Source organism: Lissotriton vulgaris, chromosome 10 (assembly GCF_964263255.1).
Source record: "Lissotriton vulgaris chromosome 10, aLisVul1.2, whole genome shotgun sequence".
In the NCBI taxonomy this organism is placed as follows: domain Eukaryota; kingdom Metazoa; phylum Chordata; class Amphibia; order Caudata; family Salamandridae; genus Lissotriton; species Lissotriton vulgaris.
Genome location: NC_141698.1, coordinates 804,400,022 through 804,472,110, shown reverse-complemented (window position 1 = coordinate 804,472,110; position 72,089 = coordinate 804,400,022).

Genomic DNA, 72,089 nt, shown 5'->3' with positions numbered 1-72,089 from the left:
TCTCTTCCCCCGTTACTTCCTGAGGGGTTTAACAAACTGGCCCAGCAAATCAAGTCCGGCTCTCCTTCGGATCCGTTAAGACCTGCCCTTTTTAGAGACCAGTCTTTTTTGGGACGCTCCACGGTGTGCTCCCTGATTAACCTCTCACTGGCCTCGGGCATGGTTCCAGCCAAATGGAAGCAGGCGGTGGTTTCTCCAATCCTGAAGAAGCCTTCATTGAACCCACTAAAACTGGAGAACTACCGTCCTATTTCATTGCTCCCCTGGCCGGCGAAAGTTGCGGAGGCACATGTCAATCTGGCCCTTTCAGACCATCTTACTCGGGCCAATGTCCTGGACCCCACGCAGAACGGTTTCCGTGCTGGTCACAGCACGGAGACAGCCCTTCTCGCCATGGTGGAGCATTTGCGTGCGGTGTTGGATGCAGGTCAGACGGCGGCGCTTGTATTATTAGATCTTAGTGCCGCCTTTGACACCGTCTCTCACCGTATTCTTCTGCATCGCCTGGAGGAGATTGGCATCGGTGGGCTTGCTCTGCAGTGGTTCCGCTCCTTTCTCGACAATCGTTCTTATTGCGTGGGCATCCCACCTCACCAGTCCAAATTCCATCCTCTGGCCATGGGGGTTCCGCAGGGATCCTCGCTGAGTCCCATGTTATTCAATCTATACGTGAGACCATTAGCTGATGTCGTCAAGCAGTGGGGCATGACTATGGTCTCATTCGCTGACGACACTCAGCTAGCGGTTACTATCAGCGGGGATGCTGAGCAGGATGCCCCTAGGTTCCAGAGTGGACTGAGGGTGGTGGCTAGTTGGATGAATGCCAACTGTCTCCAGCTTAATGCAAAAAAGACTGAAATCATGATTGTCGGTAAGAAAGCGGAACTCTGGGGGGACAGGTGGTGGCCTCCGGAACTTGGGCCGTCCCCGACTCCGGTCATGGAATTAGGAAACCTGGGAGTCTGGCTGGACCCCACCCTCAGCTTTGTTGGCCATAAAAAGAGAACTGCGGCCTGCTGTTTTGGTGTTCCTCGGGGCTTAAGACCTGTCCTCAAATTTTTTGATGCCTCGACCAGGCAGTTGGTGATTCAGGCGACGGTGATCTCTCGGCTTGATTACGCCAGTTCTCTCCTGATGGGGGCCAACCAGGCAGAAATCACTCGCCTGCAGCGTGTTCAAAATGCTGCAGCCAGAGCGGTAGTTGGCCTGCCCAGGTTTTGCTCCGTTTCTAACACTCTACGATCCTTGCCTGGCTGCCGGTCAAGATGAGATTCATTTCAAGGTCATATGTCTGGCCTTTAAAATCTTGAAAGGTTCTGCTCCCCAGATCCTTACCAACCTTTTGTCTCTCTATATTCCGACTCGCTCTCTTCGATCCTTTGGCCAAGCTCTCGCTGTGGTCCCCCGGTTCAAGCTCAGCCGAGCTGGGGGCCGATCTTTTCGAGTGAGAGCTGCGGCTATTTGGAACTCTCTTCCTGTAGAGATCCGTCTGTTGGAGGATCTCTTGCTGTTCCGTAAGGCCATTAAAACTTTCTTATTTTAATGTTGTCCCGTAGCTGTTCCCCTTTTCAATTTTTTGCATTTAGCGGTGTTGTGTTCTACCTTGTCGTGCGCCGGGACGCTCCTTTGCTGGAGCATCTGTGCGCATTATAAGTGCCCATAGCATAGCATAGCTTTGTTGTCCAAGAAAACACAATTAGAAGATTTATCCCAAAAACAATGTTCAGAGAAAAAGAAGAATGCTCCTGGTAAGCCAACAAAAGATTTTATAAGGAAATTAACCCAATGTAAAAAAAAAATGTGGAGAATGTGCAAAAGAAAAAAAATCTTCTGTAACTACAAAAAAAAAAGCAGAGCCCCCCAAAAAATGTTGGAAATGTAGGAGATGATATTGTCTATAGTAATAGACGCAAAAATCAGTTCATTGACATTCGTAGACGAATGTTTTATAACAGAGTTGTTGTAAATCCATTAAAAAATGTAAATATTTGTAAAAGGAAAACAGCTTTTTACAAGAAAAAGAAAAGTATAGAGAGGACAGTTGATCAGGCTTTTGAAGTGAAAAAAAAATTATACATTTTAGAAATCAATATAATTCGTACACTGGACAAGGCAATCAATGTTTTGAAAGCAAAAAGTAAGTGGAAAAGAGTAATTATTAGGACTAATGTTTGTGATGTTTTTTCTGGAGAATGGAAGCATAGTTCAAGTTGTGAGACATTTTTTAATGAAGAGACTTACTTTCAGACTAATGATTTGTTGCATGCAGTTGACATCAGTGGTCGAGCATATGAGGTGAAGGACGGTTGTCCAATTGAAAAAGAGAAAATTGTGTCTAGAAATGCAGAAGAGGTGTTAGCTGATGAAGTTTTAGGGAGACGTCCTAAGGCTCCGTGTACACTTGGAATTGTAGTAGTATTTGTAGTGTGCGACAGGATTCAATTGATTTGTTTCGCAATTTCTAACGTAAATATACTGAGAAAGGTCTCAAACAAAAGATGAAGATGTTGCAAGAATTAAATCCTTGCAGACAGAGAGAAAACAGGTTTGCAAGGGCATTCACTGGCTTGTCTTTCTAGAAAAGTATGTCATAGTGTTTTTCACCATTTTAGGATGTTAGCAGTGCATCATACTGAAGTGAGGAAATTAGTGAGAAAGTTGTATTATGCAAAAAGTCCAGCACTTAAGCTAAAACAGTTAAACAGTGCTCTTTTGCATGTATCTGTATTAGATGTAAACACCATTTGTGAAGAAATTGCGTTTAGTTATTTTGGTGAAAAAGAGGACAGTGCAGAAACTGATACAGTAATTGAAGGCAATGTGGATGAAAATATACAGAATTTTAGTACAGAAAATTTTGACCAAGAAATTACAAAGTTTATGGTCATTTCAAGTGAAAAGCCACATTTTTGTTGTGTGTGTTGTCGACAAACTCATTATAAAAATCAGACTAGGTTAGTTGATTTATATGTAAAAAGTGAAAAGGAAAATAATAATGAGTGGAAGGATTTTGCAACCTATTAGTTGGTAGAGAATTGTTTTGATTTGGGTTCTGATCAACGTGTTTGTAAATATTGTTATAATAAATTAAATGATAACAAAATGCCTGATAGAGCTGTACATAATAATCTTGAGTTGGTAAAGATTCCTTCTGAATTGATGGATTTAAATACCTGTGAGCGTATTCTGATTCAATCTGTGCATCCATTTCAGGTTATTGTTCGCATGGAGCCTAAGACAGGGTAACTGCCTCCTTCAGATTTACAGAGAGGATTAAAGGGAAGAGTTGTTTATTTGCCTTTAGATTTTAAGAAAAATATTGACACAATTGATGTAGCGAAAGTGGAAGAAGAACCTTTAGTTATTCTAGTTAATGGCGTTCCTACAAAGAGTAAGAAAATCTGGCAAGAATTAGTGGATGTTAGGAAAGTCAAAAAGGCAACGTTGTATTTGGTAAAAAACAATCAGTACTACAAAAATGTATATGTAGGAGAAGAGGAAACAACTGTAGAAGAGGACAGTGATTTGTCAGCTGGGCAAATTGAAAAAGTGGATGTGTCCAGAAGTGAACAAATTCATGAACATTATAGTGTTCATCCTCTGCATTCCAAAGAAGTAATGAGGAATGCTATTGAGTTATTCCAAATGAAAGAAGCAAAAGGAAGTCATATAAGTGTATTGGAAGAAAGCTTGGAAGCTCGTTGTTTTCCTCTTTTATTTCCAACAGGTGTAGGTGGAAGATATGATGACCGACCTGTGAAAATTCCTGCATCTGAATACCGGACATCAAGATTATATGCAGAAGATGCAAGTTTTCTCCAATGCATTCCATATTTGTTTCATCTTCTGTTTGAGAGTGACTTGTCTGGACTTTCTTATTCAGTGAACCATATACTAAAAAGTGGAGTACATCTGCAAAATGTTTTGGCAAGGGACTTTATGGACAAAGTCCAACAGAAAGACACTGTTTTGGATTCTCAGCTAATTAATCTCATGGCTTGTCCGCGTGGTACTAACGAGTATTGGTTCCGTCGTCATGGGGAATTGAAATGTATGCTAAGAAACTCAGGAACTCCTACATGGTTCCTTACTCTTAGCTGTGCTAAGTTTGTTGGAAAGACTTACTTGAATTTCTTCGAGAGGCAAATGTAAACATAGAAAATATAGAATTGAAGACACCTGGAGAACTGTGCTCTTTGGATCCAGTTAATGTATGCAGGTATTTCAATCATAGATTTGAAGCTATGATGTCTTTTATCACAAACAAAAAAAATCCTCCTCTTGGAGAGGTTTTGGATTTCTTTTGGAGAAAGGGATATCAAGCAAGAGGTGCTCCTCACATACATATGCTGCTAAGGATAAAAGATGCTCCCAAATTTGAAACAGATTCGGATGACACAGTGATGAGTTTTTTTGAACAGTATTCTGCATGTGCTGTTCCGAAAAGTACAGAAGAAAACAATTTAAGACATCAAGTCCTACGGTTTCAAAGCCATCGTTGTGGAAAATACTGTTGTCGAAAATTCTAATCTAAGGACAAGTTCCATACAAAATGTCGTTTTGGATTTCCATGACCAGTATTATCAAAAGGAAGAGTAAACAATTTAATGTCATCTTTGTGACGTACTGTTACAAGAAAATCACCGAAAAATACCTACAACTTTAGAAGAAATTAAGAGTCCAAATACATAAATGACTATAACCCAGTCATTTTGTTCATGTGGCATACTAACATGGATATTCAATATGTTGCAGACAAATCCATTGCTGTGGCTCGATATGTAATGTTTTACATTACTTAATCTGAGAAGACAGAACTAAAGGAAATTTCTCATGAAAAGAGTCTAAGTAACAAATTGTACAGCTACAGTTTGAAGATGTCTCATCGAGAAATTGGAGCATATGAATGTTCAGATCGTTTATCATCTGCAAGTCTATATGCCAACTCTAGGACAATCATCTGGGTGAGTTTAGGTCTTGCTGCAACACGAAACCGAGTTTTGAAGTCTGTACAAGAAATTGAGTATTTAGCAGCGAAAGAACCAAACAGTACAGATATTTTGAAGAAAAATATGTTGGATACATACTATCCAAATAGAAGCAATCATCTGGAGAACGTTTGTCTATATGAAGTGCTGCAAAGCTATACTTTTAAGAGGAATATTACAGAAGATATCAATAAAGGAGTATATGCTGTGATTGGATCTGAAGGATGTCTGGTGAAACAAAGAAAAGGACATTTGATTAATCATCGAAAACTGAGTTGTTAAACTCCTGACAGAAGGGAATTTTACTATTTAGCTCTTTTGCAACTGTTTAAGACTAACTACTTGGAGATTTTGTCAGTTATGAAGATTCATTCAACGCAACTAAAGATATTACCAAATGTCCTATTTTTGCTACTTTTCTGAAAATGTTCAATGACAAAATACAGCAAGAAGCTACAATTGCAGCAGAGATTTCAAGAGACAGTTCTCAAGATAGTCAGAGTTCTGCTTTGTTGAGTCAGGATCCACCAGGAGGACCAATTATCCAAAATGAAGCAGCCACTGCCATGGATGAGGTGGAAAGAGCAATGGAACAAGCTCAGGAGGATGTAATTAACTTAGAAGAATTGGAAAAACAACTGAATGTTGAACAAAAACAAATATATGATGAAGTGACAGAGCAGATTGAGCACGGTTTATGTCATGAGAAAAAAGAGTGCTCATGTACGTCATTTAAACCTGTCCGACTGTATGTGAGTAGAGAAGCTGGAACTGGATAAAGTTTCCTAATTAAATGAATTGAAACTTATCTACAGAAAAGGACTGAGTCATCGCTCTCTTGTGTTGTTACTGCTCCAACTGGGTTGGCAGCACATAACATTAAAGGGATTACTTTACATCATTTATTGATGCTGCCAGTAGAGCATGACAATATATTAGAATACCACAAGCTATCTGGAGAAGCTTGTTGTGAAGTTTCTAGAGTCCTGAAAAAAATGAAACTTCTCATTATTGATGAGGTAAGCATGGTATCAAATATAATGAGTGCTTTTGTGCATTTAAGAATACAACACATTCTTATAACAGAGTATGATGTGTTATTTGGAGGCAAACACATCATTGTTTTTGGAGATCTACTACAGCTAACTCCTGTGAAAGGACAACCAGTGTTTAACATGCTTACACATAAAGATACCAGGAAGTGCCTAGGAAGTATTGGAAATGTTAATATATGGTTATATTTCAAATATACAGAACTCCTTCAAAATATGCGACAGGCAAAGGATGAGGATTATAGAAGAATTCTTCAAGATATAAGAATTGGAAAATTAAGTGAACATGGGAAAGAAGCTTTACTCGCTTGATTACTTTCTAATTTGTTTCCAAAGGAAAAAATTCTCCCAGAGAATATTTATAGAAAAATTGCTGAAAATAAATCAGTGAAATGTTTGAAGCCAACTCTGCAAGAATGTTCAATCTTCAACAACAAAATGTTAAAGTTAGAAAATCAAGAAATTGTAAAACTGGAAGCTATTGATAGAATAGAGTATGAAGGAGCTACTATTATTTTGTCAGAAAAGGTGAAGTCAAAATTGGATTCCTTAGAGAAGACAATATCGAAAACTGCTGGTTTTGAAAAGAGTCTATATGCATGTTTAAATTGTCGTATAATTTTACGACAGAATTTACATGTGGAAAGAGGTCTAGTAAATGGAGCAATGGGTCATGGTGTTGATTTTGTGAATAACCGAAATAGAGATGAAATTGAATTTTTGAAAATTAAATTTGATGAAATTGAAGAAGTACAACAATTGAGTCATTGTTCTGCTCGGTTTTTGCTTGTGAAAGATTTATATGTCCGCTGAAAACAGTTTCCTGTTTGTTTGGCATATGCAGTGACTAATCATAAATCTCAAGGTTTAAGTGTAGATACTAGTGCTTTGGTGAATATTGGAAGTTCTGTGATAAATTGTGTAAAAGAATATAATAGGTTGAGAAGAGAATATGCTACAAATTTACCTAAATATCCTTTATTTGAAAAGAGTGTGGTAGGTCGAAATAGAAGATATGAGAAAAATTATAGCGAAGTTGTAGCGAAAAGAAAAAAACTAGATGAACCAGTAATTGTAAGCAGTAAGGAAAAGGATTCTGTTGAAGATGTTGTTGGATTTCAGTTTGAAAACAGTTCTGGTATTAACTACTATGCTAATGTAGTGGTTAATGTTGTTTTTTTCTCCAAACTTTACAAGAACAGATTGTTGAAAATCGGGATCAAAGATTTTGTTGTTTGTTGAATTCTGTCTTTGAGAAATGTAGCAGTGATAAAACAAAAATAGAAAGTTTTTCTGATATTCGAAATGTTTTAGATATATGTTCTGGTCTAAATCAATTTTCACAGAATATTCAGCAAGATTTTTAGGAATTTCTAATGTATATGCTTGTTGTATTTCAAGATGAAGGTATAGATATTGAAAATCTTTCTGGCCTTTCTTATAAATGGGAACATGACTGTCACAATTGTTCCTTTTCAAGTAGTACTACAATAGACACTGAAAGATTTATATATTTGACGTTACCAGACTGCAAATCAGTGTCTTTTAATAATCTAGTTAGAGGAGCAAATCAAAACATGGTCTGTACCCAATGTAACTCTAAAATGCTATCAACATTATTTTTACGAAGATATGGACAGTATGTCATTTTGATGCAGCAACGATGCAGACCTGATGGAACAAAATTGACCACTTTAATTAAAAATGTTGTGGGTTCTCAATTATCAATTTCAGGAAGAACTTTTGTAACTGCAGCAATTATTTTCCCTGATGGTCCTTCTACAACATCAGGACATTACACAGCTTATTTAAAATGTCAAAAAGGCTGGACTAATTGTAATGATACTCAATTGACTTTTAAACAACGTTTGCCTATTGACTTACGAAATTCTTACCTAGTGTTTTTACAACCCAAATTTTAGGGAAAATAATTGGCCTAGGAAGAATAGTGCTGTTAATAAAAGTTAGTCTGCTGTTAAGAATTACTTTGTGAGTGAGGGTTATCAAGATAAAAAAAAGTTGTATTTGTCATAGTGGTAGTATAAGTGTATCACATAGTGAGTGATATCAGCATTACACGAAATGTTGATCATGATAAAGATAAATTTAAAGGATGAGAAGAGTGTCATCAGCATACCACATGATGTTGAGATTCTGATAGCTTACTGGTTGTTTAAGGTTCTATGTCCATGATAAATAGCATCAGGGTGGAGATATAACTATTGTTAGATGATAGAAAAGATGTTGGAGCTTTTGATTCAGAAGGTTGGGAAATGGAAGTTTAAGAGTACCATTAAGTAATTTCCAAATAAAGGACTTTCTATATACTATTTGGCCATGTGGAATAGTATGTCAATCAAAAATGAATATTTCGGGTAAATGTTGTTAATATATGTCTATACATAACTTTACTTTGAGAGTATAAAAACGAAGTAAGAATTTTTTATTAGTTTGTGATTGTTGTTATTTATTTAAGAAATTGCTGTTTGGAAGAAAACATTTAAGATATGTTTTTTTCAAATGTTTACATTATTTATTGAAATGTTGTATGGGTTTTTTAAACACAATCTTTTTGATTGTGTTTTTTTTTGCCCTCTGTCATATGATGAGTAGTATTAAACTCACTGTTTTTAGTGAAATTCAATCTATTCTGAGAACAGCAAAATAAAACATTTCACATATTGTACAAGTTATTTTGTATTTTGTATTGTGAAATATATATCATAACTCAATTGTTTATTCTCTTCCACATATATTACATTTATAAGGTAAGCACGACAATCTAAAAATACTTTTTCATCATTTTAATACTTTTCTTTCTGTCTATCCTTTCTTCAGTTTCTCTCTTACTCCTTTACCTTTCCTCATCTTACTCTTCTTCCCTCATTGTACTCACTCCCCTTCTTTCACCTTTACACTCCTTCTTTCACCATCAGTACTCTTACTTCACCCTCACTCATCTTGTCCAACTCTCTCATTCTCCTGTCTGTCCCTGACTTGTTTTTTATCTTCCTCGATCACTACCTTTGTCTTGCTGTATCGATCAGTCTGTTTTCACTGTCCCCTTACTCCATTTCTTTCACTTCATCCTTGACTGATCTTCACTCACTTCACTTGTTTCACTTCATCACTCCCTTTCGTTCACTCCCCTTTCTTCCATCCATCTATAAGTCTTTTCCTCTGTGTCAGTCACTATAACTGATTTAGTTCCTCACAGTCCGTCACTCTTCCTCTGTTTCTCTCTTTTTCTTAAGGGTGGGCGTAGTTCACGAAGGAGCGCTACGCGAAGCTACGCGAAGTGCACTTCTCACTATGCAAACTTCACGTAGCACTACGCGAGCTGCGTAGTAGCATGTTCGCACTGTGCAAGATGCGGTTTCAATGATTGCACAGTGCGGACAAGCATCCGGCACTGTGCAATCATTGTAAACAGCATCTTACACAGTGCGAGCTGTAGTTTTCTGCTGCTCGAGTGGATTTTTACTTGAGCGGCAGCTTTCTCAACGCGAACTGGTAGTTTTCCATCGCGAGCGGTTGCGAGCATGCGCAACCACTCGCAATGAGAAACCTGACATCCCTGCGTTGAGAATCTCGCTGGGATGTCTTTTTTGCTTGCTCGCGGTCGCGAACATGACGTTGAGGACCGCGAAGAAGCAAAAAATGACCGCTGCACTACGCTACGCTGCACTATGCGTGTTCGCACTGTGCTATGTGCAGCTCGGGTAGTGTGAAGTTGCGCAAACTTCGCAAACTGCGCGAGTGGACCATAGTGCTTCGCCCAGGGTTGGGGGTGGGCGTAGTTCGCGAAGTAGCGCTACGCGAAGCTACGCAAAGTGCACTTCGCACTACGCGAGCTGCGTAGTAGCATGTTCGCACTGTGCTAGATGCGGTTTCAATGATTGCACAGTGTGGACAAGCATCCGGCACTGTGCAATCATTGTAAACAGCATCTTGCACAGTGCGAGCTGTAGTTTTCTGCTGCTCAAGTAGATTTTTACTCGAGCGGCAGCTTTCTCAACGCGAACTGGTAGTTTCTCATCGCGAGCGGTTGCGAGCATGCGCAACGACTCGCAATGAGAAACCTGACCTCCCCGCGTTGAGAATCTCGCTGGGATGTCTTTTTTGCTTGCTCGCGGTCGCGAACATGACGTTGAGGACCGCGAACAAGCAAAAAATGACTGCTGCACTACGCTACGCTGCACTACGCGTGTTCGCACTGTGCTACGTGCAGCTCGCGTAGTGCGAAGTTGCGCAAACTACGCAAGCGGAGCGTAGGGCTTCGCCCAGGGTTAATATTCATACTCTCTCTTCCTCTCACAGCCATTCACAAACCTAGTTAGACCCTGTTACACTCATTCACATATCCAAATGAACACTGCCACACCCATTCACAACCCCATACAGACTCTGTCACACCCATTCACATACCAATAGAGCACTGCCACACCCATTCACAAACCAATAGATACTTGGGGGGACCCATTCACAAACCCATACAGTCACTGTCACACTCATTGATAAACCCATAAGGATGTTATCACACACATTCACAACTCCATACAGACTGTCACACCCATTCACATACCCATAGAGACTCTGTCACACCCATTCACATACCCATAGAGACTCTGGGACAGCCTTCACAAACCCATATAGTCACTGTCACACCCATTGACAAACCCATGCAGACACTGTCACACCCATTGAAATTCCATAGACACATTGTTACACCCATTCACAACCCCATACAGACTCTGTAACACCCATTCACAAACCCCTAGAAACACTGTCACACCCATTCACAAACCCATACAGACACTGTTACACATATTCATATACCATCGAGGCACTGTTACACGCATTGAGAAACCTATACAGACACTGTCACACCATTTCAGAACCCCATACAGACATTCTCACACCCATTCACCAACCCATATAGAGAGTGTTACAACGTTAGTTAAACCCTATAGAAACTGTTACACCTACAGCAATGTCCACTCACAACCCACTATATAAAATATTACGCTTTTTTTTGTGTGTTGAACGTGTGCTTTTGGTTTGCGGATGCGCGAGGGATCCGCAAAGTCAAAAATGTATTTTTGAAAAAGGATTTCAGTAAAAAAATATAAAAGTGTTTGGGCAGTAGGGTGCCTCTGAGAAGAACCTTTGTGTTCATTGTGTGTATGTCATTAATACACACAAGGATGGATGCAGAGTTTCAAGTTGCTGAGAAACACCCAGTTACTTTCATCTGTGAAATGCACTCTCTCTTCTATATATTCCAAGCATGTGGATATTGTAGGTTATTATTGTTCATAGAGCCCATGTTATAGTCTTAGAGGAACGCTGAAACTGTTTTTATTAATATTTTTCTTGGTTTCCCTATCTGTGGTGAAAACTGAGATGACCATTTCCATGTCTGCCTCTGACATCTGTTAGTGAATACGAAGGCAGTCTGAGGAAAAAGTTTCATTAATTATGCAAAGGTATACTTCATTAAAATTTCCAGTCCTACCCCAGTCAATGTGCACAGGTCATTGCCAGCACAGTGCACAAACATGAGGTCTGGATGTTGGTTCTCCATAATGCTTGCAACCTTGGAACTAATTGATGCTGCTTTAACCCTCTCTGGCCAAATCAAATAATATCCAAATTAGGCAAACCTAGGTTGTCCTTTCATTTAAAGAAACTACATACCTGATTGGGTATGAGGAGTATGTTTGTAATTGTACTTGACTTGGTAATTAGAATGCTCCTGTAGAGACAATTGTGAACATCCGACCTACTGCTAGCAGAAAATGTCAAATTTATGGTCACCATAGAAGCAGAGCGACAGGAGCAATGGGGGGGGGCTGGAAAGGCTAGAATTAAATGTCAGGGGACAGTGTTTTAATAGAGGAAATGGTAAATATTGACTTTCTGGGGCAAATGTAACCATTATTAGGAAGTTATGTGTTTGTGAGAATTTATAGTGATCTTTTTTTTTAATGAGATTGCTATTATTAATTGGATGCTACTATGATTGCCACTCCTCTTTCATCTACTGTTGAACTCTATGTACTATATTGTTTCCTACTTTTTCCATTATTGTCACTGCTTTCACCTTACTGTTTTTGTATTATTTACATTACTTTGAGATCGTATTTTTCTAAAAGTGTAATACTTTCACCTTTTTTGTCATACTTTGCAGCTACATATTCATTTTTTTATTTCCAAAACTGTGTAAAATAATATTAATCCAGGGGATTGAGAACTGACTGTGGTTCTAGCAGATTTCCTGTGAACAATCTACCACAGCATTAAAAAATAGCAAAATGTACTTTTTTTAAAAAAAGGAGAAAGACATTATACTTAGTAAACATAATTTTAAAAACTATAGTAATTTAGTTAAAAAAAACAAAAGTTAGCAAAATGCTATACCAAAAAAATCAAGACATTTGAAAACCAAAGGTTATAGGGACGTTAAAGTTAAGAAACAACATTAAAAAAACTTTAGAAATTCACTGAAAAAAAATGTTTACTGAGACATTATAGTTAGGAAATACATTTTTTAAAACTTTGGAAATTTATGTAAATAAACAAAGGTTACAGGGACATGCTTTTTCCAGTTGTATCCCCTCCTCTTTGAAGGGCATAGTCAGTGATCAGTCTGAATTGCTCAAATAGACATTGCAACATGTAGTAGGTAGCGTGCCGATGGGTGGGCACAACTTATAGGAGGGCATCCACTGGTATACTGTTAGCATGCTGAATGATCTTTAACTGCTGCGAAGCTTTAAAACAATGAGTGAAATGAGTGCGGATTCTTCTGCAAATGGCCACTACTTTGGTGACTATGTCTTCACCAAACACATTGCCCTGAAATATCAATCAATCAATCAATCAATATTTGTAGACAGTGGCGGCTGGTGATTTTTGAAAGTGGTGGGGCGTAAACGTGATTGTGTGTTGTGCTGCAAGCCATCCTGATTGACTAAAGAGGAACTGGAGGGACTCTTGCGGCAAGGAAGAAGAAAAAATGGGCTAAATGGTGCAAGTTACAGCAAATTTCAGAAAGCGAGTATATTTATAAAAGTAACACATTTAACCCTGTCCCATATCTCACTTCATTCCTCTTAGCCTGACTGCAATATTTTAAAACAGGAGGGTTTAAAATAATACTTTCATGCACCTCACCCTTTATTTAGCAACACAGAGGCTTCTCTTAAAAATGCAAGTTAAGATAAGTGTCCCACAAAAGTCATCAGCGCTCACTGCAAACACACACACGGGCCAACATTTTAAAGTGGCCTCCCTGAGGCCGGATTTACCTAAAAAGAGCTTTACCATCAGCATGTAATGTTAAGCTATTGGGAGATATGGAAAGAAGGACACTGAAATCAAACGACCTGATGTTAAGGTACTACTGGTATTGTCTCGCAACTAAATAGTAAACTCTTTATCATTTATAGTGCGAGCCTTGGAAGGAGAAACAACAGGATCTTTCAATTTAAATGTAGAGATATTACACAAGGCACTTGGCTACAGTGGGAGACGTATATGCGCTTTGTGTGCACTGCAGAAGTATTGATGGATAGTAAACTGTCCACAATTAACCATAAATCAATCCACAATGAAATAATTGCTAATGCAAAACAATTACTGAGACCCGAACACATGGGGCTTTTAGAATGTGCTAATGGATGGATTTATATTGTATTCTAGGGTTACCCAGGGCCAAGGGCTTTCCACGGCCAGCAAGTTGAGTCTTGCTTCCTATCATTTTATGCAGCAAATGCCTGTGTCTTTGAAGTGAGGTGCCTACCGCGTTTGGGCTTCAAAGTCGTGGGCAAAGACCTGCTTAATTGCACTTTCCAGCCTTCGCAGCTGTCAGTTCTGCAGCAGGATGGTCGGCCTGGATTCAGTAATGCTGTTTGCATATTCGAATAGTACAACTGTGAGAGTTATTGACTGCGCCTCCCTCGCTGGACAGGATAAAAAACAGAACGTGGGACCGGCCCAGAGGTAACTCTGAGCCGAACATTTCGCACAGGCCACCTACTCTGATCATCCCATAATTACGTTATGACAGAGAACCCCTTTCACACAATAGATTTTAGAATATTCAGAAGCGAAGGGCTCGAAGCACGTCGGACATTTCTTGCCTTTTTTTTTTACTGTCTGGCGAGTGCCTGGTTTCCATGTCGGAAAGTAAACAGAAAAGGCACTGTAAAATGAGCGTCTCCTTTGATCTCATTTCCACTGATAATGGGTCCCTCAAACAGCGCGAGCTGAAAGAGGCAGTGAACTCTCGTTCTGTTTAATTTTGCATCTCTACTCTCTCCCATCTATTTTTTCGGTTTCAGAGACACTTAAAGAACGCCTTTTATCAAACTCAAAGCTACACACTTTGCATACTTTTTTGTAAAAGATCTATTTTCAGTTTCAGTTTTATCAGTCACCCGCCTCGCTTTAATACAACCTATAAATGAAACGCTGGGTTAAATGTTCGTTCGGAGAAAGCGTCTTGCTAATTTTGTAAAGTTTCTTTGAGGATAGCCTTGCACAAAGGATCGGGACCTCTATCTGAGAAGCGCTAGGAAGCACCGGGGGTGTGCGCAGAGTGCGAGTGGCTCCAAGAGACAGCCCGGTGCGCGATGCTAGATTCCTACATGTTCACAGTCGCGGTGGGGGGGATTGAAAATGGGGTCATCGCGCACCAGATGGGATGAGGGGGGAGGCGGGAGGGGTCTAAGGGAAAAAGAAAAGATATAAAATAAAGTGGTAAACTTAACTTACTGTACCGAGAGTCTCGACTCCCGCCCTCGGGTTTTCAATTCCTGCAGCGCTCGTCGTCATCAGGAAGGCGGCAAGCAGCCTCCCTCCCCTCCATCGCAGCCAGCGCTGTGATTGGTGCGGCCGGCTGCCCCACCTGCGTCATTTCTCTCTGTATGCTGCAGCATACAGAGAGAACAGGGTGAGTGGGCGGGGTTTCTCGAGGGCAGGGGGGAGCGGCTTGGGGGTGCGGCTTGTCCACTGTTGTTAATACTGTCTGTTTGGGCTGCCTCAGGCTGCCCAAGCAGTCAGTATGAACAACAGTGGGGAAGCCACTCCCCCAAGCCGCTCCCCCTGCCCTCGAGAAACTCCGCCCACCCACAACCAAGAACTGCTGCTTTCTCGGCGGTGCGAGAAGACAGAAACAAATGGTAGTTATTAAAGTAATAACTACCATTTGTTTCTGCCTTTTCACATGGCGAAAAAGAAGGGGGGCGGCGCCCAAACGCCCCCATAGAGGAGCCGCCACTGTTTGTAGAGCTTACTAATCACCCAGAAGGATATCCAGGTGCTGCGCCCCTTCTTGTTAAAGTCTTCCAAGATGTTTGCAGCTGTATGGGATTTCTCCATGAAGGACATTGCTACCCATGCATGCTTTATGTAAAGCTGTCACCCTCTTCTTCCTCATCACCTCTATCACCGTGATCAGAGTTGCTTCCACTCTCTCATCACCGCCACCACCAACTACCTTTTTAAGGTGCTCCTTCCACCAGATTGCGTGATGTTTTTTCATGTGGCACTTTTAACCTCCAGTACCATAGTGTGAACCTGGCTTACCTTGACAAACACTTACATGGCAAAGGGAGCATATTGCAATGTTATCCTCCTGCTTGCTAATGGTAAAGAAGTCCCAAACTGGGAAGGAGAACATTTTTAGTGTTCCACTGCTAATGCCTAAAGTACTGGAGGTAGGTGAGTGTGTCTTTTACATCTCTGCAGGGCGTACTTCAACTGAGGTAGTGGTGGATGCATGTCTCAGTGGGGGACTTACAACTATGGAAGCTGGTGATGGTGGTGGTGGTGAGTTCCAGTTGCGAGAACGTTGCCCGCCTGGAGGTGTCTTTTGGACCTGGATTCATCCCTTAAGTCCTCCCCTCTATCTGCTACTGATCCTGGGGCCTTGACATCCAGTTCTGTATTGTTTTCAAATCTCCCCTTCGGGGAGGTTTTGATTTTCCGAAGATCCGTCTAGGTCCTTCATTCTTAGGACTAGATCTACGTGTTTCTTGTTCATATCACTTTATATCACATGTCCTTTGAATATTCTGATTGTTGTCCCGGCAGTTCTACCCAGGCTTTTCTACTTTTTGCATACACATGACCCTGTCGCCCTGATGAAGGTATGACCCGGATTCTGGGTCTGACAACGAAACACACGTCGACGCTGAAGTGACCTTACTTCTTTTGTCTGGTATTAACTTTGTGGAGAACCAACCTATATATGGACTGTACTATTGTTGTACTATGAAGATCAACTAGCCTTGGAGTTTTTGTATTAACATACTCTGCTTGATGCACCTATGCTGCTACAATCTTTGTGTTTGTTCCATTATAGTGTATACAGCACATATTTATGTACTATTTACATGATGGAATGTGTGAGTATGTATGAGTTAGTGTTTGCTTGTCTGTTTGAAAGAGTGTGTGTGTGCAGCTTAGAATGTGTGCAACTATTGTAATTGTCTGATATATCTTTTTCACAATGTTAAAAAATATGTAATAAAAATGTGATATTCCCTATTCCAATGTTTATATGATCTCTATATGAAGGGTACCTCATCTGGGACTGTCTTTGTACATACCATTGACTTTTTGCACTAGATAAATACAGTTTTTTTTGGGTTTGTTTCCGGAGGTGAAACCAGTGCCACATCTCTGACCAGGTTGAATAGGAGGGACCATCTCAGTATCCTCTGGGCCACCCTCCATACTGACATTCAGTGGCTTGTCCTCAACACTGTCACTTTCCATAATTCTAAGTCTTTCAGGAACTTTTCTTTACCATTGTTTCGGCTGGTGTCCAATCCAGTCCAAATCATCAAAAGGGGGTTTGGAGAAGAGGGTGAAGTAACCTTGCTTTTTCTTGCTGGAGATTATGAAGCCAATAGTTAAAGATCTGCATCTTGCTCAGCAAGAATCTCAACCTCCTATCCAGCTCCTACTTCTGAAAGAACTATTGCTGGCTGCGGCTCCTGTTGTCCACTTTTCACAGTTTTCTGTGACGATTGGGTACTTATGGAGTTGAAACACATCCAATTCATACTCACTGCTCATTGCCATGACTGCAGTGGCTGCCTCATTAAGATAAATGAGCTTGCAGTTAGATTGGGGCGGTGTGTTGTTGATGTCGGAGTTTTGCTCCCAACTTACTGCCCAGAGGACAGTAAGTCACACATTTCCTGAAAAAGGTGGAGGACGGCATGCTGGTGGTAGAAATCTGCTTCTTCTCCTTCTAGCTGGCCACTTTCTTGGCTGGCACACCTTTCTTTGGAGCCATCTTTAGGCCCTGTCAGTTGGCAATTAGCTGCATGAGAGGAATCAGAGTAGGACACAGGCGGTGTGCTGTGGCATCACTTTGTGCTGGCCTTCGGTTTGGCAGTGGTGTGGGGGATTTCTTTTGAGCACCAGAAAGCAAACAAACAAGAAAAATATTAATCGAAACATGATAAAAACTGAAGTTGAAATCATTCATACAATCTAATTGAGTGAGGTTATCCAAATAATTAACAATACCTTATCCCTTCCAAACAAAGCTATAACATAATATTTCAATAACAACATACCGATTTACAAGTTTATTTTATATGCTTGTAAGGCCTATAAGATACATGTGCCAGACAAAATGCACAGGGGAAAATGAAATAATCCTTAAACAAATTCATGCTGGTGTGACCCTATGGCCTAAGAGATTTCTAGCAGGCAGGAGGTATGCTCCTACAGCAGGCAGGTGGTGCAGAGCAAAATGGAGTAATCCTTAAAATAATTAATTCTGGTGTTGTGTGATGGCATGCAGGAGCTGCATGGGAAGAAGGAATAATCCTTGAAAAATGAATGCTGGTGTACACCTATGGCTGAAGGGACTTATGGTAGGCAGGTCATGCAGAGAAAAATTTAATAATCATTAAGTTGAACATTGGTGTGCACCTATGACAGGCAGAGAGTGTGGAAGAAAATTGAATAATCCTTAAAAACGAATGCTGGTGTGCGCCTATGGCAGGCAAGGACATGCAGAAAAATCAAATACAGTAACTGCTGATATCTCACTAGGGACAATCAGAAATCCTTGGGAGGCAAGGAGGTGCAGGGCAAAATTGAAAAAATGTATATATTATTATAAAACTGTAAATGCATACTACATACATACTACAATCATCATCAAGCACACTAAACTGATATCACGGACAAAAGTTTAAAAAAATGAACAAAACATAGCCCTCCATTATCAATGTCCCTAGAAAAAGGCTTTGCAAACTGGAAAAAAGGATTTAACACACTGGCTGGCTACACAAAAGGACCGCTGACCACATGTTTAAATAACAACAAGCAAGAAGGCATGAGCAACAAAGAACACATGCAGGCCTATGGCTACACAAAATGGCCACCAGCTACATGTTCAAACAACAAGCAAGAAGGCATGGGCAACAAAGAACACATGCAGGTGTAAGGCAAGCGCACACTGGCTGGCTACACAAAATGGCCTCCAGTCACATGAATAAAAAACAACATGCAAGATGGCATGAATAACAAAGAACAAGTACACATTTATGGAAAAAGTACACTGGCTGGATAGACAAAGGGGCCTCCAGCCACATGTTCAAATAACAAAAAGAAAGGAGACATAGACACCATAGAACAAATGGAGGCCTATGGACATTAAATACACCAAATCGCCACCGGCCACATGGCATGGAGAACAAAGACAAAATGTTGGCTTATACCAAACACACACGCACTGGACAGACCAAAATGGCAACTTGGGTAGCAAACAAAGGAGGTAAGGAAACAAAGATAAACACACTAACATTATTTCAGCAATGTGTAAAACAAAAATTAAGGCAGCTACAAATATTTGCCAACAACACACATCTTCCTAAGGCATCAGAATATTGCCCCACCAAAATACACTGTTTTCAGAAAAAACATGAAATACAAAAACACACATTTTGCATTTGAAATACATCCCTAAACCATAGATGTTTTAAGCAACATATACCACACAAACAACTGTTTCATTATCCACTGCCTACTAGCACTGACTGCATAGCCTATGGTCAGACTAGGCCACATGGTAAAATAAATGAATAGTGCAAATTACACAAACACGGATAAAAAGTATTTAACTATGCCATTTTTGCTAAAAACAAATTAATACAAAACATAGAACCCTACTGCAGCTTCAGGCCACTCACCACAAGCTCAATCAAATTTAAATATGTAATAAAAGGTACAAAAATATACTTGTGCAAGCCCTCTATCAAACAATACCCTTATCCAAAAGTTTCTTAACTTACTTGTTGTGATTTCACAAAAACAAAGTTCTTAAAACCCACTGGTATGCAGCAGGAATCGCAGACAAAGAGACTGGTCCTTTCACTTCAAAATCCAAATGAAAAGTGACCAGGAGATAGACAAAGCCCTGAGAGGAGCCTACTGGGCAGGAAGAGGAAATTGGAGTCTCTGTGGCACTTCCTTCTTGTTGGAAAAAAAAATTATGCTTTTCACACTAAAAAACTACCTAAACCTTCCGTTCGAGTAGAAAAATAACACAAACATTTATTTTTTATTTGATGTGGCTGTTTCTCAAGTAGAAAATCTACCTTAGAAAATAGCACTGGAAGGGTCAGTGACCGATAGTGACCGCTGATGTTACAAAATGGCACTCAAAGGCTCTGTGGCGACTAGAAAATGCACCAGGGGCCAGCAAATGACAAGTGCACCTTGTGGAGCTTCGCTTTGTTTCCATGAAAATTGCAAACCTCGAAAAGCAGAATAATTCCTCCATACACTGATTGGCAGAATTTGGAATGAACTCTGTGTTACAGGTTTAATTATAATTCTGCCCAAGCCTGGAAGAAACCCACACCAATTTAGAAAAATGGAGAAAAAATTCATAAATAAAATGAGACCAAAGCGATAAAAATCCAATCAAAGATTTAGATAAATATAGCACCCAAAACACAAAGCACCACTTGCGGTTATCTAGCCCTCCTAGATCGGGGGAAAATCACAAGTTCAGACAGACCATAAAGGAGCACAGGCCGGGTACAGGCATCAGGTTAGTTCCACTGAAAAAGTTACGTCTGCAAAGTCTGGCGTGAATTGTCCAGTTCACAGTGGAGGAGGCTATGGGGGACAGGGAGAGTGTAGGGGATGATCGGAGCTGCAGCTCAAGGATCCTGTCAGGTGTCATTGCTGGCGCTCCGTGTTGTAGGTCATTGCGGGCTGTCAATGCTGTAGCGCAAGGTGCAGTTCTTCTGTTGCCAGTCGTTGCTGGTGTTCTCTGTAATACAAAAAGATGGGTCCTCCTGAGCTTCACGTAGGCGTTCCTAACGGAAGGTGACATCTCGGCTCAAAATTGCCATGTTTGCATGGCACAGTGACCTCAGGCTTTCTTCTCTTCTTCACAGGAGGAGCTCAACTGATGCCTGCAGAGGATGCACCTCTTGGGGATCAGGAACTCACTCTACAAGAGGCCAGCAGGGTTTTGGCCGGTCCAGTTGAAAGCCAATTGAGGTCCAGTGCAGCAAGTGAGCTGTGCTTGTTGTGTCCCTGTTGCTCAGAACATAAACACCTGGCCCTTGGAGTCACTCACCATGGGATGAAGAGATCAGTTCTAGTCTTCCTTCTTAGTGAGCAGGACAGGCCCCAAGCAGCAGGGAAGTCCTCTGGCAGCAGGGAAGTCCTTCTTCTATAGTACCTACAGGTTCAGGAGTGTAATGGAGGTTAGGACTGGGGGTCCTATTTTTATACCTGGTTCAGTTTTGAAGTGGAGGAAACTTCTATAGTTTTCACTGCACATATGGTTCTGGAAGTGCCTTCCTCCCTGCCCTGGTCTCAGGGGGTTTGGTGTGGCAAAAGGCTAGTGTGAATTCCTTTGTAAGTGTGCTGAGGCAGCTTCTTTGAAATGTGAGTGACGCTGTTCACAGCTCAGCCACTCCCTTTTTGGGAGGATGGTCCACCTGCTGACAGCTTCTTTGCCTCTGCGCCTGTGTCTATCATACGGCATGGGCACAGAGGCAAAGGCATTTCGTCCTTTGCATGGGGTCACGCCCCCATGCAAATGAGGGAACACCCTCTGGTGATAGCGCTGGCACTATATGTGCGACAGTGCTATTTGTATTCCGAAAGGGATGCACAAGCTCTGTAATACCAAATTGAGCCAGGGGTGCGCAAAGTGAGCAAACATGCCATTGGACCCCCAGGGCACTTTCCATAATACGGTCCCTTATTTGATCAATAGCCTGGCAAGCTGTGAATGGGTCAGTTACGACTAATGATCAAGGGTTAAATAATTGCCTGACCAAAACATATATCTGTGCATTCTAATGAAGAGGCTTATAGTGCCCTTTAACAAAGCATTGTGTGATCTCTAGCATGGTTCACTGGATATTTTGAAATTAATTAATTATTTGGATCTCTTACCTGTAGAGGCTGTCTGTCTTTGAGAGATATTATGGAAGAACCTCTACCTGCTTCTAGTCAAAATGAATTGCCTTGATTTATTGATTTGTTAAAGTCTATAAACAAAGTAGAACATGTCCATTGTTTGTATTTGTTTCAGAACAGATCCCAGACGGAGAAGAGACAAAAGGGAATTCCAGATTGTGAAGTGTAGGTTAGGGAGTGTTCCCTCCCACTGCTCATGATTATTCTTGTTTTTGCAGGATGAGAGATCAGTTTGGACCGCTAAACATTTGCGTGACATGAGACATTTAATTTCTTGATGGTGAACCGCAGAGCGATAAGTAAACTAACAACAACTGGATGACTATGTACAATGAGTCATTGTTCATTTCTGAAAGCCCTATGGCAGACAATAAAAACTGAAGACCATTTCGCAGGTTGATTTAATTCCATAATCATGGTCAACATTAGCTGATGACTCTCCATACAATTAAATGGAGGGTACAATCACCTTCTTATAATGTCCCAAAAATGCTTTAGAATAATGAACCTTTATCCTTTTTTTAAAAAAAATACAATCTCTAGTACATATTACTTTGATGAATTAAGTACATATTGTTACCATTTTGCCATGTAATGGTCCTTCATAAACCTGTCAACTACTTTGTTAAAATGAGGATACAGAGTTGCTTGAGGAGACATTCGACATGGTAATTAAGTAGTAAAACTGCTCGCGAGACTATTGTTTTCCCCAGCCAGTGTCTGCAAGCATTTCCTTCGCTGCTGTGTTGAATGCTAAATTAGTTTTTTCAGAGCTGCCCTCGGTCATTCCCTTATTTATTGCTGTGCTGCACTATCTGATCGCGCGCACATATTGAAAAGAACTAATATGTTGCAGTTTCCATTTAAAAGCAGCAGCACGGGAACCCATTAGAAACAATTTTAAAAAACAAATTCATTCCCAAAGCAACCTAACTTGTTTTTCAAAAAGAAAAGAAAAACATATTTTGTGCGATAGATTCTTCTGAAAAACTGTTCTGCTATAGTTCATATCATTAAAATTGTTCACGTTTCAGGAAAAAATTAAAAGAACCTTAATTATAAATTATGTTTTTTGCTCACCTCGCACTGGCATAGCAGATTACAGAAATACTATATTATACTACATTATATCAATCGTTAAAACAAATCGATTTGAGGCTCACTGTATAAATGCAAGCTTTTTACTATTATGACCAAAACTTCTAAGGGGCATATTTACGAGGGCTTATCGCCACCAGAACATCACTTTTTGTACCGTTCAGGTGGCGTTAACCCCTTCACCTTATTTGCAAGGCAGCCTTAAGCTACTTAACGTGGCTTAACACCGCCTTGTAAATAATGTCCCTTTCACTCCGCACTTAGCGTGAAAGAGGCTGGCAATGGGTGTTGCAGTGGGCGTCCTGTCGCAACACCCATTTTTTTTACGCTGCCCTCTGTTTACAAGGGTGGCGTAAATATGGGGCCGTACCAAAAATAAGACAAGGGAACCTTTCTTAACCTTGCGCAGTAAGGACAAATTATTAATTTCTTCTTGTTTTTGCTGTTTCTATGTGTGCTGCAAGAGCAGATCACGAATTGTGATTGTTCATGTGCAGGAAAGTGTTCCTTTCTGCACATAAACAATCAGTAGAACATGACGAGTTGCAACTTCAATATGTGCTGCATTCTGCAGCACACAAAGATGTTACATATCACCATTATTGATTGTTTATGTCCAGTAAGGAACACCTTCCTGCACATAAACAATTATTCCCTGCTATGCAGGCACCCTTGCGTTATGGTGCATTGGTACCTGCGTTGACGCTAGGCAGTTAAATTTAGCACCAGCGTTATGGGAAACGCATGGGGTGTGCTGTATGTTTGTATATCCCTGCAATTCCAGAATGCGTGTTACCAATTGTTGCGTAACACCACACTCCGCCTTACCATTGTACATATGCCCCTAAATTGTCCCATAGCCACATTTACTGTTCATTCTTTGTTTTTTAACAGGCAAGGAGAAATTAGAACTGGGTTCTTTTTTCTGATCTGTGTTTACTCCTATACCTCACACACTAATTGGGTACATTTAGGACCCAGAGCTACATAAGGGGGCACAGACACCACAGCACAAATAACACTTATACCTGGGATTAGGTGTATTTTATGTTTTATTTACATATTGGTGATGAAAAATGGAGGTTAACAGTGCAAAATTCTGTTTTACGCGCATTACGATGTTCCCCACTACATTTTGTACTTTTTTATCACTGGCGCGTTGTTATATGAGACCCAGTCAGTTTCGCCTGTAATTCATTCTCAACAAATCGCTAGTTTCATTAGTAACTTTAAACCAAGTCGTTCTCATAGTCAGTGGGGAATCAAACATTTTCAGGTTAAATATTTCAAAATGGTCCGCAGAATGTGAAACATATCAAAACCTCATTAAAAATCATGGATGTTTTAACAGCTAGAGGTCGACCGTGAAATACTCATGATGCTCCTTTGTGGTCCAGCTCTGCACCGCATCGCTAGAGGTACTGGAGATGGCAAGCGCAATGCTATGCAGGTAAGAGATAAATGACTTAAATTCCGGAAAAACTTAGATATTAATAGTAAACAGAACAATTATTAAATCAAGTAAAATACACCAAACGTCTTTTTGGAAAAAGGTATACATCTTTCAAAGTTCTTCTCAATGCAATTATGTTTCTTTCAAGCAAAACCTGGACTGAAGAAGTCTCTGTACCATGAATGTAAATATGAGGAAATGATGGACAAAGACTACTTCATTTTATATAGTGTCTGATGTGATGTCATTAATGAGTTCCACATTCTCAGAGTGGCTTCATGAAATTCAATTCTTACTTGGCTAAAATTGCCATTTGGGAAAAACTCCTTATGGAGATTAAATCAGGATAAACTGACAAATTTATGGGCTGAGGTTACAGACAATTAACTTCCAGATAGATTCCTAGAACACATTTTGTCCCAACAGGCCTCTGTCAGTATCCAAAGTGGATTGCATGGCCTTGGATGAGCACTGTGGCAGCTCATGAAAGATAGCTGAAGATAATGAAATGATATGAGATGAAGGACAAACAGGTCATGGGATACCGAGATATGTACGTCAAATCTTTTTACTCAGTTCTCCTCCATCATTGCTGTTTGAGGAAGCCAAATTTCATTAGGCTTTGAGCACAAACAAGGCCAAAGCAGGTTTGATAGCCTATAGTAGGATGAATTGAATAAATTACATAACAAACGTTTTTTTCTATTATTTTTGTTTCTAGTTATATGGCAGTGTAGTTTGACAGCAGTTTAAACTTTGGAATCGGGCTAGCAGTGGTGACAATTCTCTTGGACTTTGATGACTATGGCAATACTCATTTTAACCATTTCCAACTGCTTCTTTGTTGTGTGTCCTGTGCAAATAAGCTACTGGTGTTCTGCTTCAAGGGATCTTTGACTGTGACCAAAGAGACATCCTCTGTGCGATTGTGTAAATGATGTGACCCCCTCTAGGAGAGTAGGTGTGCCTCATAGTTGCCAAGCACTGCTCTTCAGTGTCTCCAGCAACAACATGTCTACATCCGCCATAAGGCAAAGTTGATCCTTGATGTGAAATCAGAAAACAGGAAGCTCAGTCTTCAAGAAATCTTTAGTCTTCTAGACACTCTTTACAAGCAATTCAACCTGGCATCTGGAAAAATTTGCAATTGCAACCCAAAAAATTTTCATAACTGGAGTCAACGGTCTTTCTCCTGGGACATTTTACACACTGAGACATCAGCGGCGTAGCACAAAATGAGAGGGCCCCCCTGCAGAATGTGATGAGGGGACCCTGCGACTCACATATCTCACAGATATTCATTAGCTTGGGCTGAATGTGGCTTCCATGAGGGTTGGGGACCTGTCTCACAGGGGCTGAAGAGGGTTCTACTACACCCCTAAGAGTCCCCTATGATGGTATGGTTATAAGGTCTAAGTTGTGTTCACATGAGTTATATCCATTCTGCTCCTCAGGGGGTAATTATTTCTCATTTGAAAGAAAAGAAGCTTGCCCATTGGGTAACATCAAACTGCAGCAGGTCTGTATCCACGGCCAGACTGGGAACAGAAACCAGCCCTGGCACATCCTCTCAACTGGGCGGGGTGGTTGAATGGGTGGTGTGCTACTGGGAAGCACCGCTGCTAATTTTGTTACAAGTGGCGATTTTGCAGCACTGCAAAACAGGCCTCCACGGATCAAAAATCGACACCTACCCTTCGGCCCATCAGGAAAATGACCGTGCCCGCTAGGGCCCTCTCTGTATCTATCCATATGTCACAAATGGGCTGGAAAATATTAACCATTTTTAAAAGACCAAAAGTACTTTTTTTTTTCATCAATTCCAAATTGCAGAACAATGGGGTTTGTTACCTTTTAGAGTTGAGAAAAGGACATCTCCGGAGATTGCAACAACCTATAGGCAAAGTTATTAGTCTTTGATCACGATAAAGATATTTATTTTATACTGAACTTCTTTGAGTTGTATCATCTCACATTAACACCAAAAGGGCCTGCATTTTCATTAAATAAATAATGTGTTTATTAAAGTATTTTTGTGCTTTTTTTCAATTACCTCACTTGTTTCAGTGTTGCATACCAAGCAACCCTTAACAACAGAGAATCTGTCCACATCAGGATCATGCCCGGGCGACAAAAGAAACAAAGTTGTACAAGAGGACTTCACACTCAACTCAAATGCCACTCTCAAAATAAGCATATACTAGTGCAGGTGCACGAATTAATGCCATCGTGTCTTGAAAAAAGAAGACAAAGACAGCAATTACAACCAAATTATCAACACAAACTGGAATAAACAAAATGTGTGCATCTCCGCTCCAGATCCGCCCTTTTCCCCCCTCCCCGCCAGGTCCAATGGATCAAAGGGGTCGCACATCTGAGTGTTTCAAGAAATGGCGTCATTTCTCACAACAATTTATTCAGGCGTTCTACAACCGTTTCCGTGTTCTCCGGTGTCATACTAGTGCCGGTTGTTTCCAATACTCACTCACTTCCTCCTGCTTCGGTTTCAAGTCTACAGGGTGGCGAGTTCTACATTCATGGAGGGAGTTCGTCTGACTTTGGGTCTAGTTGCGCCAAAGTAATGTGTTTGCATGGGGTAAGTGTACATCTGAAAAATATATTGAGACACTGAAGATGCGTTGCTAACAGCCACTGTCCCTTTAGGTCTGGCTTAATGACTGCTTCTTTGCCAACCCGTGTTGGGATCCAAAGTAAAGGCACCGGGTGTGGCATATGTCATTTCTGGAATATTGATTGTTTAAGCTAGTGGTATGCAAATATTATGCTTTGAGGAACAGAGTTATCTATTTAACACAGTAATAGGGCCTATGCTGGCATGGTTCCCATGGTAATGGTGTATGAAGAAATTCTGTCTTCACAAGAAGCCATTCAAGCCAAGTATTCATTTCTGTTCTATATCAGTGTACTGGGCAACCAAGTCGTTAATGTTAATAACTACTGTAATTATAAAAAGCTATTGTGAAGATAGAAGCCCTACATGGAAGAGTCTCTGCATAGTTGATTTCCCCATAAATTGTTTTATATGACATACGTCATAATATGTGTTGTATATTCGATGCTTATGTGCTGTTGTAAAGGAATATGATATTTGGCCCATGCTGCTTTTTTGTTTGTTGAAAAATAAAAAAAAATACTTAAAAAACAAAACATGGTTTAGAAGCTCTTCCTTACTTTGCTGAATGGCTTAATAGACCGATGTATTGCTTGGGACTTTTCACGTGCCTGGTTAAGTTTAAAAAAGAGATTATTTTACACTTTTGGGGAATATTACATTCTCACAATAGTCCAAAGAATATGCAAATTATTTTTATTTGTTCACCCTTACAGCTCCATCAAGTGCATTTGAAACCTGTCCGGTCAAGGAAGAGGAACTTTGTGAATAAGAATCAGAGGGGGATATTTTCAAGAACTTTTGATAACCATCGCAAATTTAGCTTAAAGCAACTTTGCATATCCAAGTCTATAGAGAGAAAATGGAAAGGGGCGACCATTCGGTCCCCCCGAACGTATGGCGGAGTACCACGATCCCCCCGGGAAGCCATCTTGGGCGGGAGGCGAGTCTCGGCTGGTATGCCCGAAGCGGCGTAGCCGGGGCGCGCCTTTTTCCCGCCCTGGAGTGGGCTGGCCTAGACACTGACGCGGCCGGCCACACCCTTGGGGCAGGCAGGGGCGGGTTTACGCCCGCCCTGAAGACGGATAAAAGGAGCAACAAGCCAAGGAAGCATCCTCTTGTTCCTGTGCTCTGAAGCTGCACCACCTCGCTGCACGTGAGCTCGAGACGGAACGAAGAGCCAATTTTGAGCGTTGTAATCTTTCTTGTTTGTTTTGCAGATACTCTGTTGGAGAATGCCCAAGAAAGCAGGAAAGCGAATGACTACCGACCAGATGCTGCGTGTTCTTATGAAAGAGGTGACCGACCTAAAAAGGCGAATGGCGGATAAAGACGAGGAAGGGGGACCGAAACGTCCTTTGGCGGGAGCAGCTCCGGGAGGAAAAGGCAAGAGGCCCAGGAGGGGAGCAGCTGGGGGAGACATCCCGGTTCCCTGTACCCCACTCGAGGAACCAACTCCCGTGCCGGAAGAGGGGAATCCGATTCCCGTGGTGGTCACCCCCGTGTCCGGGGAAGATATGCCGCCCGAGCTGGCAGCACAATTAGCAGCGTGGTTGGGAAAAGGTAGCAAGGGCGCCACGGCTGACGACGCGCAGGTGTTGATGAAGCAACTGCGTGAAACAAGGGAAGCGGCGAAGGCACCATCGCCGGCTGCGGCAGTAGAGAAGCCACCTGGGACAGGTCCAGTCGCAGATACAGCTTCCGGTTCAGGTAAGCGGCCATTGCCGATTGCGAGGGATGAGTCTGCACCCTCATGAAGGGAAAAGTTGGGTCAACATGTCCCTTTGGCTATTAAAGAGAAGATATGGGCAGGGGAGTATATAAACATCTTCTCGTTGCTTACCGATCAATATGAGATGGAGCATGTTAAGAGCCAGAAGGAGCTCATGCATCCGAGTGTTTGGCGCGCAAAGATGGCCGCCTTTAAGGTAAATGAAAACATTGGCAATTGGGGCAAAGCGTGGGGGATTTTTACATCCATCATGGGTGAGCGTAGGCCCGAATTGCTGCCCGAATTGCCGATTTATCAGTCACGGATCATGGGGTATTCTGTATCACACGAGGGCAATCACTGGTTCTGTTACGATAATATTTTCAGAAAAGCGAAAGAACATGATAAAAACTTAACTTGGGATTGTTATGATTCTGTGTCTTTGTCCAAAATGGAAGATACTGGTATGTTGAAGTTGCCACTGGTAGGGAGTAGCGTGGGTGAACCCTCCCGCCAATATGCTGGGACGCCCTTTTGATCAGGTACGAGTAACGACAACCACTCGAGGTCGATCGGCAACGCAGGTAAAAGGGGGATTTGTTGGAACTTTAACAGGGGGAAATGTACGAGGCCCCAGGGGTCATGCAAATTTAGGCACGAATGTAGTGGGTGTGGGCAATCATCTCATCCTGAGTCCATGTGCAGAGCCAAAACGGGTGATAACGGGGGTAGAGGAGGCGCCAAACAGGTCTGATATAGTCCGAGGGGCGCCTTTACCTACTCCGATTGATACCATGGCAATGATTCCCTGGCTCAGCGAATACCCGGATCACGCTTCCGCTGGGGTGTTGCGGAACGGGTTTTCATACGGTTTCCGCATCCCAGTGGGGGAGTTTCAGGGTATAGCGAAATGTAAAAACCAAATATCGGTCTTGCAACATACGGCCGTGGTACAGGAAAAAATCAGGAAAGAAGTTACTCGAGGTCGAGTCGCCGGTCCATTTAATGTGCCACCAGTTGCTAACTTTGTTTGTTCCCCGCTAGGGGTGGTCCCCAAGAAGGACCCGGGTGAGTTTCGGCTGATTCATAATTTATCAGCCCCATGTGGTCTTTCCGTAAACGATGCGATAGACCCGGAAGTGTGTTCGGTGCGGTACGCATCCTTCGATGAGGCCGTAGCCATATTGAATCGCCTGGGGCCCGGTGCGCTGATGGCAAAATCTGATATCGAGTCAGCGTTCCGGTTGCTCCCGGTACATCCAGACGATCAGCGTCTCCTTGGTTTCATGTTTCAGGGTCACTATTACATGGATAGGTGTATGCCAATGGGGTGCTCTATATCTTGTGCCTATTTTGAAAAGTTCAGTTGTTTCCTGCAATGGGTCTTCACAAAGAAGACGGGGTTTCAACATGTTATGCATTATCTCGATGACTTTTTGTTTCTGGGGGCAGCCGGGGATCCGGAATGTGGACAGGCTTTGACTGAATTTTGTGTCTTGATGAATCAGTTTGGCGTGCCATTGGCACCTGGTAAGACTGTGGGTCCCTCGACTTGCCTCGAGTTTCTGGGGATCGAGCTCGACTCTGAAGAAGGTTGTTTTCGTTTACCAGGAGACAAAGTGTTAGGATTCAGGGCATGCCTGCAAACGTGTATAAGTGAGTCTAAGGTTAAGCTACATCAATTACAACAATTGGTGGGACAGTTGAATTTTGCCCTAAGAGTAATACCGATGGCCCGCCCCTTTTCCCGCTCGATCGCTCAAGCCATGGTCGGCCTGAAGGAGGGTCATCATCGCACAAGGCTCTCGGCAGAGGTTCGCCAGGACATGCGCATTTGGTTGGCATTTCTGGCGGATTTCAATGGTCGAATTGTCTGGAACAAACCGGCGGTGTCCTCTGAGGAGCTGGGGCTGTGGACAGATTCGGCAGGGAGCATTGGTTTTGGTGCCATATTCGGCACTCAGTGGTCGGCACAAAAATGGCCGTCATGGTGGCATGATAGCGGACTGACAAGTAACATTGCTTTTCTGGAACTTTTCCCCATTCTGGTGGCCCTGAGAACTTGGCCCGAGGGGTTCAGAGATCACTCTGTGGTATTCTGGTCTGATAACATGACCGTGGTTGAATGTATCAATAGCCAGGCAGCACGATGCAAATGGATTCTGAGATTGCTCAAGGAAATTGTATTACTGTGTATGCAATTGAATGTGCTATTTAAGGCAAGACATGTGCCGGGGGTGCTGAACCATGCGGCTGATGCACTTTCTCGTTTTCGTATGCAGGCCTTCTGGGGTTTCCTGCCCACAGCGGACCCGGTGGCGGCACCCTTCCCCGAAGCTCTCTGGTCTCTCGGTGCCCCGAACTACAAAACCTCGTGGGAGAGAGTTTAGCACCCAGGACGAGGAAGGCATATGAAGGGGCGTTCCGTTCCTATTGGGCCTTTTTGGGGGCTGCTAGGGGGGAGCTTTGGGGTCAGGAAGAGTCTGTAGTAGGATTTCTGCTGTCTTTACATCAGGCAGGCAAATCGGTGGCTACGGCCCAGAGGCATCGGGCCGCCATTTCCTTTGTGGCTAGGGCTCATGGGATCCAGGACCCGACAGCGTCTTTCGTTGTGCAAAAAGCGCTACGTGGGTGGCAACGCCTTGAGGGTCGCAGAGTAGATGAAAGGCACCCGATAGGTTTGGATAGGTTGGCCCTGTTATTTTCCATACTCCCTGCAACGTGTTCATCCCAGTATGAAACAGTGTTATTCCGAGCCGCTTTTACGCTGGCATTCCATGGGGCTATGCGGGTAAGCGAACTAGTGGCAAGGAACAAGCAGGATGTGATGGGGGGACTGTGCCGAGAGCACGTTCAGGTCAGAGGGGGGACAATGACTGTCTCGTTTGTCAGGTCCAAGACCGATCAGGGTGCGATGGGTGATTGCATAATCATACAAAGGATTTCCGGGTCCTCCATGTGCCCGGTGAGTTGTGTAGAGGAATATTTAGCACAAAGGGTGGCATCATGGGGGGGGACCTTGTTGAGACACGCTGACGCCACCCCACTGACGAGGTTTCAGTTTCAGCGGGTGCTTGCGATGTCGATTGCCGCTGCGGGCTTGAACCCGGGCGAGTTTGGGACCCATTCCTTTCGGATAGGGGCTGCTACAGAGGCTACAGCCAGGGGTCTGAATGTAGAACAAGTTAAACGTGTGGGGCGTTGGTCCTCCAATTGTTATAAAAGGTATGTGCGGTTGCACATGTTGTGAAGCTGTAATGATGTACTCACGCTTCTTGTTTTTGTTTGGTTTCAGTTGCGCAAGCCTACGAGGCGGGGCGGACTATGCAGTCGACCCAACACCGGGCCAGCGGTCAGACATCACCGGCTGTGAAAAAGGAGGTGTGGGTCGTGGGCCACTCATACGTGAGGCGTGCCGCGGACGGACGTATTCAAAGCAGGTGACATGATTCACGTGGCTGGGGAATACGGGTAAAGTGTGTCCTTCTACGGAAGGGGCGGACTCTGTATTGACCAGTTTCAATCATTTTTCGAGGGTTTGCTAGGGCGGACGAGGTCACCGCCGTCTATAGTCATAGTACATCTTGGGGGCAATGATTTGGTCACCACTGGTAGACGACTTCTTCTTGAGGCGATGCTTTCCTCTGTAAGTTGGTTAGCGAGGAGAGTTCCAGGGTGCACAATTGCATGGTCCCATATGATCCCACGAAAAGTATGGCGGGGGGCTATTTCTGTTTCTGCTCTGAATCATTCAGTAAGAAAAATTAATAACAAAGTGAGTAGATTGTTCCGTTCCAATACACTGCATTCTATTTCGCATGGTTGTGTTACTGGTGACAGTATGTATTTGGGGGATGGTGTTCATTTGTCCCGGGTGGGGAACGAGTTACTCATAGGAGACTTCATAGCTTGGCTAAAGACTTTAAGACATGACCTTTAGGTAGGAGTGTTGTGGGGGGTCCGGATAGCCGGTCAACTATCCGGCCTGTGGCGGTAAGGTCATGATCGGTGAGCACTAATTGGAAGATCCCTATGAGTGGGCGTCACCCATTACGGATGGGAGCGCTCGAGGGAGGTGGCCATTGGCCCCTCAACGGGGAGGCGGTCCCTTCTAAGGATGGGCCGCCGAAAGGAAAGGAAAGGCGGTCAAGGCCCCTTCCTGGGTAGGAGGGGCTACAGCCCCCTCCTGGAGAATTTCCCGGGGCCAGGACATCTGCGACGGCAGATGCGGTAAGTTGTGTGGGGTTTGGGGGGGGGGTCTACGCTACCTTCTAGATACCTCACACGAGTCCTCGGACGACCTTTAAGTGGCGTCGAGTTTATTGGGGCCCCCGTCAAGTCAAGGGAAATTGGTAGTTGCACTTGAGGTACACCTCTGTGCGGTCCCCCCTCACAAGTGAGGGGGATGTTTCTGGTTTAGGGATCTTGACACCGGTTATGACCTTGCCGTTGGCCCTTAAACGTTAGGATGTACAATTTCAAAATGTCAAGTTAAATGTTTTGTAGGATGTTAGTTCGGCTAGGAGAACCTTTGTATTAGAGAATATGTTAAGGTTAGCCAAACATCGCAATGTGGTAATGAAATTGTACATAATATGAAACTGTTATTTTAATGTTTTAATTTTGTTTCATATTTTAATAAATACGGCCGGGAGGGTCACTCCCTCCCGTCTTCCAAAAGTTCAGAACTGTTTCCGGTTTCCCATCCTTGGGGATTGTGTCGAGAGGGGGTGGCGGGTATCTCAGCCATATGGAAAGGGGCGACCATTCGGTCCCCCCGAACGTATGGCGGAGTACCACGATCCCCCCGGGAAGCCATCTTGGGCGGGAGGCGAGTCTCGGCTGGTATGCCCGAAGCGGCGTAGCCGGGGCGTGCCTTTTTCCCGCCCTGGAGTGGGCTGGCCTAGACACTGACGCGGCCGGCCACGCCCTTGGGGCAGGCAGGGGCGGGTTTACGCCCGCCCTGAAGACGGATAAAAGGAGCAACAAGCCAAGGAAGCATCCTCTTGTTCCTGTGCTCTGAAGCTGCACCACCTCGCTGCACGTGAGCTCGAGACGGAACGAAGAGCCAATTTTGACCCACCCACCAGCCCCTGAGGACAGCAAGTGGTTTTGAATAAAGTTTGATGTGTTAACTCTAATTTTGTTTGCAGGTTCGGATTATTATCGTGATAACTTTGAATATGCAATAAAGAATGGTCAATTTGTGGTATGTTTTGCAAATAAAGTAATCCTGCTCTAGTGTTGATCAGTAAGCATGCTTTTAATAAAGTTATTGTTGTTACTGTCTTTTAAGTTATTTAGTCATTTAGTTTAGAATTGTCGTATTTATTTTGGTCGGGCGGTAAGGTCATGATCGGTGAGCACTAATTGGAAGATCCCTATGAGTGGGCGTCACCCATTACGGATGGGAGCGCTCGAGGGAGGTGGCCATTGGCCCCTCAACGGGGAGGCGGTCCCTTCTAAGGATGGGCCGCCGAAAGGAAAGGAAAGGCGGTCAAGGCCCCTTCCTGGGTAGGAGGGGCTACAGCCCCCTCCTGGAGAATTTCCCGGGGCCAGGACATCTGCGACGGCAGATGCGGTAAGTTGTGTGGGGTTTGGGGGGGGGGTCTACACTACCTTCTAGATACCTCACACGAGTCCTCGGACGACCTTTAAGTGGCGTCGAGTTTATTGGGGCCCCCGTCAAGTCAAGGGAAATTGGTAGTTGCACTTGAGGTACACCTCTGTGCGGTCGCCCCTCACAAGTGAGGGGGATGTTTCTGGTTTAGGGATCTTGACACCGGTTACGACCTTGCCGTTGGCCCTTAAACGTTAGGATGTACAATTTCAAAATTTCAAGTTAAATGTTTTGTAGGATGTTAGTTCGGCTAGGAGAACCTTTGTATTAGAGAATATGTTAAGGTTAGCCAAACATCGCAATGTGGTAATGAAATTGTACATAATATGAAACTGTTATTTTAATGTTTTAATTTTGTTTCATATTTTAATAAATACGGCCGGGAGGGTCACTCCCTCCCGTCTTCCAAAAGTTCAGAACTGTTTCCGGTTTCCCATCCTTGGGGATTGTGTCGAGAGGGGGTGGCGGGTATCTCAGCCATATAACACTGTCTTAACGTCCAATTCCCAACCTGGCAGCACCATGCGATAGTAGCAGGATAACGCGCCAAATGACTGCGTAAAAATCAACGTGACACACAAAAAATGCAAAACACAAACGCCCAAAAAGTTGCAATGCCCCAAATCGCGATACAAAAATCAGCGACAACCAGTAACAGGCCTGCCATTCCCATGTGTTATGTGGGAAAATGCACTATAAAAGCAACAAAAAAACACACAAAAACTGAATCAAACTGCGTAGCAACATGGATGCACTCGCACTGAGTGCAGAGGACAACCTGAACCCCATAAGTTCAACGGAGAACTAGCCAGGAACCCTGTGTTGGGGAAGGGCAAGGAGAAGAGGAAGAGGAAGACGGGGTTCAGTCCGCAGGAAGAACAGATCATCGTCACAGAGGTGACAGAACACTACCAACAACTGTCCGTCACCACCACTGCAGCACTGGAAACCCAAACGGAAATATGGCAGACCATTGTCAACAATGTCAATGCAGTCGGAGTGTCGAGGAGGTCAATGGAGGAGGTGAAGAGGCGCTGGCATGATGTGCAAAACCAGACCAAGCAGAAACTCACCACCAACAGGAAGGCGGCAACTGGAGCTGGAAGTCCTGCGCCAAAGGAGGAACTGGATGAGCTGGAGTAAATGGTGGCTACAGTCACCAGTGTGGAGATGGTGGCAGGAGTTGAGGGTCTGGACACAGCCCAATATGACCTGACCGAACAGCAACAGGGTGAGTAATGACCAGGGACTGAGTGGTTGGGGGGAGATGGGCACAATGGCACACATTCACAATCATGTGTAGCACACTGCACATGGACAATGATAGTTGAAAATGTCCCTGATACCCTTGGCACACTGCAGCACACATAGAAACACCAAGTAGGCCCCCGTCCACTACGTGCACGGAATATAGAAAAGCAGCAGCTGTGTGAGCCACACTGACTATGCAAGTGACACTGAATGACCGATAGCATGGCTTCAGTCAAAATACATGGCATGGTGTACAATTTGACATTGAGATGGCACAGTGTGGATCACATCTGTAAAGGAGCCGCTCACAATCTGACACATCCACGTGCACGTACAACCCATGACGCCCATTACACATCAGCAGACAAACAATGCCCAAAAATGCAAAATCTGTCCAGGAGCACAAATGACCCAAGTCGCAAACATTTCAGCTCCTGGAAATCACACAATTCAAAGGCACACCGCCTCAAAGGGATAAAGGTCCTCGAAATCAGAGCTGCAGGGGTGACTCTCCCACAATGCAGCACACACACACAGCAATCACAGCTCATCAACATTGACAGCAATGTGGTACAAAGTGCAACACCTACACCACAGGACAAAGGACAGAACTGGTTCCACTTGTGTGTAGTAACTTGCCACTCACATCTGGCATTGCCTGACACTGTGTGATGATAATGTACAAGTACAACCACACATCCCTCATGTAGTCGAAATTCCCACTTTCTGCCATCAAATAGCCAGCTCCACCAAAACAGTCACAATGTACATTGTCATGCAGTCTGTATGTAAACATTTACAAAGCTTCAACAGATATGGGACACTCTGTTTATCTGCATCTTCCCTTTACATTGCAGAGAGACAATCAACACCTACTGAAGAGCAGACCACAAATCTCATAAGTGATGATGAAGAGGACAACCTGCACATATGCTCAGACAGCCTCCAACGGCTAATGGACAGCCTCCACACTCCACCTCCAGGAGCATGGCAGCCCAGCTGCCTCTAGGTTACCCCACCCCCTGCACAGACCACACAGTAGGAAACACACACCGCCACGGCTGCCTCCCAGGACCCCCAAACATAAAATGGAATTCCAATGCTGTGTGTTGGGTTGCCAGGTAGATATGTCTGATCAGCTGCGGGTGGGTTTCTAGCTCGTAGCAGCCAAACTCAATGCCATACGTGGGTGTCTGAGTCCCATCAGAGACCACTTATAGTCCCTAACGGACACCCACTGTCTGCACCATGCTCCCCTATAATCCCTGGCCGACATCGCTGGGGCCATTACTCGGATACAATAACTGTCTAGTCAGACAGGCACCAGCAATGACAGCACAGAGTTGGCACAGATGCGTAGGACAATTGAGACCATGGAGCAGATGCAGGCTGGAAGTATGGCTGCCTTGGCTGTACACCACCGAAATGTAGCTCAGATTTTTCATCCCTTGCAGTTCCTCATCTTGCCATTGCTGCCCCTGAGCCTCTCCCAGATAACTGCTGTGGGAACTTTGACACACACATCCCCATCCCCTGATGTGTCAGTAGCACACAGTGATGCAACCCTATCACTTTCGCACCCTGATGTGTCAGTGGCACACAGTGATGCAGCCATTACACCACTGCACACACCTGACACACCAGACACAGAAGAAGTTTCAGAGGAGTAAGATATGGATGGTAATTACTTTGTGAGAAGGAGGTAGTAGCATCCATCCCCGCCATATGGCCTGTCCCTGCCCGGTTCAGCCCTACACATCATGCCCTGGGACAACACCTCCCACTGACACCTGGAACACTCTGCAACATTCACCTGGGCCCCGACATGGACTGCCGTACCTTCATTGGTTGACAATTACACAGCACTCCTGCTGTGGACTGTACTCTCCCTCTTCCAATTCACTTTTCAATCCCCAAAGGACTCTGGTTGGCCCATCATCTGGCTACCATGTAATCTGGGCTTGGCATGACCATGTACGGCTCCAGCTCCGGCATACACCAGAATGTGAATAAAACATTCTAAATCACACAGATGTGTCATGTCTATTTTTACTCCAGAATTAAAGTATGTATGGATGTGGGGACATTGATTGCACAAGAAGGTACACCCTGGTAAATGACATCAATACACATGTTTCACCCCGAGCCACATTGCCAATTAGATGAATGTGAAGGTGTGAACTATCTGTGGCCTCATTGCACATGAAGAACAATCTCGCAACCCCAACGTAGGCACACGTCCATGTATTAAATGGCAGTTCGGGCTGGACTGTTCCATGAGGCACAGGGTCAGACTGATTTGCATATGGCCATGTCTGAACTGGGGTGGTGTAGAGTGCAAAAAAACGATGGATTTAGGCCCAGATCTCTGTACTGGGGTGAATGTATGACATTGTTCTACATTCTGTCCATCAATTGTGTTTTTTGCATGTATTAAATAGGGCTGTGTGTAGAAATGACAAAATCGGTAGCAGGCCATAAGTGGTATCCTCCATCACATGTGACAACAGAATGTCACTTTGCATACCTACACACACACATCTGTCTGGACACATTCTGTTTTGCTGTATGACATTGCTCCACATGGCCAGAGTTTGGACCCCATACTCACATAGCTGAAGACACGTAAGTGCGCAGGTCTCCCAGCAACTATTCCAAACACAATGTCTGGCTCACAGAGGTGGAGCTGTCAAAAAGGACCCACCCCAATTATACATCCGTTAGTCCCTCCCAGTGTAGGGACAATGCTCATTGTGGCACGCGATTTGTCAATCTAATCAACACTCATCACAGTTAGACACCAGTGAATTTGCATAGACTTTATTGGCATGTGCGTGTCTGTACGGACAAGGAAACAGCCACAACATGCAGGGAAAGGCTCAAGACACTTACACACAGCATGGGAACATGTCATGGTGCAAGAAATGGGGAGGCAAAAATTAACATAAAATCATTACATATGGCAACGGTCTCAGCCCACCTTGCCTTGCTGGATGAGTCATGTGATGTTTGGCGTCTGCTCATTGCCCTGTGTGAAGGGACAGGATTCACAGCCCATGGGATCTGCATAGTGCTGTACCACCTTACAGCGCTGACTGTCTGCTCTGCTGAAAGTGATCAGGTGAAAGGGTCCGACAAAGTCACATGTCGTGCTACATTGCCATGTGTGTACTCTCCCCCCAGCAGTATGTCCAAATTGGGAACGTTGTTACACGACGCTGTGCTGCTCCAACCATGGAGCTGCATCACCTTGCACAGGTGTGGGTACACATGCGTAGTTCCACGCACATGCATTATGAGTCCAGATGAAGGCAGACTTGTCAACTGTTGTGGTGGGATATGTGAGCATTCCCAGAAATGCAACCAGGTGTTGGGACTTGTGCTGTGGGTGACAATCGGATGTGGTTGCAGCAATGTAGTTACTCGTCCATGAATGTAAGCGCAGCTTCATGGGCAATCTGTACCAATAGTACTTTGTTGTCGGGTTCAAAGAACACCAGGGCAAGCCAATCCTTTAACTGGTGTGGGCCGATGTGTAAATGTAAATGTAAATGTAATTGAGCTTATATAGCGCACAGCTACCCACAAAGGGTTTCCTGGCGCTTGCTTAGGGAACCCGTCCTGGTATTCCCCTGTGAGATAACCCCGGCAGGGTATCCACAAGGTGAAAGCCAGGCATCCCGCCGCGAGGGGCCGTTGTGGAGATTAAGCAAGCTATTGCCCAGAGTCGCAGAGTGTGAACCCATGAGTCGAGAAGGCACCGGAGCGAGAATTATCAAGTCCGTGGAATTTTTGAGCCCAAGACCCACCGAGGCGGGGAATTGAACCCTGGTCCAGGGCCGATCTCAGCTTCCGGGTCTGCCGCCTCTAACCCCTGAGCCACACTTCTCCACTCAGTCCATGCTGTTTCACCAATACGCAACACAGCCCAACAGGGGAGCACCTCGATGTGGTCACTGCACACGAGGAGTTGTGCAATCTCCCATGCACAACTGCCAGCACATACGCCAAAGATCAGTGCATCCCATGCATGGGTATCCCGGTGATACTCCTGTTCATGAGCCAACAGGGGGAGCACTGTCAGGTCATAATTCAATTGAGCTACCGTTACGTTGGATAGGCAGATCTCCATGGGACACTCGAATGTGCATGATCGACAGTGGAACCAGGACTGGACGCAGGTGACATAGGCAAGACGGAAACTCAACCGAAACTGATTCGCAACACTGCCATTGTCAGTAATCTCAACAGATGCAGCATTCGTGCACGGTACAGTTCCATGTGACAGGGGTTGTGCATGTGCCCGGGATGGCCTGCCATTGCGTTTGTTGGTCTTGTAGCACCGGCAATCCTCAGACCAGCGGTAGTTTCGTGGACGATATGCCACAGCTCTGGGCAATGAGTTGTATGTGTATGCAACATTTGGACGTATGGGCTGTTTTCAACCAATGTGGCAAGGGCATCCCTTGCAGGTATAGCTCATGCAGGGACAAGTGTGTGTGGGGTGTGGGCACGTTGGTCTTTCATTAGCGCAGTTCGTGATTTGGGAGTCATCGGAGGCTGGTATGGTTTCTCATGCAGGGTATGCCAGCCGCATTCAGGACCAAGGTCGGGGTTCGGTTGTCCTTCCGCCTTGTATATTGAGACAAAGGAGCTTTCAAGCCTAATTTTAGTCTGACTACTGCTTGCATTTCTTAAATGTGGTGTGGCCTTTGCACTGACTTTGAAGCCAGGCCAGTGATTTGGGGACCACCAATTACGAAACACACACAGCAGTTGGCATGTTTGAATGAGGCAAGGGCCCGATTGGCCTTGGGCTGCTTGTTCAGTCTTTCTCTTTCTCTATCTTTCTTTCTCTCTCTCTTTCTCTCTCTCTCTCTCTCTGTCCTTTGATGAGTGCCTGACACACCTTCTTATCTTGGATATTGTCTTGCAGGCTGTGACTCACAGATTGTCCAGGGATGTCCCGCCATGACTCTTCAAAATAGTTGTTTTGAGGCAAATTAGAATGTGATATTTTGTTTGGACTTTCAATGGTGAATGAGTGAAGCAGGTTTTCTGTACTCACATGTATGTTGATTGTTGTAAAAGTACGACATCAGGTGGGTGCTTTTGTTCATGATTTTGCGCCGTTGATGTGTGGTATCTTGGTCCGGGGAGGTGGGTTGTGCCCGTGGTAGGGCCAGGGGGGGCTAGAGGGTGAACCTGGGGGTAGTGGTGGTGAGTGCTGTGGCTCTCTTGGGTGTCCGGCCCACATGATCTGTGGCTCCATGGCATCTGCAGCCCTTCAGGTGTGGCTCCGGGCTGGGCTCCCTTTTGTGGTGCAGGCTGTCCTCCGACTTTGCACCAGGTCAGAGCAGCTGGTACTTTCATGCTGCCAACATGCCTTATCGCATGTTTTGGGCTCTTATTGCCGATCTGGCTGGTCATTGAGAATGTTGTGGAGTGGTGTTGTTGTGGCTTTTGGGCCGAGAATGCCTACTCAGCATCTCATTAGCGATAGTTGCTGGGTCCTCTGTGGTGATGTTTTTTGCGGCTGCTATCACAGGTAAACTGGTGATACGGGCTATTAGCACCAGCTTGTGAATGGGGAGATACATTATCGTGACTTTGGCTGGGATAAAGTGCTGTTAACTCTGCGATAGCTCCTTGAGAATATGCCCCAGAGTGTGGAATATATGTTCTATTCTATTGGAATTTGTAAAGTGCTCAACTACCCACAAGCATCCCAGTCCTACCATCAACAAACACTAGCTGACATCAAACATTCCTTGGAGCATCCTGATAAACAGAGAGGCAAAATTCCAAAGAGCCAGATTTTTAGGTACTTCCTGAAGATAGGTTCATTGTCCATCAAGCGTAGGCTGCTTGTCAGGGAGTCCCATAGTTTACGAACAAAGGTAGGAGATACAAAGCCCTCCACATCTCATCCTTTAAATTTGAAGAACCCTCTTGAGTCGCACATCAGTCACCCGAAGAGTCCTTCCTGTTATGTACTGCTGCAGTAAGGCTCACAATAAGGGTGGGCCTTTTGCATGGAATGTTCTAAGAGCCAGACACAGGGACTTAAACTTCACCTGTTGTTCAATTGGGAACCAGTGAAGCTTAGCAGGCTGATTGGAATCTGTAGAACAGGAGGTGTACTGCCACATTTTGTGTTACTTGTAGCCTTTTGGTCACATATCGAGGTGCCCCCAAGTACAGCATAGTCTAGGCAGGATATTACAAGAGCCTGTACAATGAACCTTCTAGAAAGGAGGTAACGCAGATCTAGAATTTTTTGAAGCATTTTGAGACGGTCAAAGCAACTTTCTCACTTGGTGTGGTTTTCCCTGTATTTTAGCCTCTACCCTTTGTATTTTTGGCTGTATGCTGGACTACGTTTTTTCTGGTTTCTGAACTCTGGGCACTTTGCCACTGATGTTCAGTGCTAAAGTTCAGGTGCTCCCTGTGCAAATTGTGGTTATGTTTGGTTATCCATGATTGGCATATTTGATTTACTAGTTAGTCCCTAGTAAAGTGCACTGTGAGTGCCTAGGGCCTGTAAATAAAATGCTACTAGTAGGCCTGCAGCACTGATTGTGCCACCCATATGAGTAGCCCTGCAAACATGTTTCATGTCTGGCACTGCAGTATCTGCAAGGACAGTCTTTTATTTGCCAGGCCCAAACCTTACCTTTTATTATATGTAAGCAACCCTGAGGTAGGCCCAAGGGACCCCCATGGGCAGAGTGCACTGCATGTGAAAGTAAGGACATATACTGGTGTGTGTTGCATGTCCTGATAATGAAATACTGCTAATTTCATTTTTCACTATTGCAAGGACTGTCTCTCCCATAGGTTATCATTAGTTTTCCAAGCATCGCACCGGGGCACCACTTTTCCAGCGCATCGCCCCACAGTAAGGAGCTGCTTTTGAAATTCAACACATCGCTTCTCCTCGCAGTAAGGAATCAATGCAACACTTCTCCTGCGTGCAGCAGAAGTTAAGCCTTCCTTTTCCTGGGACTCAAGAATCGAAGTTCCCTCCTTTGCGGCTGTTTTTGATCTTGGATTTTGATGCATCAAAGGTACTTTGTGCTAAAATCAATAGATCCATAGAGTTCTATGGACTGATTTGCATAAACTTTTAAAAAGTGATGTCTTTGCTTATGTATGTTGAATTGTTGTTGTTTTGGTTTTGTTTGGTTTAGATAAAGATTGGTTATTTTACTAAACTGGTGTGGTGTCCATTTGTAGTGTTTTCACTGTGTTACTGTGGGTTTTATGTGCAAATACTTTACACATTGCCTCTGAGCTAAGCCTGGCTGCTCGTGCTAAGCTATCAAGGGGGTGAGCAGGGGTTATCTTGGGTGTTTAACTCCCTTACCCTGACTAGAAGGAAGAACTACTTGGACAGGGTGCAAACCATTGCCAATTCGAGAACCCCATTTCTATCAGGGGTTCTAGGGGTGGAAGCAGTTCTTAAACAGTCAAGCCAGCCCAATAGAGACTGAATGTTCGGATTGTTGCCCAACAGCATAACTTCTGTTTTGATCCCATAGAATTTAAATCTGCAGCTGGCCATCCAGCTGGCCACTTTCTTCAGGCATGGACCAAGTTGATGGGATTTTGGCACTTGCTCAGGTGAGATGGACAACACTTATTGAGTGTTGTCTGCATAAGATATGAGCGACATTCTAAATGCTTAAATTATTTCAGTGAGAGGAAGCATATAGAAATTATAGAGCTTGGGACTAAGTTCCAATCTCTTAGGCACCCTGCAGGAAAGTTTTAAAAATAGCATGTTTTGTCAAGCACCTGAAAAGTCCTGTCCCCTAGAAATGACGTAAGCCATTTTAGTGCACTGTCTGTTATTCCAACATTGGTAATTCTTTGAGCAAGGATTCTGTGATCTATTGAGTCGAATGCAGCTCTACGATCCAGGAGTAGGATGACGGCAGAGCATCCAAGATACAGCAGCATCTTGAGCTCCTCAACTAAAGCCAGAAGTTCTGTTTCAGTACTCTGTTGTGGCTGAAATCCTCACTGAGTGGGATGCAGGATACTATTGGTCCTCAGGAACAGAGACAGGCACAACGTGGGCATTGCATCGCGGGCATTATAACGCAAGTCGTTACAACGACTTGCGCTGGATGGTGCTCTAACCTAGCACATAGTATGATTTATTATTCCAACACCTTCCCTACTGTATGTAGGCTGAAGTTGGAATATAGTAAATCATACTATTCCTAAGTCCAGTGCCCTCCAGCGCAAGTCGTTGTAATGACTTGCGTTGTAACAAAAGCAATATAAAGTACTGAGTTGTAAATGTATGCGTAGTAACGTCATGCATTTGTGTGTCCACGCAGAAGGAAGTGGAACACATGCTAATGACAGACTAAGTAGGTCCAGTAACTGTTCCTGCTGGCGCTTGAACCCCTCACTATTAGGCTCGGAAAGGAAGCAGAGAAAATTGGGATCCGGGTTGGCAACAAAACACATGTACTGTCAGCATATGCTGACGATCTCATTCTATACACTCATGACCTGACAGGCAACCTAGAGCCCATACTGTGTATTTTCAAACAGTTTGAACACATTTTGCGCCTAACCATAAATGAGAAGAAGTCTCATGCATTCTTTTTCCACCCAGGAGAATGCCCGAGACCATTAGGCAGCTCTCTATCTCAGTCTCTCCAAGTACATTCAAATATCTGGGTACCCAAATATATAGGACCCCAATGGACTTATTACAGGGAAACCTGATGAGGCCGGTTAAGACGCTTCGCACCCAGATATTCTTCTGGGTCTCGCTGCCTTTCGATGGGCCGAATAGCCATCTCCAAGATGTTTGTGCACCTGCGCCTGCTGTACTTCTTTGCAAATCTACCAGTACTGATCCCTGCCTCCCTTTTTAGGCCTCGACTAAACAGCATTGCTTTAGCAATGCTTGTTTGTCAGGATTATAGTGAAGCTTTCAAAAGTCTACCCAAACTGCTGCGGATCGGGTACAGTTCATATGAGCCAGGCGTGTGCACATCGCCAGCCACATCGCACATCGCACATCGTACACCATTACCATTTGTCTGAGCCTCGGCATGAGACTTCAAAGGAAGCCTCTCCACGCCCCCCTCTGTGCAATGCCAGAGCTTGTTTATTGGACCGGATCCAGTGTCATTAGACTTTCATGCCAGTTGCATTTTGGGAGCAGGAAGGTTGCTGAAAATACAGCTCTACTTCGAGATCATTTCTTCCTGTAAGGAGAAATAACAAAAACATTTCTTAGAGAATCTTTATGCCTTCTCACTGAATGTGCGCTGTAATATTTGGGGGAACAGTAATCTGTTATTACAGGTGGTCTTGCTTCAAGCACTTCCGTATTTTGAGAACAGATCAGATGAAGTGCAACAGCTTTCATTGAAAAATTGGAGAATTTGCAAATGAGAAACACATTGGGTCGCAGCTCGGATTCCCTGAGCTTGTTCTACAGTCAACGAGATTTCGCCCTGGCAGTAAAGAGAATATAATTGCATAGTTTATCCCACAAATCACCGAGCCCTGTGCATTCTTCACAAACCGTTAGCCCTGTGCTTCAAACACCTCACCTCGCTTTCTGTGCAGAGACTGTGGATTCAACTGTCACTATTTTGAACACAGTGGTTGGACTCGGAATATTTTTGCAGCAGTGTCCACTGGTGCTAAATAAAGCCACATTATTTCACGATGTTGACACAATGCTCCAGGGTGTGTGGTCTAGTGGCTGGAATATTTATCTTTGTGCCCAGAGGCCTTCAGCGAGGGCTGAGGTAACTGGCACAGACAGTAATTGAAGCTGCCTTTCAGACAGCTGGCATGCTTGAGGCAAAAGGACATTGCTGTTCATTGTCTCATGTGAGGATTTCAATTAGCAAGGAAGTCACAAGTACAGCCTGCAGCAATCTTCTGTGGCCTCGGGCTCAGGAACCAAACCATGCATTGGAGAATGGCTGCACCACAGACTTTCCGAAACAACTGGAGAGAGGTTAAACGCAGTTCACAGACGTATTTTTACAGACGACGCCACAAACACTTACAATGCTCTCTTCATTCACACCGAGGTGACAATTTAAGCTTCTTCAGCACTATCAACACTGTTGTCATGTGCGCAGATGAGTGTGTTTGCCCCATTTCTGGTGGTCGTTATGTCTTCTCCATTCCTAGTAGCTACATTACCGATTAATATTTGTTGGGGGGCAGTCGTCACAAAAAACGATGATGATGTTGCACAGTATGTTCTATTGCAGAGTCCTGCATAGTTAAAAATTGCTCTTCAATATCATGGCTGGAAGGTATATTCCTATCTAGCACTACTTATCTACATTTCATCCAGCAATCTTCGCTTTCATTTAATACATAATTGTCGATCTTATTTTGTGGTGAAACGTATTAAGATGTCCCTGCCAAACTGTGTTTAGTTATTCTGCATTTACTCTGGCAATTCTGTTTTACAGGGCTGTGCATCGTGCTGTGTGTAAAGACCTTACTAAGGTTTCACTATCACATGACTTCTTCCAAAAGCGGTGTTCAAAAAGGGTTATAATGTAGTTTTATAATTGGTTATAAAAATACATGCTTTTCATATAATAAACCTTTCAGTGTGCCTATTCCTATTATTTTGGATACAGAAGTGAATGGAAGCTTTCTGCAGAGCAAATTTGCTGCAGTTGGGTATATATATCAGCAACCCCAAAAGATGTAGGGGCACACACACACAACCCCACACATACACACACATACATACACACACACACAACCACACACACACACAACCCCACACACACAACTCCACACACACACAACCCCCCCACACACACACCCTACCCCCCCACACACACCCCACACCCCCCACACACCCCTAACCCCCACACACAACCCCACACACACACAACCCGACACACAACCACCCCACACACACAGCCCACACCCCCACCTCCACACCCCCACCCCCACACACACACACCCACACACAACTCCACACACAAACCCCCCCACACACACACCCCACACACACACAATCCCACACACAACCACCCCACACACACCCCACACCCCCACCTCCACACACCCCCCACACAATTCCCCACACACAACTCTACACAAACAACCCCACACACAAACCCCCACACACACAACCTCCACACACACAGCCCCACACACAACCCCACACCCACACAGCCCCCCACACACACAACCCCACACACATAACCCCCCATACACACCCACACACACCTACACACCCACACAACCCCCCACCCACAACCCCACACAAACACACAACCCCCCACACACAACTCTACACACACAACACCCCACATTTACACACAACACCCCACACACACACAACCACACACACACAACCACAAGCACACAACCACACACAACCACAAGCACACACACAACCACACTCAACCACACACAACCACACTCAACCACACACACAACCCCACAACCACAACACACAACCCCAAACACAACAAACAACCACACACACAACACACGACCACACACACAACCCCAGACACAACCCCACACACACAACCACAACCCTACACACACAACCCCACACACACAACCCCACACACACAACCACAACCACACAACCACACACACAACAAACACAACCACATACACAAGTACACACAACCACACACAACAACACACACAACCATCTATCTATCTATCTATCTATCTATCTATCTATCTATCTATCTATCTACACCCATCTCTCTCTACACCCCTCTCTCTAGGACCTCCTTAACTCTCTCTACACCCCTCTCTATCTAAACCCCTCTCTCTCCACACACCTCTCTCTCTACACCCCTCTCTCTACACCACCTCTCTAGGACCTCCTTTACTCTCTCTACACCCCTCTCTCTCTACAACCCCTATCTACACACCCTCTCTACACTCCCCTCTCTACACCCCCCTCTCTACACCCCCTCACTCTACACTCCTGTCTCTCTACACCCCCCTCTCTCTACACCCCTCTCTCTATACCCCCCTCTCTACACCCCCCTCTCAACACCCCTCTCTAAACCCCCCTCTCTCTACACCCCTCTCTCTATACCACCCTCTCTATACCACCCTCAACTACATCCCTCTCTCTATACCCCTCTCTCTACATCCCGCTCTCTACACCCCTCTCTCTACACACACCCCTTTTTCTCTCTACACTCCTCTCTCTCACTACAACCCTCTCTCTACACACACCTCTCTCTACACACCCCTCTCTCTCTCTACACCCCTCGCTCTATACCCCCCCCTCTCTCTACACCCCTCCCTCTCCACCCCTCTCTCTCTACCCCTCTCTCTACAGCCCTCTCTCTACACCCCTCTCTCTCTACACCACTCTCTCTCTACACCCCTCTCTCTCTGCACCCCTCTCTCTACAACCCCCTCTCTCTCTCTACACCCCTCTCTCTCTACACCCCTCTCTCTACACCCCTCCCTCTCTCTACACCCCTCCCTCTCCACCCCTCTCTCTACACCCCTCTCTCTACACTCCTCTCTCTTCCCCCCTCTCTCTCTACACCCCTCACTCTCTACACCCCTCTCTCTCTGCACCCCTCTCTCTACACCCCTCTCTCTCTACACCCCTCTCTCTCTCTACACCCCCTCTCTACACTTCTCTCTACACCCCTCTCTCTACACCCCTCCCTCTACACCCCTCTATATGCCCCTCTCTCTCTCTCTACACCCCCCTCTCTCTCTACACCCCCCTCTCTCTCTCTCTACACCCCTCTCTCTCTCTAGACCCCTCTCTCTCTCTACAACCTCTCTCTCTCTCTACACCCCTCTCTCTCTCTCTACACCCCTATCTATCTCTACACCCCTCTCTCTACACCCCTCCCTCTGTCTACACCCCTCACTGATGAATACAGGCCTCAGCAAAGCCTGCGAGTGCGAAAAGGGTTCGCCCTTCTGTATGCAAATTCCTCAGACTACATAAGAAATTGGCACAGAAACTGGAAATACAAAAACATAGTTTAATAAACCTTTAAAGGTGGTACTACAACCCACACAACACTCTACAGTATTGTACAAGGTAGCACAAAGAACTCGAACACGCGGTCCCCTTTTATACACAAAGAAGGGGCTCATAAGTGGGCGGTTACAACTCAGAAAGCATGATTTACAGCCATATATGGACATTTCTCAAACATGATCGATACATGGGTGGAGTTAACGGTTCATAGAACCCCTCGAATGCACATTCCAAACCCCTCTAAGCAGGAACAGATGTTACATGTACTGAGCATGCGCTAAACAAGCTGGAACTATTTATAGCCTGTTGCTGGGCAAACTCCAGGGGTGACAATCAGCGAGGTAGGACTTGCCTCGTGGCTAGCACATGGCGAAGTGTAGCCTACATTATGGACGCCGGAGAACAAAATGGAGTCCGGCCGTACGTTCAAGTATGAGCGGGAAAACTAGGATGAAGACACGATAGCATGTCATCAGCGAATGCTTAACATTATCGCTGTTTTATTTACAACAGACGACCCTTTCAGCATTTGCTGAAGACATTCGGTTTTCTTGGATAATCTAAATACTCATTGTTTATATCGATGCTCATCATATCCGCTATCTCTCTAGTTATAATCTTCTTATGGGCAGCATCCGCAACAGCTTGTTTATTAGGCACACAAAGTGAAACACACAACAAGCATATCATAGGGCTACATTGAATGCATACACAGCAGGTGAATAGTATAGCAACAATTATACATAGTCCAGTGAGGACTTTCCAACCCAATGTAGAAATCAAGTTCCAGAACCACCCAGAGAAAGTCCAAGACCCATTTTCTTGATGTATATCAGCTGCAATCTTGTGTAATTTGTTAATGGCTTTATACACAGAAGGAGTATGGTCAGGTATGAAAACACAGCAGCTGCTTCCAATAATTCTACAAGCTCCACCTCTATCTGCTAACATAACGTCGAGAACCATTTGGTTCTGCAACGCAACAATCCTAGTAATTTGTAGCTCTTCGGTAAGATTCCCAAGAGCTGCAGCAGTTTGATTAGTAACAGCTTCCACTACTCTTGTCAATCGCTGTATCTTTCTGCTATTCAGAGCAGCTCCCACCAAGAAAAACAATCCTAAGTTGAAGTCTGTATATTGTTGCAGACTAGTGTCCGTCTGATTAACATCATCTATGGATAAAGTCCGTTGGAATCTGTTCACAGTTTCATTATTCAATAATTTCAAGTCTTTATGGTATGAGGCAGGCGCCAAAAATACAGGTGGCAATAGAAACGATACATAACATACTCCAGACCAACCGGCTGGTAATCAATAGTAGCCCTTATTCCCACATACAAAATAGGTGTTATGTGAAGCAAGGAAAGTACTGTTATTCAGACCATCAATGTTCAATACAACAATACAATCACTAACACGTACAGGAATGTGGCCTACACTCTGTACACATAAATGAGCTTGTGCTTGGGCCACTGAAATCACGAACTTCTCTTGTCCGACAGTATCTCTAGTGTTCATAAAGATATAAGGGGTCGATTCATTGTCCGGTCGATATTCTTCCCACTCCCATTAAGTTCCGTTGGCTTGTGGATAGCCATCTTTATCTTGATGACAATCCTTGTTCAATTTGAAAATCAATCGTCCTACCGTAGGCTTCCTTGTAGCAAAAAGCAAAGTGTACCACGCTCTACAAGAGCCATTGTGAGAAAAGGGAAGTGGTATGAACGGTGTTCCCCCTTTCTTTTGATGAGCTGGCATCAACCCACATATCCAACAGTCTGTGGCATTTGTAGCAACGTGGGTATGATGCAACATCTGAATGAAGGTGTTATTCAAATATGACTGTCGATGTTTCAACTCTTGATATGGGAGTGAATAGAAAAAGTGCTCATCAGGGACTGGAGTAGAAGCAACATACAGTTCACGGGCAGGAGCTTTCTCCTCAACAAACCACATGACTGTAGCAATGACTGCTATAACGAAAATGAACCCTACAGAACCAAAAATCTTTCTTTTATCCATCTTGAGCAAAATGTACACAGTATCTTCCTGAAACTAAAGTGTTGTCAGAACTCTTACCCCGTAGGTAGCCGTTGTTTTCTTCACCATCGGGCCAAGATGGGTGTCACTACTCTAATGCATGGCTGATTCCCCCCCTTGCCTCATTGGATCTCTGTTTCACAAACCTAGGGATCGTTCTGACAACTTCTCATACAATTGCAGATTCTTTCCTTGGACGCAGATTGTATCTTCTCGATGCAGGCGTTGTTTGGTCCGGGAAGAACTCCTCAGAATTGTCAGGTACCACAGCACGGCCTCTCTCCGTAGTCAGGATATCTCGATGATCAGTCAGCACAGCAGGCTCCACCAAATCAGCTTGCACTTTCCGGCATGGGTGAAATGTATCCAGTTCCTGCGATTTGTCACTCATATTGCTGTTCTTGTGGCAAGGAGGACTTGTTCAGGGCCACACCACATCGGCTCCAGACTACTTGACCTCTCAAAGGACTTCACCAAGATGAAATCACCAGGCCAGAGATTGTGACCTTCTCCTGTGGACCGATCAGGGAGTGCTTCTCGAACCTGTTGGTGAATAGAAACCAAACTATCAGTTAATTGTGCCAAATAGTCATTCATCAAAACACAAGGTACATCATACACCGAACTTGGTTTGGGCACCCCCCATATGTTCATGGGGCACCAAAAAACAATCTCGTAGGGCGTTAAGCCTGTCCGAGAGTGTGGTACTGATCTGATAGACAACAACGCCAAAGGCAGAGCATCTGGCCAAGTCATAGAAGTAGAAGCCTGTATTTTCGCGATCTTTAGTTTGAGCGTGCTATTATACTTTTCTACCAATCCTGCTGATTGAGGGTGGAATACTGCGTGGAACTTCTGCACAATGCCTAATCCCTTCAGGACATACTTAATAACGTCCGCCACAAAATGGGGCACGTTATCACTCCACAACAATCTACAGACACCAATACGAGGAAAGAATTCCTTCAGAAGCACCTTAGCAGTATTCATTGCAGTATTGTCCTTAGTAGGGTATGCCTCAATCCATTTGCTGAATGCACAAACCACAACCAGGACATACATTCAGATTATTACAGCGTTCCATCTGAATATAATCCATTTGCAATACTTCAAAAGGTACAGTGGGTGTTGCAAATCCTCCTGCTGGAGTTCGTGTCCCTTTTCCTGGATTATATTTAAGGCAAATCATGCAGGTCTGTACCACTCTTTTAGCTGTGCTAGCAATCTCTGGATGCTCCCATACTTGCGTAAGCAATTTCACAATTGCGGAAGCTCCAACATGTGCTAGCCCATGTGCCATCTGAACCATAGGTTGTACAAAGGCTCTGGGTAACTTCCACTTATCCATCTGCTTATTCCTCCAACAACCCTCATCGTCCAATTCTCCATCTTTGGACCATTGGTCTCGTTCTTTCACAGTAGCAGTCTTTTGCATTTCTAATACCTTTTCCCTAGCATCGTGCCACCGTTCAGCTTGTGGCTTCACGACATACATTGAAGTAGAGCCAGGCTGCATCGCAGTTTCACCTGCCACTAGATCTACAAAAGCATTTCCTTGTCCCACTTTGTCTGTCACTTTCTTGAGTGCACTACATCTGAGTGGTTTTAAAACTGTTTCCATCCCCGCTGTAGGTTCGGTACATGGTCGAGCGAAAGGGGGTCTATGTATGTATATCTCAAACCGTCTAATTTTCAAAAAACTCCAGTTATATTTTCATACCAGCTTCTTTCATATTGTTGGTGTGCACTTTAACAGTTCTGTTTCCATATTAATAGTTAACTTTTATAATAATATCCCTCTCGCCGATATATTGACAGTACTTAAAATTCTAAACAGTAAGTTAAATGGTATTATTAACAGTACTAATAGATTGTTCACTGTAATATGGGGTGGGGACTTTAACTGTTCTTTATGTGATAGATCTGGAACAGAAAATTGCAGACTATCCACGGAAAGGGATACTAATACATCTCATTTTGAGCACTCAATTTTGGGAAACGCTTTAAATGAGATTCTGTTTTTCTATGATTTAGGGTTCGCAAACGAATTATGCCATAACAAGACTGTATTCACCCCAACCTTTAATGGTAGAGGATTGATGTCAACTATTGATTTTATCCTTATCTCATCATGTTATCGGGAATGTATTGTCAATTATAATGTTTTAAATGTCCCCCTTAGTGATCATTTCCCGATAAGGATAGACCTACTGGACACAGATCTAACAGTCCACAAAAGAGCTGAGGTTTTCTCTGTTGATGTAGGCATAAATAGGAAAAATGGTTATGCCATTAAATGGACTAAGGTGGTTCCCGAGGTTTTCCTAAGTAAACTTGTCAAAAACTGCAGCACAAACTTTGATGCTTGCTTGGACCCGGAAACTGAGGATGCAGCAATCATAACTAACTTCAAAGAGATTATTGCTAGTATAAAAAGGGTTTATGGGTTAATATCAAGGCTAATAAGAATTTAACGAAAATTCAAGGCCGGTTCTCACTGGCTTGTAGTAAGGCCCTTAAACAACTAAAACTGGCCTTGCAACAGCGAGTGAGAAACCAACTTCTGATAAGGACCTTACGTAAGGAGTATAAAACCGCACTTAAAACCCAAAAACAGTTGCTAAGAGACAAAGCATGGGCAGCCATTATGGAGGCCTCTGAACTTAAGGACATGACAGCTTTTTGGAAAGCACTCAATGCTCCTTTTTTTAAAGATAGCTCAAAGGCTCGTATGGAGATAGCTATAAATGAAGACAACTGGGTTAAGCACTTTGAAACCCTTTATAACCCAGTAGCAGCTACCACCGACCTAATAAGAGCTCCAATGGCCAAGGAAAAGTACGTAGAAGGGCCCCATCTTAATTTCTTGTTGGATGAGGTAATTAAGGGTATTAAATCCAGCCTTGGGGGCAAGGCAGCAGGTCCTCATGGTGTACCAGTGGACATTTTTAAGAAGAACATCTGTCTCTATGCTCCGCTACTTACCAGAACCTTTAATGCTGCCAGCTCTAAAGGATTACTTGACACATGGTACCAATCGATTATTTTTTTTTTTTTTTTTTTTTTTAACATCATTTTTATTGCATCACCAATAGAAATGTACAGACAATATATTCATCAGTAAATATTCAGCATGTACAAGATTAGTATGGTCCAGTCCTTCTCCATCCGGGGGGTTCACCTCGTCCTCGGTGTGGGTGACCTCATCCCTGGTCACTTCTTGTGACTCCTTACAACGTCTGACCGCTACATTAGGCAAATATCTCTGGGTTGCTTTTGTGATTTTCACCCCTCCCCCTCCCCAAATTTCGGTACCCCAACACCTCTCCAAACCAGCCTCCTACCCACCCTCCCCTGTGGTCGCTCTGCGCTGAGTTATCAGTGTAAAAGTGTCTGGTGTGTTGCAGGAGGAAGTAGTCATTCGCTAAGGTGTGTTCTCCTGTGTAGTGATAGGGTCTGCCCGGTCCAGTTCGCTCTCGCCCTCCTGCCCCTCATCATCCATATCACGGAGCGCCTGCACCATCACTTCCCATGCAGTTGCCCTCTTCAGAGCTTTCTCGTCATTCATCCTCCAGGCCATCTGGTACCGCAGAGTACTTTCACACGCGGCCCATCTCAGGCACTCCCCATACCATCTTTTATACGTGGGTCCCTGTAGGAGAGTAGGGTCTGCTATCCTATGGTCACCCCAAATTTTTGCTTTTTGCTTCACTGGTTTCTGACTTAATGTGGCTGTGGGCCTGCTAATCAGACCCACAGCCTGCTGTTCTCTCTCTAAATTGATGCCAATGCACTTTAGGTGCATTACGAATTGGAACTGGTTCACCTTATGAGCCCCTGTAAGAGTGCACCCTAGGTGCCCAGGGCATAGGTGTATCCAAGGCCTACCAGGGGCTGCAGCACGTATTGTGCCACCCCTGGCCTGGCCTCCATCTTTGACACAACTGGCTGATCACTCAGCTGGGGTAAGTCGGTGTAACCACCTCTTACTTAGGTACAGTATGTCTGTGCCTAACCCTAAACTGGACACATATGTTCCTATCAGCCACTCCTATGGAAGGCCTCATCAATCCTGGAGGCAGAGTGCTTGGAAATATGTGAGATGGTGCTCTGGCATGAGCTGAGCCTGTCTGCAGCTGTCGGGAACCACTCCCTAAGCTGTTCCGGGATATTGCCATACCATATACTCTTAAGTGCATTATAATCCTCGCGGTTAAATGCTATCTTTGGTTTGGCTTTATCAAAACATGTCGAGTAAGGTGTCATACGAATTGGAATACTATCCCCTCGCCAATTCTGGCGACGGGGATAGCATTCCACCCTTCTAGAGGGACACGACATGTGCGTAGCCTTAACCCCGGTTAAAGTTAAACAGAGCCTCAGCTTCACAAAATGGACGCTGCCACCACAGACACAAGTCTGGCCTCCTGCTGCTGACCGAAACTCGGCAGATGGTGGCCTGGACAAAGGGTTTCCTGCCTTGGGAGGTGCGAGCACCACCCCAGACAGGATTTTGTGTATTAGGTAGGACAGGGCTGAAAAGAATCAGACATGCCCGGGGCACACAAGGTGTCCCCGTGCATAGGCCAGTCCAAACCGGTTCTGGGGCCTTCCAGCCCCAGTCCTGGCGCGGAGCTGGACAAAGGAAAGGGGGTGTAACCGCCCCCCTTCCTGGTTCCACCCAGAGGAGGGACCTAGTAGGTGATCCACCCCCAGTTTGGGAATAAGAGGGGGAGCAGTGCCATTGCACAGCAGATCATCCCGAAATCAACTTAAAACTAAGAAGAAGACTGGACTTCGACATTCTGCTGCACAGAAGACTGAAGAAGAATCTCCCTTGTGGCCAAGGAGTGACCACCCTGTGAACACAGGTACCAACCAGCAACTCGACGTCTGCTTTGCCGCCGCCTCCCGCCGGAGACCGAGCCCAGAGCCCGACAAGAACCAGACTCCCAGACCTCTCAGAGCCCGATCCACAGTCCCTGCGAAGAAGGGACCCGTGGAGGCACCGAGTGACGTGGGACCGGACCTCTTGAAAGACACTCGACAAGCTGACTGCGCAGCTTCTGAGGCATCCTCGACGTTGTGCTTTGGGGATTGAGAACCCCCACCACCGAGCAGCCCTTGCACCGAAGATCAGCCCCCCAGCATCTCCACGATCTGCGTGGGGCCCTTTTGCACCGTGCCACTCGACGCGCCATCCCGGCCACTAGCCACGTGGTCAGCGGCCATCTTGGCGACGAACCCGAAGATTTAAACAGCAGGTCTGGTTGCTCCAGACCTACCCAAGCTCCTGTGAAAAGGAGCACTCGCTCTGACCTTGCTGGTCCGAGTGAACAGCATCTTTCAACTCCTGCGTGGCTTGCATTTGCCAAGGCCTGTTTGCTCCGATCAGGTCGCCGACACCGCCAACAGCGAGAAGCCTACGTGGGACAGCTCGTGACCGACTCCTGGACGTCCTCGACCCCGGGTATCCACGTGGCTGCAGAAAGAAGCTACCCGACAACGCCTGTTTGCACCCGACATCGCCTGGTTCCACTCTGGTTCCAGGGCAGTCACTGGCTAGTGACTTTGAACACTGTCCCCTCTGCTTTCAGGTCTTCAACTCTTCCGATCCACCCTTGGATCCACCGGAACTCTTCTCATCGAGCCGCCTGCAGCATCTTCAGCTCCAAGCACCATCGACCAGCGTGACGAAACCCGACACATCTTCGACCCTGTGCACCCGCTTCCTGTGGGTGAGGTAACTCAGCTCCGCCGGTGCTCCTGCACTGGTACACATCCCAAGGGCCTGTGTTTTAAGTTTCAGCGCCGTAGGTCACTCGGAAGGTTCCTAACTTTCTAACTTTGTGCTTTTTACGCACCATAGACTTTGTATTGAGAAGTGCGTGCACTTTGAACACTGCACCCGAGTCCCGTGGGCCTTTCCCGACTTAGTTAACTCCAGTCTCGAATAGCTCCAGCGATTCCCAAGGCCCTAGGCCTCTTCACTTTCCTTTAGGTATCTCTTATACCACTTATTTAGTATATGGTTTAGGTGGCCCCTAGGGCTCATCCATATTGTGCAACTTTTGTGTATTTTAAACTGTCTTGTGATTTAACGCTTGTGCTTCTGTGCTCATAAAGAGTCCAGGGGATTTTAATAGTTAATAAATCAATATATATTTTCAATATATATCTGTGTGGTGTCCCTTTCATTTGGTATTCAAGGGGGTTGTGTATGGTATAACAGCTGGCTTCACATGCCTTTCAGAGTTTAGCCTAAGACTGCTTTGTCCACGTTACCACTAGGATAACTGGTCTACAAGGTTGAATTACAACCATCATCATAAGGGTTGCTTGGCATGGTACAAAGTGATCACTAGAATTAGTGAGCATTATATACCAGGCCAACTTCTCACATTGGTGAGCAGCGGATTGGGATCTGAGCTTGCTGTTGTTTTACCATTACAATCTTTGAGATTATCATTTGAAAGATCATACAGGTACCTGCTAGGTACATATAAAACAAGACTAGTATACATAAGTTCTACTGAACTTAGTTGTTGTAGAGCAAAGGGAGTAGCACACCCTAGCTACAACTACTAGATAGGTTTAGTAGGTAAACACCAGTGTAGGTAGATTGCAACACATCCACCCACACTAGAGCAATGTCTGGAACAGAGGGGTCCAGTGGACTTACTCCTGTTGAGAGTGACCCTCCAAGGGCACCATCCCAGTTTGCTATATTTCCCTTTAAGGAATTAAGACAGCTTTGTGTCTTAAGGGGTCTGAAGACAGGGCCTTCCCCTACTGCAGACCACCTAAGAGAGCTCTTGGATCAGTCTGAAGCTCTAAAGACCTCTAAAGCAAACCCCACAGGGAATGCTGAAGGAGGCCATCCTTCAGAGGATGACACTGTAGACCCCCCTGCCCCTATCATCCTAGTAGATGAGGAAGCCTCCACCACTGGAGCTCCTCAAGTAGATGTAGAGGAAGAGGAAGAAGAAGAGGAGGAGGAGGTGGAAAGCAGTGAGTCAGATGATGACAGAGATAGTCAGGTGCTGGTCAGTAGACTGAACCAGGCTAACTTAAGTCAACTTGGGAATGAATCAGGTAACAACCCATTCAGACCCCCAGGTGGACTTAACCAGGGCCATAGGAGGAGAAGGCATCACTCAGGTGAATCCAATACCTCCCATGTCTCTAGAGGCTCTCATGGTCACTCCAGAAAGGAGATGACTAGCCCTCAGAGAAGGGAACATGAGGCCAAGATGAGAGAGGCTGAGCTTAGGATCCAGAGGCAAGAGTTAGAGGTTGCCCTGGCTAAGGAGAAACTTGCTAGAGCAAGACAGCCTAGAGAGAGTGGGGTAATAGAACCCACTGGTGGCAGCAATATCCACAAGGATAAAGACAGGTCTTTTGATAATAGAAACCTGAGTAAGATTGTGCCCCCCTACAAAGCTGGGGATGACATCCATAAATGGATTACTGCAATGGAGAGAGCCTGCAGAGTACAGCAGATCCCTCAGGAGCAGTGGGCAGCAATCTTGTGGCTCTCCTTTGAAGGTAGAGGCAGAGACAGACTCCTCACAGTTAGTGATGGGGATTCTAGAAACTACCTGGTCCTGAAGAGTGCTCTGATTGATGGGTTAGGCTTAACCACTGAACAGTACAGGTTAATGTTCAGAGATACCCAGAAGACACAGACTCAGGACTGGTCTGAATTTGTTGAGTGTGCCACTAAGGCTCTGGAGGGATGGTTGCTGGGAAGCAAGGTTACAGACTATGAAGGATTGTACAATTTGCTGATGAGAGAACAAATTTTAAATAATTGTCAGAACCAGCAGTTGCATCAACATTTGGTTGACTCAGATTTGACCTCTCCCCAAGAATTGGGAAAGAGGGCAGATAAATGGGTAAGAACCAGAGTTAAGCAAAAGAACCAGAACCAGAACCAGGGTGGTGACCAGAAGAAAACAGACCAGAAGGGTGGGGAGCAGAAAGCTAAAGACCAGAAGTCTTCAACAGGGCCCCAAACTGAGACAGAGGGTGGGTCCCAAACTTCCAAGAAGAAGAAGAAAGAAGGTCAGAAGAAACCCTGGTGTAAAACTTGTAAGAACACCTCTCACTGGACAAGTGAGTGTAAAAAGGGTGGAGCCCCCAGCACTGCAGCCCCTAAGGCACCTGCACCCACTAGTACAGTTAGCAGTGTTGGTCCTCAAGCCAAGGGTTTAGTGGGAATCACTTTGGGAACTGAAGGAGATTCTGACCTAGTCAGAACCCTTACACAGGCTGTTCTGGTTTGTGAAGGGGACATAGATTTGACCCCTGACATAAGTCCCAGTAACCTGGGCAAATACAGACAGACACCTTTGATTAACAACAAAGTGGCTCAAGCTTACAGGGACACATGTGCCAGTGTCACTATGGTGACACCTAACTTTGTGGACCCTGGACAATACATGCCAGGCGATGATTACCTGGTGACCAATGCCAGCAATGTCACTACTACACATAGTGTGGCACTTGTTAACTTTTCCTGGGGAGGGGTAACTGGCCTAAAGAAAGTTGTGGTTAGTGCTGATCTCCCAGTAGAATGTTTGTTGGGCAATGACCTGGAGAACTCTCTATGGTCAGAAGTTGAGTACAGGACTCATGCAGAGATGTTAGGGATATCATCACATGTCCTTGCTGTGACCAGGTCACAGGCCAAAAAGTGCCTCTCTGAACCTCAGGTCTTGGATCCTGGAACAATGGACCAAGTACCTCCCAAGAAGAAGAACAGGAGGGTTAAGGCTGCGCCTTCCCAACTGCCTACAAGTGAGGATCAGGTTTCACAGGAAACTGATCTTGAGACCCCTGAAGGAACTGTCCCTGAAGAGCTTGAACCTGATCAGGTTGAGTTTCTGGGGACAGGGGGACCTTCTAGGGCAGACTTGGGGCAGGCTCAGTTAACCTGTCCTTCTCTTGAACCCCTCAGACAGCAGGCTGCTGCTGAGGCTGCTGGGAATGCACAAGGTGCCCATAAAGTATATTGGGACGATGGACTCCTTTATTCAGAGGCTAGAGACCCCAAGCCTGGTGCTACCAGGAGGTTGGTTATACCTCTGCAATTTAGGGGCTTCCTACTCACCTTGGCCCATGATATTCCTTTAGCAGGACACCTAGGCCAGAACAAGACTTGGGACAGGCTTGTCCCTCACTTTCACTGGCCTCACATGTCTGAAGACACCAAGGAGTTTTGTCGCTCCTGTGAAACCTGCCAAGCCAGTGGTAAAGCAGGTGGAACAACAAAGGCCCCCCTGATACCACTACCTGTGGTGGGGGTTCCCTTTGAGAGAGTGGGGATTGATATTGTTGGTCCAATGGATCCCCCTACAGCATCTGGGCACAGATTCATACTGGTGGTAGTGGATCATGCCACCAGGTACCCAGAGGCAATTCCCCTTAGGACCACAACAGCTCCTGTTGTGGCCAGGGCCTTACTTGGAGTTTTCTCCAGAGTGGGGTTTCCTAAGGAGGTAATATCAGATAGAGATACCAACTTCATGTCTGGATATTTGACAGCTATGTGGAAGGAATGTGGTGTAAACTACAAGTTCACCACTCCTTATCACCCACAATGCAATGGGCTTGTTGAAAGGTTTAACAAGACCCTAAAGGGCATGATTAAAGGATTACCTGAAAAGCTCAGGCGAAGATGGGACATCCTTCTGCCCTGCCTTTTGTTCGCTTACAGAGAGGTCCCTCAAAAGGGGGTTGGCTTCAGCCCCTTTGAATTGTTGTTTGGGCACCCTGTAAGAGGACCCCTGTGTCTTGTGAAGGAAGGATGGGAGTTACCTCTCAAAAAGCCTAAACAGGACATAGTGGACTATGTACTTGGTCTCCGCTCCAGGATGGCGGAGTACATGGAAAAGGCATCCAAAAACCTTGAGGCTAGCCAAGAATTACAGAAAGCTTGGCATGACCAAAAGGCTGTCCTTGTTGAGTTTCAGCCTGGACAGAAGGTATGGGTGTTGGAGCCAGTGGCCCCAGCAGCACTCCAAGACAAATGGTCTGGACCCCATACAATTCTGGAAAAGAAGGGAGAGGTTACCTACTTGGTGGACCTAGGAACTCCCAGGAGCCCCCACAGGGTGCTCCATGTGAACAGATTGAAGGCATATGTCAGCAGGGCAGACATGGGCTTGCTCATGGCTACAGATGAGGGACAGGAGGAAGAGAGTGACCCTCTCCCAGACCTGCTCACTCAGAACCCTGAGGATGGCTCAGTTGATGGTGTGGCCTTAGGTGGCAGCCTCACTGAGCATCAGCAACATGACTGCAGACAAGTTCTACAGGCATACGGGCATATGTTCTCATTGACACCCAGTCAGACTAACTGGTGTACACATGTGGTGGACACTGGTGACAGTCTTCCTGTAAAGAGCAAAATTTACAGGCAACCTGACCACGTCAGGGACTGTATAAAGACTGAGGTGCAAAAGATGCTGGAATTAGGTGTCATTGAGCCTTCAGAGAGCCCCTGGGCTAGCCCAGTGGTTCTGGTCCCCAAACCTCACACCAAAGATGGCAAGAGAGAGATGAGGTTCTGTGTGGATTACAGAGGACTCAATGCTGTCACCAGGACAGATGCACACCCTATTCCAAGGGCAGATGAGCTCATTGACAAGTTGGCTTCTGCCAAATATTTGAGCACATTTGACTTGACAGCTGGCTACTGGCAAATCAGGTTAGCTGAGGAGTCTAAAGCCAAGACAGCATTTTCTACCCCTAGTGGGCATTATCAGTTTGTGGTGATGCCCTTTGGTTTGAAAAATGCACCTGCCACCTTCCAAAGGTTGGTGAACCAAGTCCTCACTGGGTTGGATGACTTTTGTGCAGCTTATCTGGACGATATTGCTGTCTTTAGCTCCACCTGGGAGGATCACCTGATCCACCTAAAGGAAGTGCTTGAGGCTCTGCAGAAGGCAGGCCTCACTATCAAGGCAACAAAGTGCCAGATAGGGCAGAGCAAGGTTGTATACCTGGGCCACCTTGTAGGTGGAGGCCAAGTTCAACCACTGGAGAGTAAGATCCAGACCATCCAGGACTGGTCCCCTCCAACTACCCAGACTCAGGTCAGAGCTTTCTTGGGCCTGACTGGGTACTACAGGAAGTTTGTTAAGAACTATGGGTCCATTGTGACTCCTCTTAATGATCTGACATCCAAGAAGATGCCCAAAAAGGTTCAGTGGACAGAAATCTGTCAAAAGGCATTTGATGACCTGAAGAAGGCCATGTGCTCTGCACCTATCCTGAAGAGTCCTGACTACTCAAGAGAGTTCATTGTCCAAACAGATGCTTCTGAGTTGGGAGTGGGAGCAGTGCTTTCACAGCTTAATGTAGATGGCCAGGACCAGCCCATTGCTTTCATTAGCAGAAGGCTGACCCCCAGAGAGAAACGTTGGTCAGCTATAGAGAGGGAGGCCTTTGCTGTGGTGTGGGCCCTGAAGAAGCTGAGACCATACTTATTTGGCACTCACTTCAAGATTCAGACCGACCATAAGCCCCTCCTATGGCTTAATCAGATGAAGGGTGAAAACCCCAAACTACTCAGGTGGTCCATTTCCCTACAGGGGATGGACTTTACAGTGGAGCACCGCCCAGGGACTGACCATGGCAACGCAGATGGTCTCTCCAGGTACTTCCACTTAGAACATGAAGACACAACTGGTCAAGGTTAGTCTAATGTCCCTGCGTTTGGGGGGGGGTTATGTAGGAGAGTAGGGTCTGCTATCCTATGGTCACCCCAAATTTTTGCTTTTTGCTTCACTGGTTTCTGACTTAATGTGGCTGTGGGCCTGCTAATCAGACCCACAGCCTGCTGTTCTCTCTCTAAATTGATGCCAATGCACTTTAGGTGCATTACGAATTGGAACTGGTTCACCTTATGAGCCCCTGTAAGAGTGCACCCTAGGTGCCCAGGGCATAGGTGTATCCAAGGCCTACCAGGGGCTGCAGCACGTATTGTGCCACCCCTGGCCTGGCCTCCATCTTTGACACAACTGGCTGATCACTCAGCTGGGGTAAGTCGGTGTAACCACCTCTTACTTAGGTACAGTATGTCTGTGCCTAACCCTAAACTGGACACATATGTTCCTATCAGCCACTCCTATGGAAGGCCTCATCAATCCTGGAGGCAGAGTGCTTGGAAATATGTGAGATGGTGCTCTGGCATGAGCTGAGCCTGTCTGCAGCTGTCGGGAACCACTCCCTAAGCTGTTCCGGGATATTGCCATACCATATACTCTTAAGTGCATTATAATCCTCGCGGTTAAATGCTATCTTTGGTTTGGCTTTATCAAAACATGTCGAGTAAGGTGTCATACGAATTGGAATACTATCCCCTCGCCAATTCTGGCGACGGGGATAGCATTCCACCCTTCTAGAGGGACACGACATGTGCGTAGCCTTAACCCCGGTTAAAGTTAAACAGAGCCTCAGCTTCACAAAATGGACGCTGCCACCACAGACACAAGTCTGGCCTCCTGCTGCTGACCGAAACTCGGCAGATGGTGGCCTGGACAAAGGGTTTCCTGCCTTGGGAGGTGCGAGCACCACCCCAGACAGGATTTTGTGTATTAGGTAGGACAGGGCTGAAAAGAATCAGACATGCCCGGGGCACACAAGGTGTCCCCGTGCATAGGCCAGTCCAAACCGGTTCTGGGGCCTTCCAGCCCCAGTCCTGGCGCGGAGCTGGACAAAGGAAAGGGGGTGTAACCGCCCCCCTTCCTGGTTCCACCCAGAGGAGGGACCTAGTAGGTGATCCACCCCCAGTTTGGGAATAAGAGGGGGAGCAGTGCCATTGCACAGCAGATCATCCCGAAATCAACTTAAAACTAAGAAGAAGACTGGACTTCGACATTCTGCTGCACAGAAGACTGAAGAAGAATCTCCCTTGTGGCCAAGGAGTGACCACCCTGTGAACACAGGTACCAACCAGCAACTCGACGTCTGCTTTGCCGCCGCCTCCCGCCGGAGACCGAGCCCAGAGCCCGACAAGAACCAGACTCCCAGACCTCTCAGAGCCCGATCCACAGTCCCTGCGAAGAAGGGACCCGTGGAGGCACCGAGTGACGTGGGACCGGACCTCTTGAAAGACACTCGACAAGCTGACTGCGCAGCTTCTGAGGCATCCTCGACGTTGTGCTTTGGGGATTGAGAACCCCCACCACCGAGCAGCCCTTGCACCGAAGATCAGCCCCCCAGCATCTCCACGATCTGCGTGGGGCCCTTTTGCACCGTGCCACTCGACGCGCCATCCCGGCCACTAGCCACGTGGTCAGCGGCCATCTTGGCGACGAACCCGAAGATTTAAACAGCAGGTCTGGTTGCTCCAGACCTACCCAAGCTCCTGTGAAAAGGAGCACTCGCTCTGACCTTGCTGGTCCGAGTGAACAGCATCTTTCAACTCCTGCGTGGCTTGCATTTGCCAAGGCCTGTTTGCTCCGATCAGGTCGCCGACACCGCCAACAGCGAGAAGCCTACGTGGGACAGCTCGTGACCGACTCCTGGACGTCCTCGACCCCGGGTATCCACGTGGCTGCAGAAAGAAGCTACCCAACAACGCCTGTTTGCACCCGACATCGCCGGGTTCCACTCTGGTTCCAGGGCAGTCACTGGCTAGTGACTTTGAACACTGTCCCCTCTGCTTTCAGGTCTTCAACTCTTCCGATCCACCCTTGGATCCACCGGAACTCTTCTCATCGAGCCGCCTGCAGCATCTTCAGCTCCAAGCACCATCGACCAGCGTGACGAAACCCGACACATCTTCGACCCTTTGCACCCGCTTCCTGTGGGTGAGGTAACTCAGCTCCGCCGGTGCTCCTGCACTGGTACACATCCCAAGGGCCTGTGTTTTAAGTTTCAGCGCCGTAGGTCACTCGGAAGGTTCCTAACTTTCTAACTTTGTGCTTTTTACGCACCATAGACTTTGTATTGAGAAGTGCGTGCACTTTGAACACTGCACCCGAGTCCCGTGGGCCTTTCCCGACTTAGTTAACTCCAGTCTCGAATAGCTCCAGCGATTCCCAAGGCCCTAGGCCTCTTCACTTTCCTTTAGGTATCTCTTATACCACTTATTTAGTATATGGTTTAGGTGGCCCCTAGGGCTCATCCATATTGTGCAACTTTTGTGTATTTTAAACTGTCTTGTGATTTAACGCTTGTGCTTCTGTGCTCATAAAGAGTCCAGGGGATTTTAATAGTTAATAAATCAATATATATTTTCAATATATATCTGTGTGGTGTCCCTTTCATTTGGTATTCAAGGGGGTTGTGTATGGTATAACAGCTGGCTTCACATGCCTTTCAGAGTTTAGCCTAAGACTGCTTTGTCCACGTTACCACTAGGATAACTGGTCTACAAGGTTGAATTACAACCATCATCATAAGGGTTGCTTGGCATGGTACAAAGTGATCACTAGAATTAGTGAGCATTATATACCAGGCCAACTTCTCACAGTCCCACTCTGGACTTCCAGTTTCTCGTGATCTCCCGCTTGGCCAGAATAAGCCCTAAATCTATAAATTTACTAGTTGTCTTGTTCCTAGGCGTGTGAGGGAACCAATGAAGGACGCCAACCGCTTTAGTGAACTGGATATCCCTATCTGTGGCGCCGTTAAGGGCCCGCCCAACTTCCTGCCAATAGTCTCCCAGAGAGGGGCAATCCCACAGCATATGACCCAGATCCGCCCCAATTGTGTTACATCTGGGGCAAGCAGCGTCGGCCACCCCAAAATACTGTTGGATTTTCCCGGGGTGAGGTATGCCCTGTGAATGACATAGAAGTGAATTAATTGAAACCTGGCATTTCTCGAACTCTTCCGTGCCCGCCTTAGCAACTGGCCCCAGGTCGTGTCAGGTATCTCCACTTGAAGGTCCAGCTCCCACTTGGCCTTCAGGGCTGCCAAAGGCTGCAAGGCCTCCCGCTGCATCCTAGAGTACAGGCACGTGACAGCCTTAAAAGTTCCCGCCGCCATCATTGTGTACTGGCAGGCCATCGAGGTGCCCGGTTCCTGCAGCCCTTCCCCCCAGTGGGCTTGCATAGCGCCCGTGACTGCTGCATGCAGCAAGTAGTCGCCCCTCGGAAGGTCAAATCGCTCCTGCAGGTCCTGGAACGGCAGCAACACCCCATCTTCGTAGAGATCACCCAGCATTTGTATTCCCGCCTCCTCCCATCCTAGCAAGCGCGACCAGTCGCCTCCATGTGGGAGGGCGGTGACCATCCCCAGCGGAATTTCGGGGGCATACATAAGGCGGACACCCGCCCGCTTACGGGCCCGGTCCCAGCAGAGCCGGAACGTCTGCTCCTCGACCGTTAGGTCTCCCACCCGGAGCTTCTGGTGCAGCGTGATGTACGCCAGAACGTGCCGCGGGGTGCCTTCCACTCTCGCGTCCTCGGGGCCTCTATATACTCTCGCTACCTCCTGAGTAAAAATCTGCAGCTGCGCGGCTAGGTAATACCCTTCAAAATCCGGCACCGCCATACCTCCTTCATCTTTGGGGCGCAACAGAGTGTCGAGCGCTATGCGCCTCCTTCCCGTGCCCCATAAGAAAGCTATGACCAACGACCTCAGGCGTTTGAAAACAGAGCTCGGGATCCATACCGGGAGTGTCCTAAAATAGTACAAAAGCCTGGGCAGGGCTATCATTTTAAGCAGGGAGATCCTACCAGCCAGGGATAACGGCAGAGTCGCCCAGAAGTCCATGGACCCCCGCAGGGCATTAATACAGCGAGTGATGTTGCTGTCCAGTAAGTCGGCCGGGGTATGATAAACATAGACCCCCAAATAATGCAGACAACGCGGCTCCCACCGGAGTTCCTGTGCGGTGAGTGGGCACGGTTCTCCCGGCCTCAGGGGGAACAGGCAGGATTTAGGCCAGTTGACCCTCAGGCCCGACAACCGGCCGAACTGCCCCAGTAGCTGCCGCGCCCCCTGGAGCTCGGGCCCGCATCGGCCAGAAACATCAGCAGGTCATCTGCGTACAGGGAGATGAAGTGCGCCCTGCCCCTAAATGATAAACCTGCGTAGTGGCGGCCCAGTCTGGCCTCCGCAGCGAAGGGTTCCATCGCCAATGCGAATAGGAGCGGGGATAGGGAACAACCCTGTCTAGTGCCACGCCTGATCGGGTATTGTCTCGAGATCAGAGTGCCCACCCGAACCCTCGCTACCGCCTCGGTGTACAGGACTTTGGTCCATTTTATGTATCCGTCCCCCAGTCGGAAGCGGCGCATCACCTCATACAAGTATCCCCATTCAAGGCTGTCAAATGCCTTCTCAATATCAATGGAGAGGACAAATGGGGAGACGCCACCCGGCCAGTCCGCACCCATCAGTCTCGTAAGTCTACGAATGTTATGAGTGGTGTTGCGTGTCGGTATGAAACCACACTGGTCACCGTGAACAAGGCTTGTCATGTGTACCAGCAGTCTGTTGGCAAGAATTTTACTGAGGATCTTGTAGTCCGTCGTCAACATAGACAATGGACGGTACGAGGACAGAGCCGCACCCTCTCTGCCCGGTTTCAAGAGCGGGATCATGAGGGCCTCACACATGGAGCCCGGGAGTCGACCCCTCGCCTGTGCCTCATTGTACACCTCGCGCAGCCGTGGGGCAAGGTATTCTAGGTATTTACTATAAAATTCGATCGGTAGCCCGTCAAGTCCCGGGGTCTTATTTCTGGCCATCTGCTTTACTGCGCAACCTATTTCTCCAAGAGAGATGGGCCTACCTAGCTCTTCCGCCTCCGAGTCCTCCACTCGTGGTAACTGTAACCCGTCCAAGAACTCTTCAAGCTCCTCCGCCCCTCCCGTTCCACCACTCTCATAGAGCCCCTCATAATAAGCACAAAACTTATTCAGGATCCCGGGTTGAGTGTGGCAGGGCTCCTCCCCTGTCTCCTGGATCCCCATGATCGGCACTCCCCTCCGAACTGGGTTAGCGAGCCAAGCCAGCATCGACCCCGCCTTATCTCCCTCCGCATGCGCCCTCGTCATGTACGCCTTGTGGTCGAAGCTACGCAGCCGCTCCAGCTCTACCGCCAGCCCCTCCCGTGCCCCGCTAAGCCCCTCCTGCAACTCAGGGTGATTCGGGCGCCTCTTCTCTAAGTCCCTCAGCCGTGCCTCAGCCTTATCTAAGTCATCCAACAGAGTTTTCCGAGCCCCAGCCGTGTGCCCAATACAGTGTCCCCGCACCACCACCTTAAACGCATCCCATTCCACCGCCCTCGTGGAGGCCGAGCCACTGTTCACCTCAAAGTACCTCTCAATGCGCTCGCCCAGGGCCTCCCTGAACAACAAGTCATCTAGGGTGTCGGGTTGCAGGCGCCATGTTGGCACGCAGTTAACAGTCACCATCCAGTCCAGAGACATCAACAAAGGGTTGTGGTCCGATAGCGTCCTGGCCAAGTATTCCGCCCCTCCCACCGCGGGGAGCACACACGCCGAACAAAGAAACGCGTCCAGCCTCACGTGCAGGTCATGTAGGTGCGAGTGAAAGGAGTAGTCCCTAGTAGTGGGGTGCAACGCCCTCCATGCATCCGTGAGGGCCCAGCTCTCCTGCCATTCCAACCTACGCTTGGCGACCCTATGCGCTGGGGACGCGCGCAGCGGGGGATGGGACCTATCTAGTAACACATCCTCAACCGAGTTGAAGTCCCCCCCCAAGAGGACCGGCCCTGCCAAATAACCCGCCATTTTGCCCGAGATGGTAGACAAGAATGCGGGCAGGTCTACATTAGGAGCATACACATTACAGAGAGATATCACCCTGCCTCTCAGCCTCCCTTCCACCGCCACATACCTGCCCTCCGGGTCCACCAATGACTTTGTGACCTGGAAGGGGACCCCCGCCCGTATCCAAATCAGTGTCCCCCTTGCAAAAGCTGAGAATGTCGTGTAAAACAGCTGCCCCCTCCAGCGCCTCTGCAGAGCGGCCCCTTCTTGCTTATTAAGATGTGTCTCTTGCAGGAACGCTATATGAACCCCCCTACGCTTGAGGTATGCCTGAACTTTATGTCTGCGCGTCATGGACTGCATACCCCGCACATTCCAGGTCACACATTTCAACGCCCCAGTACTAGCCATCCCCCCCTACACAACCGGACCAGACAACAAAGAACAACGTCCTTACAAGTCACGTGACCACGGGCCCACCCACCCACCCTCTCCAAACAGGAAGCCGAACCCCTCCAACAACAACTACCCCCCGAGCAACCCCAACTGCTCGCAACTCCCACCCCCCCAGGACAGGCCCCCCCGCAACTGGAAGTACCCCCATCCAAACCAACACTCCCGACCACCCCTCAAGGAAAGGTGGTAATGGTCGCAGTCCCCACTGCGGTGACCTTAGGGGCCAGTAAGGCGTGGCTCGATGCTATAGAACCTCAGAGCAAATCAGCCCCGCACACTCCACCCCGCAATCCCCACATTACAGCTCCCCAAAACCTCAAGTAATAGCGTTCCACTGCCACGGGCCCAGTGCCCCGGTGTCCAACCAACGAGTTCACTCCACCAGTTCAGTTCAACACGCCTCTAGTATCTCCCCCGAAGTCTGCGGTGTCACAATAGGGCCCCGGGCTCCACCAAATTCCGATTGTCCCATCTCCGAGCCCGTGCCCGGGTCCTCTGATTCCGTGCCCTTCCCGGACTGACTTCTGGCGGCCCTGGATAAGTCCGCTACCGCCTGTAGCGCTGCCTGCCTCTCCGCCTCCGTCTGCGACATCGATGGTTTGCCGGTCCTCCTGCGGTTCCTCCTGATCCGTTGGGATTGTCTGACCGGTTGCGCCACCTTAGCCTCCTCCTCCCTGGCCTTAGCACCGTCCGTTCCCGCTTTATAAGTGTCCCACCAGTCCCAAGCGTCCGCGGAGGTCGTGAAGAATAGTGATTGTTCATCCACCACCACTCTCAGCTTGGCGGGGAACAACAGGGAGTACTTGATGCCTTCCTTGCGGAGCTCCCGCTTGAGGGACAGAAAGTTTGCCCGAAGCCGCTGCGTCTCAAATGTATAATCCGGGAACGTAGTGACTCTGCTGTTGTCCACTTGAAAGGGCCCTGCCTCTCTCGCCCTCTGTAAAAGCCAGTCTCTGTCCCGGTAATGGAGCAACTTGAACACCACTGGGCGAGGAGGAAGGCCCAAGGCTGGCGGGCGCGCTGGAACCCTATGTGCCCGTTCCAGGGAGAAGAAGGGGGACAAACCTTCCGCTGCCACCTCCGTCCGCAGCCAGTTATCAAGGTAGCCCACCATGTCGTCGCCTTCGATTTTTTCCGGCAGGCCCACTAGGCGTACGTTGTTGCGCCTGTTCCGGTTTTCCGCATCTTCGGCCCTCCGTTCCAGCACCTTCAAGCGGTCCATCACTTCCGTCATCTGGGCCTTCATCGTTGCTTGGCCCGGAGCTAATTCCTTAACCGTGATCTCCACGGACTTCACCCTGTCCTTAAGTTTATCATGGTCGGCCTTCAGGAGGCCCAAGCCCGTCGCCACCTGAGCTATATCTTGTTGTAGGGCGTCCTTTGTGGTGGCGATGGCCTCTAGGATACGATCTTGCATCCGCTGCAATGCCGCTTGGTCTCGCTCCGCTCCCTCCGCAGCCTCTGTATCGGTCGCACCATCTCCCTTCCCCTTCGTCTTCCCCATCTGGGCCGGCCCGGGCGGTGGCCTCCGAGTATGTTCCTGGTCGTTCTCCGAGCGTCGCCGGGTTTCGCCCTCCGGTAGGGTCCCCGGATCCAAGGTTATCTCCAAGAAGCAGGAACTCTGAACGACCGTCAGCCCGGCTGGCGCCAGTCGTGCCAGGGGCCCGGGGCTTTCGTCACTGGGTCACTACCGCACTATCGTCGCCACTACCAGGGGGCGGTTCCCAGCCACCGCCCGAGGGTGCGCCCAAGGTCCACTCCGGCACCTAGGGAGAGGCGCGATACAACCGCCAGCACCTCTGATTTGTCAGGGAGCAGTCCGTAGTGGGTCTCCGGGCAGATGACTCCGTCGTCTCCGAGTCTCATGCCACCGCCGCCATTTTAGGGTCTGCGACTTCTCGCCTGGGTCCAACTTTCAAAGTCTAAATACTGCTGTGGAATGGCTCGGCGTCGTCCTCCGTGGGCACCGGACCCTCCGCAGTACCTTCCAGTACCGGATGATATCGATTACATCGGGGTCCGATCAGATTTTCAGGATATTTTCCGGGATCGGGCACGGAGCTCCGAGCTCACGCTGCCTACCTCCTCGGCATCCAAGCCACGCCCCCCGTACCAATCGATTATAATCCCAATTTTTAAAAAAGGAGACAGATCTAAATGTGCTTGTTACCGACCTATATCTTTGCTCGACTCCACCATCAAAATTATTGGGAGAGGCATCTTAGATACACTCCAGAAATGGGCAGAGGAACACCATATCATAAGCGATCTTCAATATGGGTTTCGAGAAGGAGTTGGCACTATTGAGCAAGCACTTAATCTATCAATTTTGATAGAGAAATACACAACAGCCAAGGGAGGTAGACTTTTTCTAACTTTTTTAGATCTTACCTCAGCATTCGATTTCGTAAACCATAGCAAACTTTGGACTATTTTAACCAGTCTGGGAGTAGAAGCAAACATTATTAGCTTTTTAAGAGAATTGTATAATGGGGCATGTGCAATGGTCAGGTTTGGCTTGGATGGTGAATGTACAAGGGAATTCAGAGTTGGAAGGGGCGTGAGGCAGGGGTGTGTCCTTGCTCCATTTCTATTCTCTATCTACATTAATAATCTAGAGGACACACTTCTACAGGAATATAATGATATGTCCAACGCCTCAGCCCGCCGGTTACCTGCACTTATCTACGCAGACGATACCGTGCTTATGGCAAGAACCCCTGTAGCCATGCAGGCCATGATTACGTCTTTTAGTGCCTTTATGGATAAACTTGAATTACAAATAAATTGCACTAAGACCTTTGTGATGAACTGCGGTGGTAATGCCCACCAAAGGAAAAAAACTATGTTCATTGGATCAACCCCTTTACAGCACACCCCGACATTCCCATACTTGGGGATTCTCTTTGAGCATACTGGGAATTGGAATAGTGCAATACAGGCTAGGAACTTACTATTTGCCAAAGCCATAATGGCCCTTAAGACCTTTAGCAAAAAGATGGGCAAAAAGCCAGTTAAAGAGCCTATATATATTTATAAGACTAGCTGTGTCTCGGTGGCCCTATATGGGGCAGGTATATGGGGAAACTTAAATGTTAGTAGTTTACAAGTAACTGAAAACATTTTTTTAAGATACCTATTGCACTCCCAACGAGCATGTCCAACTACAATTGCCATACAGAATTGGGCCTTTTTTTCTTGGAAGATCTAATCAGAATCCAACCGATACTCTTATGGCATCGGGTATGGACTAATGAGAGATGCTATCTAAATAGACTCATACTGGGAGATGCGTTAAAGTTGGATGGGGCAAAAAGGATAACATGGTTATGTTATATTAAAACTGTTTGTAATATTATCAAGCACCCGGAGTTCTTCAATGAGCCAGAATCTATGTTTAACACTTTGGCTGCTGATGGTTTTCCCCTCCTGTGCTAACATTCTTTGAATACCATTATAGATGACGAGCTCAGCTCGTCATAAGCACAGCTTAACCGTGCCTCATGACGAGCTGAGCTCGTCATGAGCAGCGAAGGGGTTAACATTACTAGGAAGACATTGAAATATTTGTGCTTAAACTTCCTTGTGAACCAAAGA